Below are 60,948 nucleotides of genomic sequence, written 5' to 3' on the forward strand. Positions count from 1 at the left end.
ATTCCTTTTGTAACATTATTGTATGAAACGGATTTCTTTTTAAACTTTGGTAGTGTGGAAATCAAATATGGGGCTTCTTGTTTACCGTAGCTGAAATGGAAACAAAGCATACAATTTTTCACCTTTTTAACTTGTCCCGAAAAGGTAGAAAGTTGATTTTCATCTTAATTCATTTTTATATTAGTTCTTCATATGGAATACATTCACTTTTTCGTTCAAAAGAACGTTGAATACGCGGGCACATGTGACTGCATCAGTTAATTTCTGGTCAGTTTTTACGATCTCCCGATTTCATATTGACTGATGCAGCTCCAGACAGTGTTTGTAAATGTTTTGCACAGGAAATGTAATTTAATACATCCTTCCAGAATGATTTAGTTTTATGCTTTAATGATTTTAGGATGTCGATTCTTTTCGGTGGGGCAGACATAACCTCATGTTATATAAACATCTCATGGCATAAAGGGTTCTTTTCGGTGGGGCAGACATAACCTCATGTTATATAAACATCCCATGGCATAAAGGATTCTTTTCGGTGGGGTAGACATAACCTCATGTTATATAAACATCCCATGGCATAAAGGAATTATTTGTACTTTATCACTCTGTACTGAACCTGGTATTACACGGTAGAATTTATTTCCAAAGCAAATGTAACTGTAATTTTCAGCCAATGTGCCCATTGTACCTGTACAATACACGGGACTCCAGCACAAGCCATAGATCCCTGGTGCAAGACATGAATCCCGACATAAGTTATAGAACCCTGGTGCAAGACATGGAAAGTAGACACAAGGCATGGAAAGCTGACAAAAGACAAAGAACTATGGCATAAAACTTAGAACTCCGTCACAAAACTTGGAAGTCTGTCACAAACCGTGAAACTCTGGCACATGGGACGCAAGAACAACACACACAACCCTGTCACAAGACAAGGAACATAAGTAAAAGACGTGGAACTCTGGAACAAGACAGGGAACCCTGGAGCAAACATGGAACCCACTCACAAGACAACGAATCCTAGAACAAGATGGGAAACGCTTGCTGGGGAGTATCAACACGGATCTCAGTTTGTTAGCCTTTTTTAGAGATTATATATTACTGAGAGCGAAAATTGCTCCCATTTGCACTCAGCAAGTGACCACTGTCCCAAAGACGTTCGGTTGATATTTCTTTTATTCGTCCCTCTCCAACGATGTATGTAACAAACAGGCTATACACATAATCTAATATAAATATGCTACATAAGCTAATGCTGACACTAGCAATTTTTGTTATAGCGTCGCATTAAGTTCAATGCTTGACAGGGGGTGGTCAACTCCAAAAACTGCTTTATGACACGATTGCAGGGAAAGCTGTTTCCACTCTGGTTGTCCAGACCGGCATACCTTGGCAGATAACTCACTGTGCCTCACTCATCAGAAAACCAACCATTACAAGGACACAATGGTTTTATTGCGCCACCGTAGCGCCTCCAAGCTCCATCAGTTTCCTTACACTCGTGTGGTACACACTATGACTTTCAGTGTATTTTGCACACATTGCATCGAGAGGGTAAAAACTAAGCGTTGTTTTAAGTAACCTGTAATGCGCTAGCCTGGTGTAGATACCGATAATGGTATAAATAATGACCAAATTGCTCTGGCTATTGTGAAAGCAAACTGTCCTCTGCGGACTTAGCCTGTTTCAATTACACAGGTTATGGTTTTTGTACTCGTCACTAATAGCCCTCAGCACACACTACCTGATTTAAATGCTTATGAGCGGCAGATAGGCTTCACCCACAAAGGCACTTTCCATGACCGCTTCTGTTATCTTCACTTACATGCATTACAAAAGCTGATTGTGATAGTTATCCCCGGCGTCTATATACGTCACTGGGAATACAGTAGCCTTTGTTACAGGCGTTATATCATGTGCATTTATCGGTTCTAATCAATCCTTGGAATTACGTTTTTGTCTTCTTCAGTATTGCTTGGACAGGTAAACGACAACCAGTCATTGACGGTGTTGTCTTTTTACGTAATAGGGTGAGTTCATGACCCTGTGTTCTCAGTCCATTACCTGACGACCTTCTAGGTTCTCAACATTTCATGATTCTCAACATTTCACCCTGCCAAGGTGGCGATATCCTTAATTAAAACTTTTCGATGAAGTTTAAGAGATGCAACATTCTTGGTTCACACAGTTCCATGAAGTCAAAAGGTGGCAACATTCTTGGTTCACACTGTTCCATGAAGTAAAAGGGTGGCAACATTCTTGGTTCACACTGTTCCATGAAGTAAAAGGGTGGCAACATCCTTGGCTCTCTCCATTTCATGAAGGTCAGGGTCGTAATATCCCTGGTTAACGTAATTTCCTGAGGTTAGGGTGGCAACATCCCTGGTTCACACAATTTCCTGAGGTCTGGGGTGGCAACATCTCTGGTTCACACCACTTCAATTCCGGATGCAAATAATGCAGTTTATGTTGAGGAACGCCGTTCTATCGATCCTAGCCAATTGCCCATATAATTCTGTGTAGCAGCCTGACGTTTATAACCTTCTACTACAAAAGACATTATTGATTGGTTATCAGAGAAATTGACATGGATTAGGTAAATTTGATTTGAAGCCATTATGCTTGAATAAAGTTGAGCATCCATCAGTTTCTTTCCATTTCAAAAGGGGCAATTTTCCTGGACATTCTCCGGCGGAAATTGTGTAACAAACTATCAGCTGGAAACGGATAAATGTTTATGGACTATTGGATGATTTGCTGGCCGAGTTATTTCACGTGGAGCCGAGGATTACCCATAATGGCAATCTCCTGGGCTTAGGTTATTAGCATCACCTGCGTGGAGAAATTGATTAGCGAAGAGACATCCTTCGACCAAAAGTATACACCGCTACTGCGCATGCCCACCACTGCTCTGATTCACAAAGCTTAAACAGATTCATTTTCATAGGTAAGTTGGAGATTGTTGAATGGAAGTAGCGTGGGAATTTTATAAGGCTATGGGTCAGCTTGGGCTAGCAATGGCATGATGAATACTGTCGATATGCCATCGCGGCCATATACAGGCGGTTAGCGGGATGTGGTAACTCGAACAATAGGCTGTTAACTTTACCAAACTTTGTTGAGGAGAATATTTCTTCTTCGACCTTTTCGCCATTCCAAGCTTGGGGAATGAGGATGTATTTTGTGTAAATTGGTGACGGTGAGCAAAGTGTCATGGAGCCACGTATGATTTATAGGCCGTGAGGGAAGGTGGCGCTAAGGCCTGATATAGATAGGCTCAGCCCCTTGTAAAGTAGGTCTGAGAAGACTGTCTTTCTTTAGCGAATTTTATCTACGCATGCTTGTCACGGATCGGTCCAATAAAAATGCTGATGGCTTGGATATTGTCTCTCGGGACTGATATACGCAATCTGAATACTCGTCTTTAGTTCGGCACGCCAACTTTTACAGAGCGTCTATTACTCTCGTTTAAAAGAGAAGGTATCACCTCCTAGATTTAGGCGCCAGTAAGACTTCCCAGACACAACCCTTCTATAAAGGAATGTTTATCCGGACTGGACACGAAGTTATCAGCACGTTACTGCTGCCTTATTACGAAATCTAGGCATGCGGGTAATTTATAAAATCTATCACCGGCCGAACAGCGACAATCCCTGTTGGACAGCATCAAAGTAGGGAACCGATGGCAGAGAGAGAATAGCTCAAGGGAGAGGCTAGAGTATTGACAAGCTCATCTGTAAATTTTGTACTCCTAATCAAAGGGTTCATATTGATGCTAAAGCTGGGGCTTCTGAACATCAGGTGGCTTATTCAACACGTGGTCTCTGAAACGGACACAATATACAGAGGATATTTATTGCACAGAGGATAATATCATAAATATTTTTCGAGTGAGAGGTGAAGATGATAACCCAAGAAACGAGAAGCGTCGAGTAGGTTATCATTTCCACCTTTAATGAGAAAAGTATTTATGATATTCAACCTTCACTGTGCAATATTCTATTTATTGTTTATATTTTGACAATGACATGATTTTGTGTATTTGAACAAGTTCAAGCAATGTTTTTAGCTGTAGGCCTTTACAGACTTGTGTATATAGCATGACGTCTCACATGACATCTTGTATGACGTCGTGTCTTGTTGCGTGACGTACGAAATGTTAAGTCAGTGAGCGCTCGGGGTTTAACGTCGTGCTTAAAGCAGAAGAAAACTTTTAAAAAATGACACTACAGGCAGAAAAGAGCACATTTTTTCTATCTGATGGTACCTGCTGAATAATTTTGCGATTTTTCCTCCCCAAACACGTAAAGCCTGAAAACGGCAAAGCTGGCATAAATCGCCGAGTCCAGTGCGCCCTCCATGTTTAACACCCTGTAATTTATGCTGGGTGTGTTGCCTCTCAGCAAATGCGAGTCGTTAAAACTGCCGGCTTGTTCGTGTAAACTCGGAACCTACGTCGAACATTCCGGTTTCCCGATCGTCAAGCGGAAAACGAACTGTTCGCTACCTTCTGGGAAGAGGAGTTCTACCGGAAATGCACGAACTGCAGTTCGGCGGTCTCCGGGGCCATTTCTCCTTCTAACACAGAAAACTTCAAGACTAGTTCTTATGCAAAATGGAGTCGACCACAGCGGATTTTGGCGCTGACTTTATTTATAATATATCAACTTGATTTACATATTAGAATTTTTTATGGCATGGACCTGCGAGAAAATGCATACTCTTTCCAATGGTATTTGATTGATTAAATTAAATTTTCTTCCCCTTTAACAATTTTTCAGTCATAAAGAATCCTTAGAGTGTATGTAATGTGCCTCCTTGTTGCAGGACGGATTTCCACCTTTGTATTATTTAGTGCTGTTACAATGAGACGCCTTACCGAAGGCAAGTAAGGCGCCCCGCCCGAGCCATTATCCTCTTTTAAAGTGTTAGGTGTGACTCGATCAAGGATTGATCCTGGATCTACCGGTCCCAAAGTGGACGCTCTACCAACTGTGCTATCCGGGCCAGTAAATTCTTGTGGATAAAACGTTAGTCTACATCTATCTGTAGTGATATTAACTCTTGTGAATGAGACGTTAGGGTTGTAATTGTTGCGAATGTCCGTATCTACCTTTGATGATCTCAATCCACCAGTGTAATGGTGTTAATCGATCAGGGTAATCGATTAAACTAACAGACTAAGTTATATAGCAATTGGATGTGAATTAACTGTTAGCCATTTGCAACTGTTCTAAGCAATGGACTTATTCAAGATTCTCTAATAGCCAGAAATCATTAATTGGGATTAAACTATGATTTTTCTCTACACAAACTGACAGTATAGAATCCCTGTGTTAATATAAGACTAAAATGTAACATTAAATTGAGTATGTATGTCTGCTTAGACGCTTCCCTATCTTTGGCGCTGCAGTGTATTGGCTTTTCAGCACGCCATCCTTTTTGGTTTACGTAACAACAAATGTGAAATCAGCAACTAGCCAGCAAAACTTTTATCTTCTTACTTTGTGTACATTGCGTCGGTTGTTTTGTCGGCCGTGAAGTCGATGCCAACAGAGGATCATTCTGTAGTCTGACAGATGGTTTGCTGAACTATGGCAGCTAACTCAATCATCGGCCGCTCGGTGCTTACCGAGTGTCTGGGTGACAGATAAGGTGTACGATACGCGACTGCCTCATTCGCCATCCGTTTATTTTTCTTCTTTTTTTGTCTCGCTACCAATATGACGAGAATACGACCAGATTGAAAGACTAGCTGCCGAAGAGCGTGGTCTTCTATTTTGATCATATAAGTTCACGTGAAGGCTCAAAGAGATTAACACAGAGTAACCCTTTATAGTTTGTCCGGCTAGCCAGTGGACGGGCTCGATGTATTACCAATCCCCCCCCCCCCACACCCCTTTCCGCCAATGCTGTGGTTCCTTAAAGAGAGACGTATGGTAGTATGGATCGATACATCCGTGGTTTTCTCACTGTCCACTTGGTCATCAATTACCCGGGGGACTGGACCGTTAATTCGACAAAATTGCCTTGACCTAGAAATAATTTACTTTCTTAAGAAGATACGTGAACAAACACCAACGTCAGACTGATCAGAAGTCAATTTCGCCGGCTTAAATTAAGAACCAAAAAGGCCTCCATTGCAATCATTTCGCTAACAGTCTTTACTCGGCTGCCCATACCTCGTTAACTGAGCTGTATGACGGCGATATAGCGTTACCAAACACCCCTGTGTTCTACCCCTGATCTCTGCTAATCGGTTATATGACGGCGATAAAGCGATACCAAGCACCTTGAAGGTACCATGACCTTTGTTCATCGGCTGCATGACGGCGATATAGCGATACCAAAACACCTCTGTGGTAGCCCTGACCTCTGTCAATCGACTGCATGACGGCAATATGACGATACCAAACACGCCTTTGGTAGACGTGACCTCGGCTAATCGGCGGTATGACGGCGATATAGCAATAGCAAACACCTTTATGGCAGCCCTGGTCTGTGCTAATCGGCTATATGACCGCGATATACCTGTACCAGACATATTTGTGTAGCCCTGGGCTCTACTAAAGGGCTGCATGACGGCGATATAGTGATACCAAACACCTCTGTTGTAACCCTGACGTCGACTATGATGGCGTTATAGCAATATCAAACACATTTGTGGCCTCTCCCAATCGGTTGTATTACGGCGCGATACTCAGCACCTCCTAGAATCAGCATAGCGGATGGTCCAGAAAATATCAGTCAGCCAAAAACGTATAAAATTACTCATCGTTGCAAGAGTCCAAATTCGCCTGTTTTTGCTGCACCAAGAGTGGTAAATAAACAGGAAAATGTTTTGTACTATGGGGGCAGGCAAGCTCTGGAATGGGAATGCAAAGTTTCATACAGATCAGCGAGTATGGGTAGTCAGTATGAAACACACAATTGTATTGTAAGTCATCCCTAAGAAGTTGACATCGGTTATCTTGCATGGTAGAGCTGTTAGGTCGCTTGGCACCCAGTGTAGAAAGAATGGATCACGATCGGGTCGGTCAGGTGTCACTATAATAATTCTGAATCGAGAACCTTGTCTGGTATTGAGCATGGTGTTTTAGCGAGGCAGCACTGAAAATATAGGGGCATTGTTTCCAGTGTGATATAACCAATATAACGTTAGAAGCGACGTTAAACCTCAAACAGGCAAACAACACACACATGCTCTAAGTTCATCAACGTTGTCTTCATAACATCTATATTATGACTACAGAAGTATTTTCATGGCTAGGCCAATACGTTGTGTGACTTGTGATGCTGCTTTTCCGACACATAGGATAATTACCTGTGAAACAGATTTTGTTTTCGTGATTGGCAATTTGTGAAAAAGCCTGCACAAGCAAAATAGGGTAAGGTTTAGAGGCTAGAGTTTGTGAGGAGAAATGACCAAGCATAAGGAATTACTCTTACAACCAGTGACAGCTCAAGCCTGTTTCCCTTTGTCGCCTGTGTAAAGCTGAAAAGTCTAGTGCTGGCTAATTGACAGCGCCCATAGCTGTTAACTAGATTTGGACGAGCACAGAGCTCTAGTCAGGCGGATGTGGCTCGGTTAACAGCCTTCTTATACAATGCCAGTTCTACCTGCAGTACCTGTTTCCTTCAGCCCACGGCTACAACTCTCTCAATTATCTCCTTCTCACTAAATTGAATTTCGAAATTTTTTTGCTGCAGCACACGTGATTTTGAACAATATCTCGAAAAAGCTGCTATTTTCATTTTTTTCCTTCCCATTTCCCGAACATCGACTAAATCTTTACGCTAGGTTGACTAAAACCATGTATAGCTGACTACATCAGGAAAGCCTATTTACCGTGACATCGCTCACATACAGCGCACTACACGTAAGCACTGCTCACCGTGACATGCCCTACATGTAAACACTTTGCTCATTGTGACATGATTGTGTTTAGTTCAATACCTGAAATATGTTATTCACTGTGTAATCACACAAATATAACTGACTAAATGTAAACACTTCGCTCCCTGTGACATCATTCAAGTCTTTCTAACTACATGTGAACGCTCAGATAACATAACTCACGATGAGCACACTAAATGTATACGTAAATAGTCCGATCATTTTGACATCACCCACGTATGGCGCACTGCATGTGAACACTCCACTCATCATAATTGTGCTCAAGAATGGTGCACTACGTGAACACATAGTCACTCAGCTCACCATGATATTTCTCACGAATAACGCACAAGTAAACACTGTGTTCACCTTCTCCCTTGTATAATGTACTACATACACGTAAACACTGTGCTCACTGTGACATCTCTCACTTTTAGGACACTACACCTAAACATCTTGCTCACCGTTTTATCTCTCACGTATAGGGTACTACACGAAAACACCCTGATCACCGTGACATCTCTCACATATAGGGCACTACACGAAAACACCCTGTTCATTTTGACATCTCTCACATAATAGCGCACTACACGTATACATCCTATTCATTGTGACATTTCTCACATATAGGACACTACACGTAAACACCCGGCTCACCGTGACATCTCTCACATATAGGGCACTACACGTATACATCCTGTACATTGTGACATCTCTCACATATAGGACACTACACGTAAACACCCGCCTCACCGTGACATCTCTCACATATAGGGCACTACACGTAGACACCCTGTTCATTGTGACAATTCTCACATATAGGACACTACACGTAAACGCCCGTCTCACCGTGACATCTCTCACATATAGGGCACTACACGTAGACACCCTGTTCATTGTGACATTTCTCACATATAGGGCATTACACGTAAACATCCTGCTCATCGTGACATCACCAACGTACTCCGATCTACATGTATACATGTAACTCACGCGTTTGACTGAAAGCAGAGGCAGCAGAAATATTTCTTTTCAAGAGAATTGTCTATTATTATAATGTAATGCATGCTATTATACATGTAAATGCGGGTGGTTTTTTCCCACAGGATTTCTTACGTGTAAAATTTTAATAAATCTTCTTTCTTTTATGAAATATTTGTGACATAAACTGAGAGATAATCCTTTTTTTCTCTTGTCCGCCTAATGTTGTGCCTTTTGAACTATCCTGTATCTCTCCTACATTCCTATATATATTGCATTATATATGTATTGCTCTACCTGCCTAGGCCATAGGTAATGTATACGTCGTTTAAAAACAAACAATTTCCAGGTATCGGTTTTTGAGTGAGACGGGCCGCCGCTTTTTCTGTATGAGCATATTCATACGAGAAGAGATACCACTTAAGGCTTAAGCTGGCCAAATATGCTACGTTAGGCAATATGATAACGTGATATTTGAACAGGCAATATTAAAATAGATGATATTGCCAAGGGCGAGTCGATGAGAACGGCTACATGTAGTTGAACCTCCGAACACATAGTGCAAGTACAATGTTTCTGTATGAATAACAGTTATATTCCAGTCGTTTCAAAGACTTACGCACACTAGAAAAATGTATTCCCATTATAAAGGAGCTAAGAACTCCACAATGAAAATTAATAGCACATTTTTATATGTCTGCCTTGTACACCATGGTATTTACGTTTGAGAGAGTGAGTGTGTGGTATTCATTGAAGTTATTATCTGCACCGTTGTAGCCTTACTGTGGCATACATTTTAATCGCAGTGCCTGCAATTGTTACGATTTAAATATAGCTAAGTGTACTGTTACGTTTGTCACTGTGGAGATCTTGGAACTATGGAGTTCAGTTATCAGTATTGTGGTGAGAATATTCTTTATCAGGACGGATTTTATGCAAGACACTTGTACGTTTCCTACACTATGCTTATAAACGTCCCTGGCAATTATCAGCACTCGTTTATATGATACAATGTTAAAATGCCTGGAAATGAAATGACATGATCTCCAGTTACATTACCGTCATTTTGTCTGTCAGGTAATTGAGTTGAGCCCGGAAGAACTGCAGCGATTACAGATTCATGGACAAGAGGGGGAAGCTGTCAATTATGTGAATTTGATTTAGCTTTTCATTCTGCTGCTTCATCGACAGAGATGGAAAGCAGAAATATCGCATGTGATAATCCTGGGTGTTTTCAAAGAAAATGTAGAGTGTGTTTATAAAGGGTTGGAAGACTTCCTAAAATTTTCTTCGATGAATTTCCTTATTTCTGGTCTCAAATATATGCTTTCAGAATTACCCTAGTGTGTTAACTGGTGGAATTACCGTGGAATGAAACTGTGTTTCTGCAATTACTTTGGAGCTTTGTTTTCGAAATCACACTTGAACCATGTTGGTGTAATTATTGTGGAAATGTCTTGGTGGAAAACACATGAATATATGTTGGTAGACTTATCCTGGAAATCCTTTGATGACATAAACATTGAGCTGAGGTGATGGAATTACCGAGAAAATGTTCTGATGGAATTACCGTGGAACAGTTGGTGGAATTAACCTGGAACTGTCTTTAATGTAACTGGAAATTTCTTGTGAAATTATCCTAAAACTGTCTTAATGGAACTAGAGATTTCTTGGCGGAATTAACCCCGAACTGTCTTAATGGAATTGGAGATTTCTTGATGGAATTAACATGGAACTGACTTAATGGAATTGGAGATTTCTTGGCGGAATTAACATGGAACTGTCTTTAATGCAACTCGAGACTTCTTGGTGGAATTAACTAGGAATTGTCTTCAATGGAACTGGTGATTTCTTGGTGGAATTAAGCTGAAACTGCCTTAATGGAACTGGGAATTTCTTGGTGGAATTAACCTGAAACTGCCTTAATGGAACTGGGAATTTCTTGGTGGAATTAACTTGGAACTACCTTAATGGAAATGAAGATTTCTTGGTGGAATTAACCAAGAACTGTGTAAATCGTGGAAACAATCTGTAAATGTCTAGATCGAATTAAGCTGGAACTGTCTTGGTCCGACTACTCTGGAACTGCCTTGGTGGAACTGTCTTGGTGAAACTGTCTTGGTGGAACTGCCTTGGTGGAACTGTCTTGGTGGATCTGCCTTGGTGGAACTGTCTTTGATGGAACTGCCTTGGTGAACTGTCTTGGTGAATCTGTCTTGGTGGAACTGTCTTTGATGGAACTGCCTTGGTGGAACTGTCTTTGATGGAACTGTCTTGGTGAACTGTCTTGGTGGATCTGCCTTGGTGGAACTGTCTTGATGGAACTGTCTTAGTACAATTTTCATTCCATAAGCGGGCATAAGGTATATGAGTGAAATGCAGGTGATGTTCAAAGAACATGATCTAGGATGATATAGGCGACCTGATAGGAGTGCTGTCTACCGTTTATTCTCACCAATACCGAGGATTCCCTGTGCGGATCTAAAATTAAACCAATGCTTCATGGGTCCAAGCGATTGAAAAATGAGTATCTTACTGGCTTGGTTATGACTCGACCCCTAGTATGTATAGAAGTGTACTTTGTATCAAGCATCTGCTAAGTAAGACACCTCTGCATGTCTTGTCAATAAATGCTGGCTATTACGTAGACTCCGACATGGACTGCCATATCCCATGTAATACTTGTATGAATCATTGATTGGTCGTCGTCAGTTTCAGACACATCGCTTAGATCAAATGGAACCAAAACTGGACTGTTGTATCCTCAAAAAATTGCCATTTCTTTATTTTATTCAATGCCAATAGCAACATTCTTTCCATTTGTATATAATCAGAAGAGAACGCAGTACATCAGCTACGATTAGTTCAAGTCTAAATATAGAGTAACATAGCCACTTATTTGTCACGGTTAAATGTATCACATGGCGGAATAAGATTTGGTTGATTAAAGCAGGTATGGTTTAGGTAGAGGATGAAGCTTCTTGTCCTGCACCACCGGATTGACCTAGTGGTTAGCGTATCAGCGGGGCGCAATTACTCCCTATTGAGATCGCCGTGAGTTAAAGTCCAGCTCATACGAGCTTTCTCTTCGGTCGTGCGTGAGAAGGCCTTCCAGCAACCTGTGGATGGTTGTGGGTTTTCCTCGGGCTTTGCCCGGTTTCTTCGCGCCATAAAGCTGCCAGCCGTCGTATATGTGAAATATTCTTGAGCACGGCGTGAAACATCAATCAATAAATCAAACAGAGCACAGTGACTTCTATCTGATGTGGGAAATGGAGAAGTGTCCATGTGCTTCACCACCAGACAGATTAACGTTACTTGTGTATGATTTTGGAAATCCTACACCACTAGACAGAGTAAAATTACTTCTGCGAGATTTGGGAAATGGACGAGTCTTTTTGTCCTGTACCACTAGACAGAGTACAAATACTTCAGTTTCATTTTGAAAATGGACTTTCTGTCCTACACTACTGGTTTGAGTCTAGTGCTACCTAAATTTCCTAAACTACACCACGGCATTACTCTCCAATCAATATCGTCTTCATTCACATCTGTTACACGCGCCCCAGCATGCAATAAAATTTGGCATTTATTTTATTGCATGCTATGTAGTCAAAGTTTTCTCATAGCGCCTGTACTTTTTCTTCAAATCGTAATGAACCTATAAATTATTGGATGGAGAATGCGCACCTCAATTTTAATATCAAAGCACGTCACGTGCCCACGTCTTTTACTCTGTGATATATGGTACATCATAGAAAACGATGATTTTCTCAGTTAAGCGACATTCGCTTGTTAGGAAAAACTGTAAGCCGCACCGTCAAGCATGACAGTGATAATTACAATCCCCATAGATCAATACACCAGATTTCTGTCTTAATTTATGTAGTGTGGAATAGCCGATAACACGTAGAGTGATACAGGTCAATTACAGGCGAGTTTGATTGTGAGAGAAAAATCGTCAATGGCCGATGGGTAAAAACAGCACTAATGCAGCTGCAGCCGATGCTCTCATCTTAATTATGTCGGGAGAGACGGTGTCAGTGTTGTCAAGAAAACGAATAGGGTCTGGTACTTTCATAGTATTCGAATACAGAATTGTTTTTGTGACGTAAGTTAAGCCATTAAAAGTGGCAGGTCGTGGGCATTACGTGGTGTTTCCAATGTATTAAGAGATTGCTATGGTCCCATAGGGCTTATCCATCACGGCTACTCTGAGTGAAATGCCTGTCAGTGTAATACATCCGATGTTAGATTCCTTCATCTAAACATAAAACTTTTGTAAATTTCTGTTTTCTACTTTCTGTTTTGTTTTTGACATCTTTGGTTCGGTCGTTTTTGTCCGCCTATACATACTGGCAGACTTTATGTACACATTCACTTCAAAGACTTATATTATATGATTATCATATATTCCAGCACCCATTCAAGTGAGTGAGTGAGTGCTTGGGGTTTAACGTCGTACTCAACAATTTTTCAGTCATATGACGACGAAGGAATCATTAGGGTGCATGTACGTGTAATGTGCCTCCTTGTTGCAGGACGCATTTCCACCGCTCTTTTATTTAGTGCTGCTTCACTGAGACGACTTACCGAAGGCAAGTAAGCCGCCCCGCCCGAGCCATTATACTGATACGGGTCAACCAGTCGTTGCACTATCCCCTTCATGCTGAACGCCAAGCGAGGAAGTTACAACTTCCTCTTTTAAAGTGTTAGGTGTGACTCGATCAAGGATTGATCCCGCATCTACCGGTGCACCCATTCAAGGCAGTCATTTTATCTTCAAGCATACATATAAAAGTAGTTACCTTTTCTAGAATAAGGCGCGTAGATATAAGGTGGGTAACTTGTTCCAAGCCTTGTATGTAATTCCTAAGGGATATAAAATACAATTATATGGGTCCAAACTGATTACAATATGCGGTCACGTCCAATCATTGAAATAACCTTACCTAGCCTACTAAGTCACATATCATGGGATTTCGTTAATTTAAGCTCCAAATCTTTCATTAAGTAATGGTCGTATGTTGTGTTAATACAATAGGTATGTTAGATAGTTACTTTAGCTAAAAAGTTGCATAAAATACGACTCCTCTCATCAATACCGTTCACGCAAATTCTGGCCCAGCTCATGTTGACTTCCTTTCCAGTCCTACTTCGGAAGGTTTGTCAGCAACCCGCGGATGGTAGAAAGCTTTCCTTAGGCTCTGCCCAGGTCCATCCACCATACTACTACCCGCTGTCGTACAAGTGAAATATTCTTGAGTACGGCGTAAAACACCGATCAAACAGATAAATATATAATTAAATATTACTACGTCAACTATATCACCTCATTATGAAATGTAGGTCGTACACGACGTAAGTCTGATGACATGTGATTTAATTACGATGAGTGCAAGAAATAGGGTGATGTGTAACTAAGTTTGTAGTTCCATCTGGATCGTAGACGTTTGTCTGGTGGAGATTTTGCTGAAATATTGCCAAGTTGGCGTTTGGCCCAAATAATTCATTCCTTCACTCATTCGAACACTGTCGGCTGGGGCGAAACGATGTAGCTGAAATATTGCTGAGGTAGCGTTGAACCATAATCCTTCATTCATTCTTCCGTAGACGCTCGCACTGTTGTTATACAGTATATAGATGAATTTCACATCAGTGTACGATACAAATATCTACATTTCTGTTCATCAACTGACCAGAAACTGAAAATGTGTACAAAGTGGTTACCATCATCATTAAGAATTACCTTAACTGGTACTGCTGTAGTTGGTCATCACTGGGATTTCTAAAGCTGGATAATTATCAGTTATCGTGAATGGGTGGGAAGGTGTCGGGAAGCGGACGTGATAATCTCACCACAGACCGCATATCTACGGAATCACCCGGAAGGTTGGCAAAGAAATCTCATACACAGTAATACATCTCTATGCTAATCTCACAGCCCTACGTTACTGGTACACATATCCGGGATTGCTGAGATATGGCGCCGACTTTCGTTTGAGTACAAGGTTGATAGAACTGGGATATTAACAAGAGAAGGGGTTATGGAAACAAGGTATCGCTTCAATCCTATCTGCACAATGTACCCACAAATTTTGATTACCGGAAATTAAAGGAACAAAAGCCGGGTGGATGCGAATCGAAACCATCGGTAGGAGTACAATCGATAGTGCCATAATGCTCTCTGCTGGCGACCTGTATGTCGGCTAAGGATCATGATCCACATCCCCTTCCCCTCCCAATCCCCTCCTCTTAACCCCTCACCCCACCCACTCCTCCTACTTATTTCAGGTATTGATCGGTTATCCCTTGCATGAGAAGTGGCTGAAGCCCAGATCTCGTCACCTGATAACCAGTTAACTATTGGTCATTAATTTTCTGCTAATCTCAGTTTTAGAGGTTACTGCTAATGAATCTCCTGTGTTCTTTCTTGAAGGACTTCTGACGTGGACAACTCATTGTTATAGTTAGGGTGTCTCTGTTGGCGAGTGACTGGTGTTTTATGCCGCACTCAAGAATATTTCACTTATGCTGTGGCGGCCAGCATTATGGCAGGAGGAAAATGAGCAGAGCCCTGGGGGGAAACCCTCGACCATCCACAAGTTACTTAAAGACCTCCCGGCGTGCGGCCGGAGAAGAAGCCAGTATGAGGTAGACGTGAACTCAAACCCACCGCATTGCTGAGAACCTTCTGGATTATTGCGCCGTGCTAGCATGCTAACCACGGAGGCCACGGAGGCCCCACCATACCCGCAGTAGGCATCCCTAAAGAAGCCATCAACTTCTTCACGTGACACAAATCGTTCTAGGATTGACTTCTACACTTTATCCATGTATTTAATTGGTGTTTAAATTGGTGTTCTGAAGATTTTTCTTGATACGAGTGAGTGAGTGAGTGCTTGGGGTTTAACGTCGTACTCAACAATTTTTCAGTCATATGACGACGAAGGAATCATTAGGGTGCATGCACCGAAGGCAAGTAAGCCGCCCCGCCCGAGCCATTGTACTGATACTGGTCGTTGCACTATCGCCTTCATGCTGAACGCCAAGCGAGGAAGTTACAACTTCCTCTTTTAAAGTGTTAGGTGTGACTCGATCAAGGGTTGATCCTGGATCTACCGGTCCCGAAGCGGACGCTCTACCAACTGTGCTATCCGGGCCGGTTCTTGACACGAAGGCGGGCAGGTTTATGCATGGAGGAAAGAAGATGGCCTGGAACTCTACTCTTTAGTGACAATGATTTTTACGCGACAGCTGCTGGTGATACCTAGCATAATTATCACATCAAACGATCCCTGAATCAGTTAACACATTAAACGATCCCCGAATCCAGCTATCACATGAAACGATCCCAGACTTATGCATCACATCAAACGATCCCTGAATCAGTTAACACATTAAACGATCACCGAATCCAGCTATCACATGAAACGATCCCAGACTCATGCATCACATCAAACGATTCCTGAATCAGGTATCACATCAAACAATCACTAAATCACTTATCACATCGAAGGATGCCTAAGTCAGGTATTATATGAAACGATCCCTGATTCAGCTCATTCCCGACTGCCATATCATATCAAATAATCCATGAATTACTTATCACACTAAACCATTCCCAGATCCAGCTATCGTATCAAACGGTCCCTGATCCCCTTTGTCACGTCAGATGATATCTGACTCAAGTATCACACGAAATGATTCTTTGTTCAGCTGTCGCGGTAAAACTGTCGTATGAAATGATACTTGACACAACTATTACACGTAATGATACTTGGCTCTGTTACCGTATGAAATGCTACTTTACTCACCTATTACACATAATGATACTTGACTCCACTGGCGTATGAAATGATACTTTACTCACATAATGCATATAATGATACTTGACTCAGTTGTCGTATAGACTGATACTTGACTCAGTTGCCATATGTAATGATACTTGAATTAACTGTAGTATGAAATAATTCCTGCATCACCTACGTGTACCGCACGAAACGATACAAATTCTTGCAAATCACTTGTCTAATGTATTAAGTCTAATGCCGTGGAGGCACTGGTGAGGGGGCTTTGGGTGCTCCGGAATGATTGCTCGATGGCGTCTTGTCAGTGGCATTGTATCACCTGAATAATGCATCTGGCCCATATCCTGACTGTATGCTGACGATCGCAACTATCGCCCCAGCTAGCATCAGCTTAATAACAGATCCTCAGGAGTAACGCCACAGGGCTTCACCGGAGCATGTGGACATGCACACCCATGTACACCTGAGGTACCGCGCATGGAGGGCTTGTTTCTCTTTTTGAAAATATTCTAAACATGAAAAAGTTATGTTTGTCTATGTCTAAGTCATTATACAAAGATGCACAGTATATAAATCCATCAAACATCTGTCCAGGGAACAACAACAGTGGAAGAAAACTTTCCCATTTTCATATCTATTATGTAATTGATTCTTTTACAAACATTACACTTCCTTCAAACACCAATATCTGGAAACTAAAGAAAAGGTTGGGTGTTTTGAATTATGTCAGTATGGGTGGTAGCTCCTGATCTTTGCTCTTCCAGCGTTAGTATTGGCCAAGAACCTGACAGGCGAAGCGGCGGACAAGGATGTCATCAAAGCTCGCCTGTTTTCAGTAATGTATAAATGACATCAGAGTACCCCGACAGCTAATTACAAGACAGGATAGCATTTAAGTGTTTTTAGTATCTGGATGCCTTAAATGTACGACCACATGTAACAATGTCTGACCCGTGGTCCACAACAAGGTAAACCCGGGTTTAATTATAACAGGTTCAAGTTTCCAATTCGTTATTCCGTGTAATAAAGACAGTGAAATTTTTTTTATCACTCTTTTCTTGTTTTTGCGGGCAATGTGACACCATGTCCGTGAACGACCATTGTACATTGTACATTATGCCCAAAGACTGCACTTTATTGCCGGTAGTTTGACAAAATTTCCTAAACTCCAAAGTATGATCATATAACATGCAGTAGATTAAAGTAGTCTGTATTCGTATGCCTTTATATATACGCCTGAATAGACCAAATATATTACCAGTAGGAATATTATATATTATATATATTATGTGGATTAGGTACACCTGTGCTAGACATATGGTTTGTGTGTAGCGGACATTGACAGTGGTGGAACGATAAAGGAGTTTCTCTTTGATTAACAACTTCACAAGACATTGTTGTCGCGTTAATGAGTTTTCATTAGCCCTGACACTATCCCAAGTTCAGCTTGACCTACCAAGCCTCTCCAATCAGCTGAATACGTCCAGTGAGAAATCAAGCATGAGATCTACCGACACGTAGGCCACACTGGCATTGAGGCATGATGGTCCTCTGCATTTGTATCACAACACATGGTGGAACTCGACTACGTTGTGCACGTCAGAGTCGTAATCGCATTGGGCCTATACCAAGCTAATATTGACTGTGTAATGTTCAGAGGTACCTAATCGGTTTGAACTCCAAGACAGGGTCGTACAGATTTACGGGATATACGTGTTACCGATTCCGATATTCCTCCTTCTCATTATTGTCAAAGGTCACCTGATAACTAGTGGTTGGTTCGAGGAAGAACTCCTGGAGAGATACATGGCTCCCTATTAACCGAGTTTGCTCACAGTTTCTGTCGACCAGGGAGAGTAGACTAGAGTCAATACGGTCTGTCTGGAGCCAAGCCGGATGTTCTAACCCGATGGTGGTCGAATAATGACAGACCACAAACCAGACCAATCTAAGTGGCCCTTTCAGTTGATTCGACCAAGGAGATGTGTCATTGTGAAAGAAGACTTGTACCACACTCAGAAGTTGTCTCCAGAGGCTAAGGCATTGTCCTTTAGTCGTAGAAGACTAATCAGATATTAAGCAGTCTGTCATTTTCGTTTTTCTGTCTGTTTGCGTCTGAGGCTATGTTGAGTTTACCAGGGTGGACTCACTAGACGCAAATGTTCAAATCTGGTGTGCTTTTAGTTCAGAGGTTGGGCTTAACCAAATAGGCCTACATGAAACCTAGTCTACTTTTACACTATATACCACAGTGCATTTTTTTATACACTCAAATCCACTGATTTTCTGCAGGCCACAGTTTTCAACAAACATACCTATCAGTTCAAAATAGCTACAAAGTGTAGTTATTGTGATTTGTCACTAATACACCCTTAGTGTAAAAGGCCAGTGGTAGTCTGCCGAGTTTAAATCCTTTCCTCCGCTCAGAGGAGAAAACCGACAATGCTCACCATTGCCTAACACAGCCACTTGATCTGCAAACATCTAAGATTCAAGCATAATAAGCGTGCTTCACAATCATTTATCACAAGACATAATCGAAGCCAAAGTGTGTTCACGTGACAAAGATGGAGTCGAAAGTGCTTGAGTGGTGTGGGAGTGATTTGAAGCCTGTATGGCAGGATGTAGCGCTGTGGTCTGGCGGGACTGACAGGATCGAGGTACCACGGCATCGATTCTAAGTCAGCCTCTACCTTGCTCAAACCAACAGCATTTCATATTTTATACGCTCTGCAAGATTTATTGTCTTTTTCTTTTCATTTTCTTTCCGTGTCTCTTGCAAACATACATGGTTTGTTTATGAAATGGCTGTCTGGAATTTGGTAACGGTATCAGCTGCCCGTCCTTGGGCCTCCGTGGGAGAAGCGTGTCTTCTGGCGTTGGGCCACTCCCGCGTACAAACTGGCAATTAGCTGTATTCTTCACGCCGCCCTATTCAACACGTGATGCCTATAGACGACGCCATGTCTCTATTCCCTCATTCAAGTCAGTGATATCAGGCAATCTGTGTAGTATCATCAGGGGATGTAGGGTTACATCGATCGCGTTGGGAGACTCTCTCGTTATCAAGATAATAATAATTCCATTTTACACATATAAAGTCTTCACTGTGCAGTGGCTATACTCTCTACTCTTTCCTAGGTAATATAATACATACTCATTTTCAAATCAAGGTCCACCTGCTTCAACATCTGTTATGTTTACGTGGTAAGAATCATTTCGTTTTGTCTCATCTCTAGGGCCGGAACTGTCAATAGCCAGATTTCCATTCTTCAATCGAAATACGCCAGATACAGACACACTGAGATATTAATTCTACGGGCTGACATCTTAGTATGTTTCTGACTGATAAGCAAATCGTTGCTGACTGATGTGGGGTTTGAATAACTGAACATCCTGAATATATTGACTCATGACAGTTAACTGGTGGTAGTGTGCTTATGTCCAGAGGTAGCTTGCTTCTGTGTGTAACTAACCGACGTTAGGGTGATACTGATTGTTGTTACAATGTACTTACGAATGTTAGTGTGCTGCTGACTGGCTGTTTCTTGCTTGCGAATGTGTTTTAGTTACAGATGACAGTTATTTACTTACAAATCGTAGTTTGTTATCAAGTAATTGTAATAAATTAATGACCAACTAAACATTTACTAAGTAATTGTATTCTGTTAATGACTTCGCTGTGAGTTCAAGCCCAGCTCATGCTGGCTTCCCCTCAGGTGGTACGTGGGACGGTCTGGCAACAATCTGCGGATGGTCGTGGCTTTCCCCTGAGCTCGGTCCGGTTTCCTTCCATCACAACACTAATCGCCGCCGTATAGGTGAAATATTCTTGAGTATGGCGTAAACCATCATTCAAATAAATAAATAATGTGTTAACAACTAATTTAACCGAGTTGCTTGTTTCCTTGTCGGTACTATAAAGGATACGGTACAAGCACGAGCCCCATAGCCCCATGGGGGCTGGACAAAACAGAAAGAGCTTCAATCCCTATCCCCTCATATTTTTGGACTACCCCTTAGCCAACACACTCAGACAGTTTCTAAATTAAAGGGATTAAAAGTGCCTATGAAAGTTACATAGCCACACTATGGTGCAGCAGTAGTTGTATGGTTTGTGTAGTTGAAGTTTATCGTGGCGTGAATGGACGAGTTGACATAAACCGACGTTTCTCCCAGGTCGGTGATTTCTGGCTTTGCATACTGTAGGCCTAAGTGTGTGTGTGTGTGTGTGTGTGAGGGAGGAGGTGTGGGTAGAATATACTTGATAGATACACAAGTAATATGGCTTTACAAAACTAAGAGTTAAAGATGTGTAAGTGTGCGTGTATCCATGTGTAACGTTAAACACAAACAATTTCTATATAATGGAAATATACTTATTCATTATTAATTTGAGATACTGACTGTTTGACGTGAGAAATGCTCCTTAAATAAATAAAGAATCAAAACGAATATCAACAAAGAATTTTTAAAAAAGAAGAATTTTAAAAGGTTCTGGATCTTTTAAAAATGCGTTTGCAATCTGAAGTTTTCTATCGTGTTTAATAATTGAAATGCTTTTTTCGATCTACTTATTTTCAGCCGCGTATATATATATATATATATATATATATATATATATATATATATATATATATATATATATATATATATATATATACGTGTCACTGCGTGTGTCTGATCTATACATGTATATAGCCGGGGGGAAAAGGTTGTGAGTGCCCGTGTGTTGAATAGGGCTGTGAGGGTCACGGGTGCCGCACCATCTGGCGGGGGCCGTTCCCTGACGGTCGTGCAGGTAAGGGTGCAGAAGAGGCCCGGTAGAGATAACAACGTAAGATTTGGGTGACAGCTGCTACCGACAACACAATCCCACCCACCCAAAACTTAAAAACAACCATATATGAAATTCGTTAAGAAAAGTGTTTCTATTTCAGTTATCTCTGATAACGTGATATGTTGACTTTTACAGCTTGAGAGATTTAGTGCATATTATCCGCTCCTACTTTATGTACAGCGTGTTTCGATGTGGGTCATTTAGCTAATTCACGAAAAGGTGGTACTGTTGGAGGAAATTCATTAAAACAAAGCAACTATTGATGAAAGACATCCTCAATTATTCTTTTGCTTAAGGAAGTCTCTCAAACAAACCATGTGCCGACAGTCAAGATGTTCCTCATCGTGCAGCTTTTCTTGGCAGTGTCGATGTTGTTTTTATCAGTAAGGCCGCTTTCCACGATATCATTGTATTTCTCTCTCCGAATGATCGGGATCTTAAGCGGTGTTAAAGCTCATTCAACCCAAGCGCTTAACCTCATGTCTGCTTTTCTGAAATCATGTAAAAACCGGAAATCGACAGAGCGTGACTGTTACCTTACACATAGCCATTTCCGCGTCAATCTTGGGCGCGTAGCTATCGGTTGCAACGTCATTAAAGTTCTTTTTACAAACATTAGAGTGGATATTCAAGGATATTCCATTTAACGTCTTCAGTCTAAGTATTTTTTAAGTGTACACTTAGTATGTTTTTTTCCATTGATAATATAGCCACGTTGGATATATGTCCAGTTGCAGTCAAAGCGCAACCAAGATACATATTTTTATTAAAATAACTTTAAAACTACATGGTAGCATAATAAGAATACCTAGATAAGATTCCAGTATATTCCTGGCGTCTGTCCAACATCATTTGCAAACTGTTGACTGCTTCTATTTAAGTGACAACCTCATAATTTCTTACTTTCTGTAATTTCCCGGTTCTTTGATGGTTTGTGTTGAACGTTATTGTGGAAACTGGTCTTACTATTATTGACATAAAAATTGCATTATGGTTTACAAATGATATACGATGTATGTTAGGAGAGTTTGATTCATTCGTGATTTTGGCGATACGCACGTTGGCCAAGATACCCGCAATCGTTCTCACGTGACACCACAGCCTTACCAGCCAGATCTGGATTCTTGCAAGCGACCACTTTGTCAAGGGTCCACCCACGGTGCCGGAGGGATACTTTTAGCGACGTTAGCCAAAGTGAACCAGTTCTTTGATGTGAATTTATCCCACCACATCGAATGCTCCAACCCAGCTCTGTCCAGCTATGCTAAGGCTTTAGGATATTTTTTTCAAGCTTTCAAACCTATTCACAACTGAGCTATGTATGTATTGGATATTTATCACTGTTGACTAACAGTGATATCGGTGTGGCTCTGTACTGAGCCATGTACAGTATGGTCTGAGAACTGACCAGCTGGTACAAACACGACCGACACGCTGGCATGGCACTAAATAACGACCTTCTGCAGCTAGCCTTCACCGAAATAAAAAGCTACACCGCCACCAGTTTGTGTAAGACACGCAGTTTTAGTTAGAAGCCACTGTCATAGATTAATCACGAGGTGGCAATGTTCATGTTGGTAGAACACTGCGTTGGTAATGGTTGGTAATTGTAGGTAATAAGGATACAGACACGTTGTTGTTTGAGGATGTCGGCAGTTAGGTGTAACATGTTACAACCTGAAGCATCACGGTATGCAAAGTTGATAATCATGCGTGACTTTCATATGGCACTGTCAGTAGTGACAGTCAGGTAACACAGTGTCAGTGGTCAGTAACACAATGTCGGAAGTCAGGTAACACGATGTAAGTAGTCAGGTAACACAATGCCAGCAGTGGGGTAAGACAATGTCAGTAGTCAGGTACCACAATGTCAGTAGTCAGGTAACACAATGTCAGTAGTCAGGTAACACCACGTCAGCAGTCCCGTAACACAATATCAGTAGTCTGACAACACAATGCCAGTGGTTAGTAACACAATGTCAGTGGTCAGTAACACAATGTCAGTGGTCAATAACACAATGTCAGTAGTCAGGTACCACAATGTCAGTAGTCAGTAACACAATGTCAGTAGTCAGGTAACACAATGTCAGTGGTCAGGTAATACAAGGTTAGTAGTCAGGTACCACAATATCAGCAGTCCCGTAACACAATGTCAGAAGTCAGGTAACACAATGTCAGTAGTCAGTAACACAATGTCAGTAATCAGGTAACACCATGTCAGTAGTGGAGTAAGACCATGTCAGTAGTCAGTAACACGATGTCAGTAGTCAGGTAACACAATGTCAGCAGTCCCGTAACACAATGTCAGTAGTGGGGTAGCACAATGTCAGTAGTCAATAACACTATGTCAGTAGTCAGGTAACACAATGTCAGTAGTCAGTAACACAATGTCTGTAGTCACGTAACACAATGTCAGTAGTCTTGTAACGCAATGCTAGTAGGGGGCCTCCGTGACTCAGTTGGTTAGCGCGCTAGCGCAGCGCAATGACCCAGGAGTCTCTCACAAATGCGGTCGCTGTGAATTCAAGTCCAGCTCATGCTGGCTTCCTCTCCGGCCGTACGTGGGAAGGTCTGCCAGCAACCTGCGGATGGTTGTGGGTTTCCCCCGGGCTCTGACCGGTTTCCTCCCACCATAATGCTGGCCGCCGTCGTATAAGTGAAATATTCTTGAGTGCGGCGTAAAACACCAATCAAATAAATAAATAAATCAATCAATGCTAGTAGTTAAGTAACATAATGTCAGTAGTCAGGTACCACAATGTCAGCAGTCCCGTAACACAGTGTCAGTGGTCAGTAACACGATGTCAGTAGTCAGGTACCACAATGTCAGTAGTCAGGTAACACAGTGTCAGTGGTCAGTAACACGATGTCAGTAGTCAGGTAACACAATGTCAGTAGTCAGGTAACACAATGCCAGTAGTCAGTAACACAATGTCAATAATTAGGTAACACCATGTCAGTAGTCAGCTAACACAATGTCAGTAGTCAGATAACATAATGCCAGTACTCAGAAAACCAGGTAAGACATTGTCAGTGGGGAGATGCCGTAGTCAAGTGTAACAGTGTTGAAAGTGAGGTGAAACAGTGTACGTATTTTAGAGCTAAAACATTGTTTTTCATGGATAACGCTGGTAGTCAGGACTAAACTATCGCAGTGTGACAGTCTGGAGTTATCCGTCGTGTTTTTAATATGTGACAGTATTGCTAGACGTGTCACGCATGACCCATTTCTCGGTGTACGTTTTGGGCTATGTGACAAACGTGGAAATAGAAGTACACTCGCTGATGACACGGTTGACTGACACATCGTTATTAGCAGGAGACAAAGACGAACAAAACAAAAATGCTTGTTGTTAGACACTTCCTGAGTTGGTAGACATAAACACATATTTAAACTCCCTGGGAACTTTTCATCACAAAATTTTTCACACGAGGAATGCCTTTTCAATAAATATTATAGTACAAATTCCATATTAAAATACACCTGTAACATATTGCCCTACTAATATTAAAAATTGTATTTATGTGAATTTTAATGCACTGAAATGGGTTGTTTCATATGTTACTAAAGCATCGCACGAATACATTTGTATATGTGGAGTGGGAACACGATCAACGTTTATAGATCTATTACGATTATTACTTCTGCAAACAGTAAGTTGTCCGAAATCACAAATTCTGCAACATATTAATCACATTTCTGGAAATTTGCTTTTTGTATGTTATATCGTTATGCGTCTACGTGTTGAAAAGAAATGACGCCGGAAGTGGGACCCGATCTTAGGACAGAGGGCTGTGTTGTTACAAAAAAGATGAACCTACATATTTGGTGGAAACTGAAGCAGACAATTTCAGAGTGTCCGCGGACTTACGTAGACGGTCAGAAGTGTGGTTTTTAGGTCTGAATGGTGTCTAATTGTGTTAGATATACCATATTATTTGTTTGTGTGTGCATGTGTATATGATTTGTTGGTGTGGGGGGGGGGGTTGTTGTTGTTGTTTTTGTTTTGTTTTGTTTCCTTTTTTGAGGGAGGGGGGCGACATTATTTTGGGCATACCTGGACGGTTTCTGAAGAGTTGCAACAGTAACAAAAATGTCATATCGTACTATGTGATTTTAATAGGAAATAGACCCCAGATACTGGGGGATGCAGGATGCATGCGGGCATCCTATTGTACATTAACGCTGCATCAGATAACGCGACTACCGTGCTATTATTAATCTAGTTGGTATGGGCCATTGGTTACACTGAACATGCACCGAGGTATGTTATACTCTTCCTTCCTTGATGGCAAAAGCAGTGGTGACATTGATATGCTTGTATGTTAATCATGTTTGTATAAACTCACGGGAATAAACAAATGGCTTCGTGCGGAAATGTCTGTACTCAGTCAGTTAATACAACTTACTCCGTGCAGAATGCAGTTCCGCATGCCGTGTGCTTGTTACATGCACGTGGTGTTTTCATCAAAAGTGTGACATTTCGATTCACATTTGCCTTTTGGAGGACTACACGGTTACATCAGTCAATCTCATCAAATTATTTCAAATAAATTCAGCCAAAGCCTTGAGATTGTTTGGTTTGGCATCTTCCAGAACTAGACAGTTTTTAATAACAGTTAATAATTTCTATTTCTTCCATTAGGCTGCTATTTCATCCAGTGGGCTTCTGTTTCACCCATTGGGCAATGTTAGATTCTGTTTGAGGATGTAATAAATAAAAATTACACAGATAATTAATGACAACAAAGAAATCGGTGTCGGTAAAACTCAGCGCTTTATTTTGCATGTCATTTGTGTAATCAACATAAAATAGAGACATTTGTGACTGCTGAATATTGAAATCAATCAAAATGACAGCTTAAGCTGGTTTAATGGAACAATAACAGCTTTGAGGAATGGAGGAATTAATTGTGGTATAAATTAATTTGCAATAACGATATGAAAGAGTTTAATAAATTAAAAATACATCATATCAATCATGAGTTCTTAAATTCCCCCCTACACAGCCCACAGCCATGCAGCCCGTCACGTTGTTCTATCATGGGGAATATGGCGGTACAAGTCTTGTGGAAGTCCGCACAATAGCAACAAACTACATGTATAGTTGGAACCAGTGAATGCGAACCGCGTGTTCTTGGAACACCCAGAAATTGTAAACAGCATCTGATTCAGTGTGTGTGTGTTCCATTTCAGACTGCACATTAAAGCTGTTTGCACCATTTTACCACAAAAAAATAATCCCGATATCGAAACGCTACTTCGGTCATATGTACTTGCACTTTAACCATGACTGTGAGCCGAACACACGATGTGCGCATGCGAGTGAAGGAGGCATATGAACAGTCTTAATATAAATACAGCTCTTGTGCAGTTAGGTAGGGAAAGTTGTGAGTATCACAGGCTCACCGTCTGCCCTGTGCGGCACCTACGGGAAAAGGGGGTTGTGCTTTACACGGTTGATGACAAGTTGGACAAGTTATAAATATTGCAGCATAAGTCGGTTTTTGGTGATGCTTTTACTTGGTTGGAAATCTTCGCTCTTGTTTGCATGGTCAAAATGTTTTACTACAGTAAACTATCACAACTGAAGAGTTACTAAGGTCTAAACATGACGAGTGTATGTCTAGTCGTTACAATGATTATAACAATGTATCAGCAGAAAGAGCTAAGGGCATGAGACGTTTGCTGTCATGCACACATCAGACACTGATTACGGAGAAGCAGATAGTGGCGTCTTCATATTGCTGTGACAGACACGCAAGGGAGAAGGTTTGGTGTCTGCGGGGAGTCAGTCGCACTGAAACTCAGAAGGGACCATATTTTTATACGTCAGTGTAACAGTCACACAGCTACAGCAGCGTTTAAATAAGACATGCAAATGATCACTGTTAGTACGTCATGTAACAGGTCTAGCACCGATATACCGACACTGTAAGACTATCACTATCAGAGCATGCACATAGGTGTGCCCACAGTTTGTAACTAAGTGTGCTCATGGGGAAAAATATGTAAAAGTGCATACTGACTTCATTATGATAAACTGCGAAAACAAATGTATGTACGGACCCATCGAGACGAACAACTCAGATTTAGCTCAGTATCGGTCACATTTCATGACACAGTCACGGGGAGTACTAGAAATGTAATCCCCACGGATTAATCAGTCAGATAATTATAATAAAAAAGTCTCCGGAACGTGAGGCTATTGGCTCGATTTACGGTCTTGGAACATGGAACTAATGTTCAGAGCAGTGTCAGCAGTTGTTCATGATGTAGTGGGACCAAAAGGCAGAAGAGTTCCAATTGTCGTATGTGATGTACTGGACATAAGGGGAAGAAGAGTTCCAACAATCGTTCGTGATGTTGAAGACATAAGAGCAGAAGAGTTCCAACAGTCGTTCGTGATGTTGAAGACATAAGAGCAGAAGAGTTCCAACAGTCGTTCGTGATGTTGAGGACATAAGAGCAGAAGAGTTCCAAAAGCCACTCGTGATGTTGAAGACATAAGAGCAGAAGAGTTCCAACAGCCGTTCGTGATGTTGAGGACATAAGAGCAGAAGAGTTCCAACAGTCGTTCGTGATGTTGAAGACATAAGAGCAGAAGAGTTCCAACAGTCGTTCGTGATGTTGAGGACATAAGAGCAGAAGAATTCCAACAGTCGTTCGTGATGTTGAGGACATAAGAGCAGAAGAATTCCAACAGTCGTTCGTGATGTTGAGGACATAAGAGCAGAAGAGCTTTCTTCAGTCGTTCCTGATGTAGGGAACGTGCAACCAATGAGCAGAACAGAATCGGTGCCAACAGTGGTTGATAATGTAGGGGACGTGGGATCAATGGACGTAACCGGTTTCAGCAGTTCTTAGTGATTTATGGAAGGTAGGACAGATGGGCAAACTATGTTAGCAGTGGTTGGTGGCGTAAGGAGCGTGAGACCAAATTATAGAATAATGTCTGTCGGGACCTTGTAGCTTGTTCGTGGTGCAGCGATGCAGCAAACGAGGGATTACTGGTAGGATAAGCGATGCAGCGAACGAGGGATTACTGGTAGGATAAGCGATGCAGCAAACGAGAGATTACTGGTAGGATAAGCGATGCAGCGAACGAGGGATTACTGGTAGGATAAGTGATGGAGCAAACGAGGGATTACTGGTAGGATAAGCGATGCAGCAAACGAGGGATTACTGGTAGGATAAGCGATGCAGCAAACGAGGGATTACTGGTAGGATAAGCGATGCAGCAAACGAGGGATTACTGGTAGGATAAGTGATGGAGCAAACGAGGGATTACTGGTAGGATATGCGTTTTAGTAACCGCCTAAAGCTGTATGGGAATTTTTACCGCATCATGAGTTGGTTTCGTAAGAAAGAGTCACAAAGCGTCAAAATACATTACAATCATGGAACAAAGTGATGATTCTGATTAGAGACACTTCACCAAGATAGAGACCGTCATTTTGATGGATCACAGATTAGTCAGACTTCATCTAGGAAACATGTTTCCAAGGCAGACTTAAGTATCTTTCTGGCTTACAGTTAAGCTTTCCACAAAGGAGGATTTCGTCTGGGTCTGTGATATCTATAGTCATGTTCGTGGATTTCAAGTTTGAGACAAAATGAGACTTCGCCTGTCACTGAGAAATCATGAGCATGTTGGTGGAATACAACTTAGGACAAAGTGAGACTTGGCCTTAGATCTACACATAATCACATGTTGGTTTGGATAGGTTACCACTTTGAACACAAAGGTGGCCTTGGTTGTTTATAGCATTCATCAGTGACGTCACACACATCCTGACCTGCCATCATTAACGGAACAAAGTTTAAGGAACCCATACGACCACAGTAATCGGACACCGTGTTCTCGGTTTAGATGTCATCGTGAGGAAGGCTCGAGATGTCCTCATGACGACCCCACCTCCCCTCAGAATTACTGCACAACCGCCTGACACAGTCTACCCATACACTGCTATATGGGGCCAGTGTCCGAGTTTGACATTATACCAAATATTACACATTTGTCAGTACGATGCTGTGGCATATTTACTGTGATTACGATGAAAAACTTATTTTTTTTCTTCAATATTAAGACTTAAATCAGACATCAGCTGAGCCTAGATATCATAATATTTCGTCCACAGGCAAAGAAATTGACGTAATCAGAGTAGCTCTGCTTGAAATACAATCCACCCACGAGGCAATCTTACATGCTTTCATGTTGTACAGTGCTCGTATTTCGCCTAGACTTTCATGCCTTTGATGTCCTAGCTTTCAGACAGGAGACAAAGTGTTGTCAGAGCTATAGGCCTATGTGCCCCGCCTAACTAGCCGCCCGTTATATGCTCCTTGTCTATGGCGGTGATGTATTCCCCTGTGTACCTACTCAATGGCTCATTGTCTTGTATATTTGACACTCCACCATTAGACCGCTGATATGATAACCGCTATGTATTGACACTCCACCATTAGACCGCTGATATGATAACCGCTATGTATCCTTATTTCAATCTGATCATAGCATTAGATGATGATCAGCTACACAGATGACTTCCAGCCATCAGTTTGGGTTACTGATGATCAGCTACACAGTTGACCTTCAGCCATCAATTTGGGTTACTGATGATCAGCTACACAGTTGACCGCCAGCCATCAATTTGGGTTACTGATGATCAGCTACACAGATGACCGCCAGCCATCAATTCAGGTTACTGATGATCAGCTACACAGTTGACCTCCAGCCATCAATTTGGGTTACTGATGATCAGCTACACAGTTGACCGCCAGCCATCAATTCAGGTTACTGATGATCAGCTACACAGTTGAACTCCAGCCATCAATTTGGGTTACTGATGATCAGCTACACAGTTGACCTCCAGCCATCAATTTGGTTACTGATGAGCAGCTACACAGTTGACCGCCAGCCATCAATTTGGGTTATTGATGATCAGCTACACAGTTGACCTCCAGCCATCAATTTGGGTTACTGATGATCAGCTACACAGTTGAACTCCAGCCATCAATTTGGGTTACTGATGATCAGCTACACAGTTGACCTCCAGCCATCAATTTGGGTTACTGATGATCAACTACACAGTTGACCTTCAGCCATCAGTTTGGGTTACTGATGATCAGCTACACAGTTGACCTCCAGCCATCAATTTGGGTTACTGATGATCAGCTACAGATCGTTATTACACTTAACAGCGCTACACAAACATCAAAAAGTCAAGTGCATAGACAAAACATGCTTGCACCGCATTCATGTTACTCATAATAATAGAATATGAGACTGAGGAACACACGTCAGTATAGGGATCTTTTCCGTGGGGAGTAGTCAGACACTGACAGACCCTGACAAGTGGTCAGTAGCTCATGTCTCGCCGCACAGTCATCGTGCAAATATAACCAAGTGGTCAACTGATCAACATAGGGTAGCGGTCAACCAGTTTCATTCTTATGGCACTTTTAAGTGCGTAGGCCTGGTTCGATCGAACAATGAATTACTGCACTGACACTTGGTCAGTACAGGCCAGTGGTCAACCAGCCAATGGGTCACCTGCAAGTGATTAATACAGCATAATGGTTAACCAATTAGCTGGTTACCGTGCCGTCCACTGGTCAGTATAGGCTCTGGTCAGGCACCTGATGGATAACTGTATTGTCAACTGGTCAGTATAATGGTGATTGGTCAGTCAGCTCATGGGTTAGTGTGTTGTCAATGGTCAACCAGTTCCGTTCTCACGACTATGTTGTATTCCAGCAGAATGGGAGGCTGTTCAGAAAGATAGCTTCCCTTAACAGCAATACCTGCGCATTAAGTCACGTCATGAGCTTTGATTAACTCGGAAAAGCCTTTCTGTCGTCTGCTTTAGAGTGAATTGTTATAAAAATCATATACCAAGAGATGTGTCTGTCCCTTGGGATCTTCCGATGAAGTCGTACAATGGTTGCCTGAGTGACACCTGAGTGTCACGTGGTAATGTGCGACAGGTCTTCTGCCTCTCCCTGGCCGTGGTTGCGTTAAGGATAGACTTCACAAACATCCGGCAATATAGTGTGTTTGACTATCGTATACCCTCACAGTGGAAAATCAGAGTCAATTTCAGGAATTTTAAAATTTAACCAGAAACATGACAATAACAGGATGGGGTGGGTGGGTATTATTGCTAAATTATACCCACCACAGGAAGTACACCAATTGACTGGAAGCATGCGCGGATGAGAATGAGAATGAGTTCATGTAAATATTGGCGATCTTCGTACAATACGAAACAAGTAAGGAAAATGATTTTATCAAAAAATATGTAGCTTTCCTCAGAAGAAAGTAGAAAATAAATATATATGTCTCCTTTATATTTCAGTCATACTTCAATGGCTTTCTACGAAAAATAAGGTTCATATAGTGAAGAAAATAAATATGGTTCCATATACCTTTGATGACCAAAGAACTTTATGGAGTAGTATGATGATGTAGAGGACGTATGGCTGAGACATGGCATGTACCTCTCTCTAGAGAAGGTGGCCCTAGCATGAAGCCGAACAGATTAGCGTTGAAGGGAGACACAACTGCTCTAAATACTGCCAGTTGTAATACTGTGGCCTAAATGGGGCGCTTGGTTTCTACTCAGTAGCAACATAAGCTGAACAAACACCCCTATTCCCTCGTACGAACAGCCTATGTACAGACAATATATAGATATAGATATATATATTTGAATGCTGCTCTGGTTGCCTATAACCCTTCACCAGCGCTACTTGACTAAAATCTACCGTAACATCGACGTACCCCATATTAACCCAGAAGTCATCAACGTACACATGTAAACATATAGATTCTGTACAATCGGATTAATAGATATAGTCAAATCTTCAATAGATATTCCCCAGTTTACAACGTTTTTTGATTTAACACCAATATGTGGTTCGCATGGGAGATGGGCAGGACAGGAAATTTATATGAAAATAGTCCATTTAGATATACCTATATCTAATTAACAAATATATTTACATATATTATTTTGCAGAGAACAACTATGATTAGAATTAACAAATGAAAGAACGGTTTATAGTAAAATACACGATCACCTGTTAATATGTGTATATAACTTATATTTGTATGTATATATATTTAGATATATATATATATATATGTTTATAAACTCTTTGCCGTCGGTCGGCGCCCCGGTCGGGTGCCATCTTGGTTGTCCTAGTGCAAGTTGGCGAGCACACGTTAGTTTCCCGCGTGAGTCACTGTGGTTTTCAGCAGAATCAGTAAAGTTGTCTTACACAGCAAGTCTTGGCTGGGAAGCCCCAATATCTGCACTTTCTGAAGCACAGGGAATATCCGTGAATAACACAGTTTGACCAATAATTTTTCTCCGATTCACCAGAACAATATTTCCACTACTCAAAATTGTATTTCTCCGTTTTCACACCGTCCAGGGTAAATCCATTTTCCGTAATTGCACATTCTTGATTAAGTTTAGTTTTCTGTTTACACTTACCCCTCTTGTGTCGAGATCCCGGGTTATTTCCATTCGTGTCTAAACTGAAGTTGGATTCCACATTGCAGTTATCTTCCCCTGGGCCTGTAGATGGCGCACTGAAGTCCATTGAATCATCTCCGCCACGTTCGTCGGTAATCTTACAAGGTGTGGTGGCGTCTGCAGGGTAATGGCGCGGGTACAGGATTGTTTTCCCTCTTCCCGACACGTTCTTTGAAATTCGGCACAGTTCGTGCGGGCGGCTTTCGTCGTCGTCATGGTCATTGTTGACATCATCAACATCTTCGTCCTCGTCCTCTTCATCGTCTTCATTATCATTATCGTTCTCATTGGACGCTTCGAACTCATACGGCTGAGGTTCCCCTCTCATTTCACACACGACATTTGTTAAAGCTTTGATGTAGTTTTTAGCCAGAGTAAGAGTTTCAATTTTGGACAGTTTTCTGTCCATTGTTACGTGTGGTATAACTTCACGGAGCTCCTGGAAGGCGTCGTTCAGTGAATGCATTCTCATTCTCTCGCGTTCATTGCTCTCTAGACGCCGCAGGTTCCGGTCGCGGGCCGAAAGGGCCTTCCGTCGCCTGTGAGCCTTCTTGGGGGTCTTAGCCTTCCTCTCAGACGACTCTTCTGTTGTTGAACTAGCCCCGGAATCGGACGGGGATCCCGGAGAATCACGTTTTGGGGCGCGCTTGCGCATATGATAGTCGGTGGCCCTGAATCCGTCGTAGTTAGCCACATCCCATCCGTTCTCCGTGGTAGGCGCGTCCGCTTCTACCATTGGGTAATCCACAGGGGAAGGAAGGTCTTTGCCTTTGCCTCGCATAGTATCTGAGAAAAAAAAACACACTGGTTTTAAGCTTGATACAGTATTAAAGGTCACTTACTTAACCTTTACCTTCGGGTGTTGTTCCCCTTAAGGTGTAGGCGAATCGTTATATATTCCATGAACAGCCTGGGGCGTTTGTGGTTAGTTCCCAGCCAATAGCGCCTCGACATTATTATACAACCTGTCAGCAGTCATCACGTAAACCATTCACAAATATGTTCTTTGTCTTTCGAGATGTTCTGACTGTCAAAATGCAGTCACTTAATTACGTCAGGAATGTTGTAGTTTCGGACATCATCAGCTCTGAAGACCTCAAACCTATTTTAGCTGTTACCTCAGTACAATTTGGCCGTTTAGTAGACATGACTGACCCGTCCATTACCACATGTTGTGTATTGAGAGATGGGGTGATTGGATGAAGGTTACCTATGTTATTGAGGGATGGGGTGATGGTTTCCTGTGTGTATACAGAGATGTGTGCTTTTTGGGAGGGCTATGTATTGAGGAATATGTGATCATATGATGATTACCTCTGTGCATGAAGGGATGGGTGATGATTACCTCTGTGCATGAAGGGATGGGGTGATGATTACCTCTGTGCATTGAGGGTTGGGGTGATGATTACCTCTGTGCATGGAGGGATGGGGTGATGATTACCTCTGTGCATGAAGGGATGGGGTGATGATTACCTCTGTGCATGGAGTGATGGGGTGATGCTTACCTCTGTGCACTGCAGGGTAGGTGATCATTACTTCTGTGCATGAAGGGATGGGGTGATGATTACTTCTGTGCATGGAGATGGGGTGATGATTACCTCTGTGCATTGAGAGATGGGGTGATGATTACCTCTGTGCACTGCAGGGTAGGTGATCATTACCTCTGTGCATGGAGGGATGGGGTGATGATTACAACCGTGCATGGAGATGGGGTGATGATTACCTCTGTGCATTGAGGGATGGGGTGATGATTACCTCTGTGCATTGAGAGATGGGGAGACGATTACCTCTGTGCATTGAGAGATGGGGTAATGATTACCTCTGTGCATTGAGAGATGGGGTGGTGATTACCTCTCTGCATTGAGGGATGGGGTGATGATTACCTCTGTGCATTGAGAGATGGGGTGATGATTACCTCTGTGCATGGAGGGATGGGGTGATGATTACCTCTCTGCATTGAGGGATGGGGTGATGATTACCTCTGTGCACTGCAGGGTAGGTGATCATTACCTCTGTGCATGGAGGGATGGGGTGATGATTACAACCGTGCATGGAGATGGGGTGATGATTACCTCTGTGCATTGAGGGATGGGGTGATGATTACCTCTGTGCATGAAGGGATGGGTGATGATTACCTCTGTGCATTGAGGGATGGGGTGGTGATTACCTCTGTGTATTGAGAGATGGGGTGGTGATTACCTCTCTGCACTGAGGGATGGGGTGATGATTACCTCTGTGCATTGAGGGATGGGTGATGATAACCTCTCTGCATTGGGGGATGGGCAATGATTACCTCTGTGCATTGAGGGATGTGGTGATGATTACCTCTGTGCATTGAGAGATGGGGTGATGATTACCTCTGTGCATGGAGGGATGTGGTGATGATTACCTCTGTGCATTGAGAGATGGGGTAATGATTACCTCTGTGCATGGAGGGATGGGGTGATGATTACCTCTGTGCATTGAGGGATGGGGTGATGATTACCTCTGTGCATTGAGAGATGGGATGATGATTTCCTCTCTGCATTGAGGGATGGGGTGATGATTACCTCTGTGCATTGGGGGATGGGTGATGATAACCTCTCTGCATTGGGGGATGGGGTGATGATTACCTCTGTGCATGGAGGGATGGGGTGATGATTACCTCTGTGCATTGAGGGATGGGGTGATGATTACCTCTGTGCATTGAGAGATAGGGTGATGATTACCTCTGTGCGTTGAGGGATGGGGTGATCATTACCTCTCTGCACTGCAGGGTGGGTGATGATTACCTCTGTGCATTGATGGATGGGGTGGTGATTACCTCTGTGCATTGAGAGATGGGGTGATGGTTACCTCTGTGCATTGAGGGTTGGGGTGATGATTACCTCTGTGCATGGAGGGATGGGGTGATGATTACTTCTGTGCATTGAGAGATGGGGTGATGATTACCTCTGTGCATTGAGGGTTGGGGTGATGATTACCTCTGTGCATTGAGAGATGGGGTGATGATTACCTCTGTGCATTGAGAGATGGGGTGATGATTACCTCTGTGCATTGCATGGTGGGTGATCATTACCTCTGTGCATGGAGGGATGGGGTAATGATTACCTCTGTGCATTGAGGGATGTGGTGATGATTACCTCTGTGCATTGAAAGATGGGGTGATGATCACCTCTGTGCACTGAGGGATGGGAGATCATTATCTCTGTTCGTTGAGGGATGGGTGATGATTACATCTGTGCATTGGGAGATGGGGCGATGATTACCTCTGTGCACTGAGAGATGGGGTAATGATTACCTGCCATCATGTTAATCACACCTGTGTGTATTGAGAGATGAGGTGACGGTTACCTGTGTGTACTGAGAGATGGGGTGATGCTTAGCTGTGCACACTGAGAGATGGGGTGACGGTTACCTGTGTGTATTGAGGGATGAGGTGATGGTTACTTGTGTAAATTGAGAGATGAGGTGATGGTTACCTGTGAAAACCTGTACCAGTGAAAACGCGAGAAGCTAGCACTTGTTGTCGGAACATAGATATAAACCTGATGTAAGTGATCAAGAAGGTTGGTTGTATCGTCACGTACAACCCCAGAACCACTCGCTCTCCGTGTCTTGGCTGTGATCAAAATTACAGCAACAGCAAGATGTTTCCATTGCGGTACATATTAAACAACTATTTGAGCATCAACGCTTCCCTGGCGACATTCATGTACAACTCAATTTGATGTACACACTTCCATAGTTTGCCCACATCCCGGCTTGTCCTATTTCTACAGTCACTCAGTTGATTGGTCAAATTTCTACACACAACATACTTTCTAATCTGTCATATGATACAGCTGGTTTAATTTCTGACCCGACATTACTGAGCATAGCATCTATCTGGTGAAAATTGTAAGGGATAGTATTTTCCAGTCTGTCATATTTATAGAGAACTTTGCCTCAGTTTCTGGCCCAACATAATAGCGCTTTGTCTGATCATGATTACAGTTCTATAACTCTTTTTAATCCATGATATATACAGGACAGCGAAAAAGCAGCAACTGCATTTTTTTTCTTTTTTCTTTTTTTTTCAAGGCTTTTCTCAAGGCCTAATTGCATTTCCACGTGAATCGGATCTATTTCTATACAGGCAATATCAATGTCTTCAGAATATCCGTACAGAGATTCAATCGCTGTATTTGACACTGACAAGCAGGCGAAGATTTGAGTTGATAACAGGTGATGAAAACCCTCAGCAGGCGTGGGTTGTCTGCCGACTGAGGGATGCCGCTATCGACGTGGCATCCAACAGGGTAATGGTTACTAAATAATGTGTCTGAACTGTAGCCCTCATGGTCATCGGGCCACTCTTCACTGCCGGCTGCTAAGCGGACCTGAACTGCACGAGACAAGTTATTGTGACGTCATGGTTGCCGGCAGACCCGGCACGAGCCATTATAAGCTGTTGTTTATACCCTCCTTACTCTAGTAAAACACGCTTATGACCAGCAGTTAGACAGAAAATAGTGGTTACCATAGCTTCAGTCCTGATTACCGTGTACACTATTCTTAAAGTATTCTTATTCTATTCTATTCTTATTTATTTAGCCTGTGATGAATAGAAATTGTCTGAATATTACTCTAGTGCACCCGTACACCGGGTGCAATTACATCGACGGACCGGTATGTGGATAACCAGAAGCCTCAGCCTTCTCAGTTGGCAGTCCCAACCTCCCCATCGCAGGATCATATACACCCGAGTCTCAACCTCCCCATAACAGGACCGTTACACCCGCGAGTCTCAACCTCCCCATCACAGGGCCGCTACACCCGCGATTCCCAACCTCCCCATAACAGGACCGTTACATCCGCGGGTCTCAACCTCCCCATCACAGGACCATTTCACCCGCGAGTCTCAACCTCCCCGTAACAGGACTGCTACACCCGCGAGTCTCGACCTCTCCATAACAGGACCATATACACCCGCGAGTCTCAACCTTCCCATAACAGGAACGTTACATCCGCGAGTCCCAACCTCCCCATCACAGGACCGCTACACCCGCGAGTCCCAACCTCCCCATCACAGGACCGTTACCCCCGCGAGTCTCAACCTCCCCATCACAGGACCGTTACACCCGCGAGTCTCAACCTCCCCATAACAGTAACGTTACACCCGCGAGTCCCAACCTCCCCATCACAGGACCGCTACACCTCGTGTTCTGCCCGATTTCCACCCACCATGCTGGTCGCCATCGTATAAGTGAAATATTCTTGAGTACGGCGTAAAACACCGATCAAAATAAACAAATAAATAAATCAAATATAAGATTGCCTGCCTTGTACATTTTTAACTTGCCGGCCTACTACATTCTCGACGTGCCTGCCTACTACATTCTCAGCTTGCCTGCCTACTACATTCTCAGCTTGCCAATACTTGCTGCATTCTCAGCTTGCCAATACTTGCTACATTTTCAGCTTGCCTGCCTGCTACATTCTCAGCTTGCCTGCCTTGATATTCTCGACTTGCCTATGCATACTACATTCTCAGGTTGCCTGCCTTGTACATTCTCGACTTGCCTATACCTACTCCATTCTCAGGTTGCCCTTACCTACTACATTCTCAGCTCACCTGCCTGCTACATTCTCAGCTTGCCTTTACCTACGACATTCTACCTGCCAATCTACGGCTCTATCTTCAGCCCTCCATGCAGACACTTGTCCGCTCGACTGGTGCTCAACTGTAGCTTACAGTACACAGACAGCTATTAGCCTGCTACTGCCCCAGGGCCACAATTAATATCCTCCTGCTTCGAACATGATTTTACATTTGTATGTCCCAGATAACAACCAGGCTAAAACATTCATTAATATAGTGTTTGTTATACTACGAAAAATGTGGGCCGACTTTCCTTTCGGTCCGATGTGGATATGAATGATGCAGTACTATAGGCTTTCGTTGGCGAACAACCCCGATATCACAGTTAAGGACAATTCTGAGGGACGTTCAGTGAGGCAACCCTAAAAACTGTATCAAAATCTAAGACGAATCGCGCCGATACATGCATCTAGGACTATACGGTTCAATTCCATCTTAAAGCCCTAAAGAGCTAATACTGATACAATCCCCCAAAGTCAAATCGCACACAGATACGTATATATTAGGACTACGATCTAGATAAACCTTCCACTGACTAGGACAAACGTTATGTACAAAAGGGGTTCTGTCTTAGAAATGATGGAATACGTCGTTACATATACTTACATATACACAGTGCAACGGTGTGTGAATAGTTCATGAAACAGCTAGCAGTGCTATCTCAACTGTATAATTCCCGTCTGACTAAGCCGTCAGATGTCGGCTCGTCGACCCACATGTATCAGACTGGATTAGTGAAGATATGCCGAAGATTAGGCAGTGCAATTCTTATTAACGGGACATTTCGGCATCGTATTGGCCCCTTCTCATAAACAGCGAGGACACAACTGGCTAGATTTGTCGCCGAGCTCCGCCATGTACAATACCGGTAACATATGCAAGTATCTAGAATTGACACCCCAGTGGCTTTTTCATCTCAGCCCTCATATTTGTACACGACAAGTTCCTGACGACGATTCATTAAGAACAGACGAATTCTTGTGATTGCTAACAGTATTAAATATATGTAAATATTTGAGAACGGTTTAGAGCGCCGTGGGTGCTGACATTTGGGCTTACCTGCTGTAGCTGTGAGGGCAGCACGACCAACCGCTCGCCGCGACCCGTTATTCCGCTGCCAACTGAACAGCTGACTGCCTGGGTCTCAGCCTACAGACTAATGCTTCGCGTGTGTCCCGTGCCGACTCTACACTGAGACTCCCCCGTCTCCTCGATCTCGTAAAAAGCCCTTGTCGGAAGTGTGGGCCATCTAATACATAGTAAATAGGCAGTTTTAATAATTAACAGCTTCTACAGCCCTTCGACCAATGGGAGACCGGGTCTGGTTTGACGTCACGTGTGCTGGGCTTTCCTTGCCTTATCAAACGGAGAAATGCCATTTGTAATTTGTAAAATGTAATTTCCAGATTCCTTATCAGTCACAGAGAATGACCATGTTTTTCCGCTTTGCAGGTATTTTGTGCTCTATTTGACGGGCCTGTCGGTGGTGATATCGAGACAGGGGACGTTGTAAACAGGCAATCTATACACCACGAGGCTCCCTTCCATTCATACATAATATATTGCGTACGAGGAAATAAGGTCTGACCGATTCATAACGCTGTTCAGATTTATCTGGGATTTTTTTCTTAGACGTACAAGAACCAACGACTGGATGTACAGTGGGATTCCCAATTCCAGTCTAGATTATATCTGACTCTGAGAAGGATGCGAGCTCCAGAAGATATCTTTCAGTAATCCAATATATCGACGTTAGCCAACGACCTCGTGTCAAAACTGAAGCTCAAATTACCTCTAAACGGCCGTTTTCACTATCTGTTTACACTCTGTTATTCCAGGAGATATGTGTATGAAAGAAAAGTAGTTTGGAAAACAGCTGTTGGTTTTCCGCTGCTGTATTCACGTAGATCCGGGCAAAAAGCCGATTTAGTTCGGCCTCTTCGGAGTTTCCTATCACCCTCAGCATTATGACGTAAATTGAACAGGAGCAAGTGAAATAATGACGAGAATAAACACTGTAGGCCGGGGTTACAATGACTGGAGCGTTACCATGGATACACTGGTCTCTCTGGAGAGGACAGACGTTTTATCAACGAAGGAAGCGGTTAGTTTTGAGACGGTTATCGTCGCTGAGAGCCGCCGCCCACGGGCAATATAGGCTACGGTCCAGCCCGTCACCGTCCGTTAGGGATGTCCTCTCTAGCTGAGCGTCAGCTAGTATAAACAGCTATTTTTAGTGTTGTTTGAAGTGACATTATTTATCTTACTTCTGCGTGGGCCCGATATAACTAAGTTTAACCTTCATTAGGTAATTATCAGCTTCATCTCCAGGAACATATTGCAAAAACAAAAACTTTCCCTCTAAATAGGCCTACAGCCGCATGAGGTTTTGTTGCTCGCCTTCAAGATGTCAAAGCAGGGCAAATAGTCACAGTTATTAACTGCAAAATGCACATGATTTTGAAGGTCATCGGTTGCTGTAAAATATCAAAACAGAGGCGGTATAGTTATCAGCGGGCAATTTTTACCGTATCTCCCTGGATGAAGCAGCCTGGCCTATAATTATACATGGACTCCCGCATAACAATTTGACGTGGAGGCTGTCTTTTCTACTGGCCGTACGATCTTGTCTCTGACGTAGTATACAGGCAGCCGTGGTAATTAATTGTAACTTTGGGTTGTAGTCACTAATTTCTCCCTGACAAATACAAGGTACCCCCACTGGTCCGTTGGCTCCGATGTCAGCAGATAATCACGGTGGCTTATCCTCTGTATTACTTCATACTGAGTTAAGCAAGCGTGGAGGCATAAGAAAAAATTATCTGCCATGGGCACAAAACATAGGCTTACATAACGAATTTCGCCGACTGTGTGTCTGTGTATGGCTGAGCTAATAGCGGAATGTAGGCCCGTATATAGTCAGATATACAGTTATAAGGCTATAGGCTTACATCGATTACCGGTTCTCTACCCATCCTATATGTGGAATAAAAACAAACCACTTAATTGAGAAAGAAAGGTTCTAATTATGCAGGTGTTTGAATTTTAAAAGGGATTCTTACCCAAAGTATGCCGGACGCCTGTCAATGTAGGATTTCAATTACCAGCAGGTCATATATTATGTGAACAAGGAATATTTTTCAACCGATTACGTGTATACCGACGGAAAGAGAGATTTTAATAAGGGAAGCTGCGAATCCAGTGGGTGGATATGCAGGGATTTTCAGCCTGACTGTGACCGAGTTTCTGATATTGATCCTTGAACAATTAAACTGCTAAGGGCTCGGCATTAATGGGCCAGCTGAACACAGGTCACGTGACAGATCGATTGAGTTAAAGACAAGGGAGACAACACCGTCAACAGCACAGGCTATTTGCTTTTTTAAGAGTAACTCCCCCTTATCGTATAATATGACAATATGACATTACGATACAGTACGGTTCCGAGAGACGAAATGTATTCTCACTTATTTTAGATATCGACATGAATTCAGCCGTACATGTATTACATAAGAATGGGACAATAAATATGTCTTGATAAGCTGAGGAGTGTCTCGTTCTACGCATGGCCAAGTTAATCAGGGCTAAATGTGATAGAGGTCTACCGAGAACAAAGGTGAGCAAATACATACATGCTTATGTTGTGGCCAAATACATATATTAAAGATTGCGAGCAGATAGATTGTACATATATCTACATGAGCAGATATGGACATATACAGAGATTTGGATGAGGATAGCAAATACAGACATTTGGATGAGGTGGGCAAATATAACCATTTGTATGGGGTGAGCAAATACAGATATTTGGATGAGGTTGACAAATAAACACATGTATACATAAGGTGGGAAAATAAAGACATGCATACATGAGGTGGGTAAATACAGACATGATGTGGGCAAATACAGATGTATACATTAGGTGTGCATATACAGATATATACATGAGGTGAGCAAATACAGATATATACACTAGGTGAGCAAATACAGATATATACATGCGGTAAGCAAGTACAGAGATATACACTAAGTGAGCAAGTACAGAGATATACATGAGGTGAGCATGTACAGATATATACATGAGGTAAGCAAATGCAGACATGTTTATGATACAGGGTTTTACGTAAGACGGCTCCTGGCGAGTTGCAGTGGGTTTTACCTTACCTTACCTTATATTCCCCATCCATATGAATCCTGCTTGCCTACATTTACATGAAATATTTTAAATAAGACGTGAACAGCACTAAAATAAACAAATAAATGCCCATTCCCTATAGTAAGACGTGTAACAACTGTTATTGATGTATTCTATATATTCAGACCAAAATGTCAGACGATAAGATACACGTTTGCTGTGTCAGTTATCTGAGCAATGTTCCGTTATGGTTAAACGCCAATTCATTTACATCAACAAACAAACGAAATTTAGTGACTTATCTTGCATTTTAAATGAAGTATTTTCTAGTACACAGCCTTCTTGGTCGAGTAGTTAGCGTGTAGCGCAGCACCATAACTCATGAGCCTCTCACTAATGCGATCGCTGTGAGTTCAATTCCAGCTCATGCTGGTCTCCTCTACAGCTTTACATGGGAAGGTCTGCCAACAATCTGCAGATGCTCGAGGGTTTTCCCTGGGCTGTCCTCTGTGTAATCCCACCTCCATCGTATAAGTGAAATATTCTTGAGTACGATGTAGGCCTATAGTAAGAATGAAATAAATGAATAATTATTAACTTGCCGGGTACACAATTAATATCTCTGGTACATTCACTTGTGTGTCATTTCTGTGACGTTAAGTGTGTAAAACTTTCTGGTACACTATATGTGTATTTATTTATCTGTGTACCCAAACTGCTCCATTTGGTGTACAAAAATAAGTTTACTTTTGACAAATTCTGCATCTCTTAAAAGCATGTGTTTAGGATATCTCTCTAGGTTACGGTGTGCTTCGCCTTAACATTCTTCACTTGTTTTACACGTCTGATTTTCTTTCTGTCGATCAGTCAGCTCAGCATTACCATTTCATCCAGAGTCAAAAAAGACTAAAGGATAGCAAACCAGTTTATTGACATACCTTTTGCCAGAAGAAAAGCTCTGAATGAACATACACGTTTGGAAAACACTACTGTTGCCGAATGGTCTATTTAGACCAGGGATTAGAATGATAAGCAGTCTCACATAAAAGCGTTTACCAATCAAGTTGAGCGATTAGACTGTCATTTGGATACTCAGTACGTACAGGAATTAGTGTGTCATTGGGTGTCTGACACACACAAAAATCATTTACCAACTCACTTCAGCAATATGACTGTCACTGACAGGCTCACACTGAGAGCATTTGCCTTTCCTGTCGCGAAATTAGACGGCTATAGCCACTCACACTAAAGTGCGTTTGTCTATCCCGACCACAAATAAGACCGTCACTGGGATAATAGCATTTAAAAATGTGAAGACCAGAAATCAGACGGCAACCGTAGACCATGAAAAGCAAAGTATAGCAACTTGTAACTATGTCATGTTATCGCTACGTGAAATGTGACAGCCCTACTACTGATAGTCGTCATGCACTATCGGGAGCACGTGACCGCAACTGTAGCTAATGTTTGTGACGTCACTGAATGTCACGCACTCAAAGAAACGCGAGTGTTTGAATCAGGTTTAGAGACATAAAAACTTCAAATCGTGAGCCCCTAAGCAGATCATTACCTGTAGATTGCACGACGATGCTGTCAGGTACATGGCCTACATGTAGACAGCTTGAGGGTATTGATAATGCTGAATTATTTCGCAATCATTTCCAGAAATTGATGTTAGTTACCGCAAACACAGAAAAGCATGTCAAGTTTTAGATCCACCTTTTCATGGAATACGGATACAGCAATTTTATTTAGCCAACAACTGCACAAGAGAATAATAAAAAAATGCTGGCCCTAAAAGCGTTCCTTAGGGTATCCGTGGTCATGCGAACAGACAACACGACAGCCAGTCACGACAGACGTACGACTCAGATTCAGCCAATAAGGTTGCTCCTCCGCGTCAACAAACCACAAAAACACATTCGATATGCCGGAACTAGCTTTCACTGCGAGCTGAACGTGTTTGCGCGGATGCTTCCCTGGCCCGTACATTCTGACCCACATACCACGCTTCACACACATGTGCTGAATTCACTCTAACGAATACATGTTAAAAATGATGGTACCTAAATTACGGATGATATGAGTACAGCTCCAGAGTTAGCCGCGCTTACCCCTGTTCATAGGGCTATGTGACGAGAAGCAAAAAGTACACTATGAAAGCGACAATCAATATAATTATTTATCTGATCGACCTTTGGCAAGTTTATGTCCAAGTTTCCCAGGTGACAAGCAGTACAGACGCTTATAGGGACGTCATCGACCCCTTATTGTCACCAACGCCCCATGAACAGTGAAAACCGTGAACAAATCCCATGCGCAGGCGTGAATTAAACTCATACCTTCTTTGTCCAGCTGGCGATTGAAAGACAAACCAATTCACCCTCTCCGTGACGACCAGTGTCATATGCGTAAACGATATCATCACTGTCAATCTATGTATTACGCACGGGGCGCTTCTGACCTGTTGAGGGTTCGAGTCCAACTGCGGCCTGTTCGGCTGCGGGTTTAAATGTGCTTTGTTCTGTATCTGGAGAAGTAAAAAATTCTCGACTACGGAGTCAAACGCACTGCAATCAAATAAATAAATACAGTTTTTTCAGGAATTCACAGAATGCAATACTTTTTATTCTTGAACAGTACGAATTTTGTAATGATGCTTTATTAGACTTTTGGCTAATGCTTCCAAATTATATGTCTGATAACTATGATTTTTTTTAGAGAAAACAAAAAAGACGCTTAACAAAGATATTCGTGTGGGAAAGATGAATACGATTTCCTAATGATCCTGGATTTCAGATTGCGGTCATCAGAGTTCATATTCTTACAATGACAGGAATATGAAGAATCATTTAGGCCCTCAAAAAACATTCCTTTTAATCTGTTGCCTGAGTAGTGATGGATTTAATTTTTGTCGATCCAACGGATTAATCTGCTCCTGATTACGGATTAATCCCTCATTCGGAAGAGATTAATCACTCAGGGAGCTGATTTAACGGTAGATTTTTTGTGAGGGTGCAACACTTCAACTAGGCTCACTTCGCGGATTCGAACATTCGTAAAGGGCCTACTTTTAGGTCATTTTCATGAAGAACCTCTGATAATGTGAAAACATCCGTCGGTTAGCGCGCTAGCGCAGCGTAATGACCCAGGAGTCTCTCACCAATGCGGTCGCTGTGAGTTCAAGTTCAGCTAATGCTGGCTTCCTCTCCGGCCGTACGTGGGAAAGTCTGTCAGCAACCTGTGGAGTTTCTCCCGGGCTCTGCCCGGTTTCCTCCCACCATAATGCTGGCTGCCGTCGTATAAGTGAAATATTCTTGAGTACGGCGTAAAGCACCAATTAAATAAATAAATAAATAAATAAATAAATAAATGAAAACCTCCCGGGTTGATCAGCTGCTAACTCATGAATAAATAAACTTCATTTTGTTTATACATTGTTATACATTAGCATAGATGTGATTATTACGGCGTCAAGGACAAAATCTGGTACGTCTGTCAGGCTATCAGCGCTCCTACAACAGTCCACTCATTGTCTCTAATATAGAGTTTTTTTTAATCAAACAGACAGTTAGGATACAGATATACTGATTTGTTGTGTATGTGTCCATTACATTCAAAGTTAGGACACAGATATACTGATTTGTTGTGTATGTGTCCATTACATTCAAAGTTAGGACACAGATATACTGATTTGTTGTTTATGTGCCCATTGCATTCAAAGTTGGGACAAAGATATACTGATTTGTTGTGTATGTGTCCATTACATTCAAAGTTACGACACAGATATACTGAGTTGTTGTGTATGTGTCTATTACATTCAAAGTTAGGACACAGATATACTGACTTGTTGTGTATGTGTCCATTACATTCAAAGTTAGGACACAGATATACTGATTTGTTGTGTATGTGTCCATTACATTCAAAGTTAGGGCACAGATATACTGATTTGTTGTATATGTGCCCATTACATTCAAAGTTGGGACACAGATATACTGATTTGTTGTGTATGTGTCCATTACATTCAAAGTTAGGACACAGATATACTGATTTGTTGTGTATGTGTCTATTACATTCAAAGTTAGGACACAGATATACTGATTTGTTGTTTATGTGCCCATTACATTCAAAGTTGGGACACAGATATACTGATTTGTTGTGTTATGTGTCCATTACATTCAAAGTTAGGACACAGATATACTGATTTGTTGTGTATGTGTCTATTACATTCAAAGTTAGGAAACAGATATACTGATTTGTTGTGTATGTGCCCATTACATTCAAAGTTAGGACACAGATATACTGATTTGCTGTGTATGTGTCCATTACATTCAAAGTTAGGACACAGATACACTGATTTGTTGTGTATGTGTCCATTACATTCAAAGTTAGGACACAGATATACTGATTTGTTGTGTATGTGTCCATTACATTCAAAGTTAGGACACAGATATACTGATTTGTTGTGTATGTGTCCATTTCGTTCAAAGTTGGGACACAGATATACTGATTTGTTGTGTATGTACCCATTAAAATTCAAAGTTAGAACACAGATATACTGATTTGTTGTGTATGTCCCCATTACATTCAAAGTTAGGACACAGATATACTGGTTTGTTGTGTATGTGTCCATTACATTCAAAGTTAGGACACAGAAACACTGATTTGTTGTGTATGTGTCCATTACATTCAAAGTTAGGACACAGATATACTGATTTGTTGTGTATGTGTCCATTACATTCAAAGTTAGGACACAGATATACTGGTTTGTTGTGTATGTGTTCCTTACATTTAAAGTTAGGACACAGATATACTGATTTGATGTGTATGTGTTCATTACATTCAAAGTTGGGACACAGATATACTGATTTGTTGTGTATGTGCCTATTACATTCAAAGTTAGGACACAGATATACTGGTTTGTTGTGTATGTGCCCATTACATTCAAAGTTAGGACACAGATATACTGATTTGTTGTGTATGTGTTCCTAACATTCAAAGTTGGGACACAGATATACTGGTTTGTTGTGTATGTGTCCATTACATTCAAAGTTAGAAAACAGATATACTGATTTGTTGTGTATGTGCCCATTACATTCAAAGTTAGGACACAGATATACTGGTTTGTTGTGTATGTGTCCATTACATTCAAAGTTAGGACACAGATATACTGATCTGTTGTGTATGTGCCCATTACATTCAAAGTTAGGACACAGATATACTGATTTGTTGTGTATGTGCCCATTACATTCAAAGTTAGGACACAGATATACTGATTTGTTGTGTATGTGTCCATTACATTCAAAGTTAGGACACAGATATACTGATTTGTTGTGTATGTGTCCATTACATTCAAAATTAGGACACAGATATACTGGTTTGTTGTGTATGTGTCCATTACATTCAAAGTTAGGACACAGATACACTGATTTGTTGTATATGTGTTCATTACATTCAAAGTTGGGACACAGATATACTGATTTGTTGTGTATGTGCCTTTTACATTCAAAGTTAGCACACAGATATACTGATTTGTTGTGTATGTGTCCATTACATTCAAAGTTGGGACACAGATATACTGATTTGTTGTGTATGTGCCCATTACATTCAAAGTTAGGACACAGATATACTGATTTGTTGTGTATGTGTCCATTTCATTCAAAGTTAGGACACAGATATACTGATTTGTTGTGTATGTACCCATTACATTCAAAGTTAGAACACAGATATACTGATTTGTTGTGTATGTGCCCATTACATTCAAAGTTAGGACACAGATATACTGGTTTGTTGTGTATGTGTCCATTACATTCAAAGTTAGGACACAGATACACTGATTTGTTGTGTATGTGTCCATTACATTCAAAGTTAGGACACAGATATACTGATTTGTTGTGTATGTGTCCATTACATTCAAAGTTAGGACACAGATATACTGGTTTGTTGTGTATGTGTTCCTTACATTTAAAGTTAGGACACAGATATACTGATTTGATGTGTATGTGTTCATTACATTCAAAGTTGGGACACAGATATACTGATTTGTAGTGTATGTGCCCCTTACATTCAAAGTTAGGACACAGATATACTGATCTGTTGTGTATCTGCCTATTACATTCAAAGTTAGGACACAGATATACTGATTTGTTGTGTATGTGCCCATTACATTCAAAGTTAGGACACAGATATACTGATTTGTTGTGTATGTGTTCCTAACATTCAAAGTTGGGACACAGATATACTGGTTTGTTGTGTATGTGTCCATTACATTCAAAGTTAGGACACAGATATACTGATTTGCTGTGTATGTGTCCATTACATTCAAAGTTAGAAAACAGATATACTGATTTGTTGTGTATGTGCCCATTACATTCAAAGTTAGGACACAGATATACTGGTTTGTTGTGTATGTGTCCATTACATTCAAAGTTAGGACACAGATATACTGATTTGTTGTGTATGTGCCCATTACATTCAAAGTTAGGACACAGATATACTGATTTGTTGTGTATGTGCCCATTACATTCAAAGTTAGGACACAGATATACTGATTTGTTGTGTATGTGTCCATTACATTCAAAGTTAGGACACAGATATACTGATTTGCTGTGTATGTGTCCATTACATTCAAAATTAGGACACAGATATACTGGTTTGCTGTGTATGTGTCCATTACATTCAAAGTTAGGACACAGATACACTGATTTGTTGTATATGTGTTCATTACATTCAAAGTTGGGACACAGATATACTGATTTGTTGTGTATGTGCCTTTTACATTCAAAGTTAGCACACAGATATACTGATTTGTTGTGTATGTGTCCATTACATTCAAAGTTGGGACACAGATATACTGATTTGTTGTGTATGTGCCCATTACATTCAAAGTTAGGACACAGATACACTGATTTGTTGTGTATGTGTCCATTACATTCAAAGTTAGGACACAGATATACTGATTTGTTGTGTATGTGTCCATTTCATTCAAAGTTAGGACACAGATATACTGATTTGTTGTGTATGTGCCCATTACATTCAAAGTTAGAACACAGATATACTGATTTGTTGTGTATGTGTCCATTACATTCAAAGTTAGGACACAGATATACTGGTTTGTTGTGTATGTGTCCATTACATTCAAAGTTATGACACAGATATACTGATTTGTTGTGTATGTGTTCCTAACATTCAAAGTTAGGACACAGATATACTGATTTGTTGTGTATGTGTCCATTACATTCAAAGTTAGGACACAGATATACTGGTTTGTTGTGTATGTGTTCCTTACATTTAAAGTTAGTACACAGATATACTGATTTGTTATGTATGTGCCCATTACATTCAAAGTTAGAACACAGATATACTGATTTGTTGTGTATGTGCCCATTACATTCAAAGTTAGGACACAGATATACTGGTTTGTTGTGTATGTGTCCATTACATTCAAAGTTAGGACACAGATATACTGATTTGTTGTGTATGTGTCCATTACATTCAAAGTTAGGACACAGATATACTGATTTGTTGTGTATGTGTTCCTTACATTCAAAGTTAGGACACAGATATACTGATTTGTTGTGTATGTGCCCATTAGATTCAAAGTTAGGACACAGATATACTGGTTTGTTGTGTACGTGTCTATTACATTCAAAGTTAGGACACAGATATACTGATTTGTTGTGTATGTGTCCATTGCATTCAAAGTTAGGACACAGATATACTGATTTGTTGTGTATGTGTTCCTTACATTCAAAGTTGGGACACAGATATACTGATTTGTTGTGTATGTGTCCATTACATTCAAAGTTAGGACACAGATACACTGATTTGCTGTGTATGTGTCCATTACATTCAAAGTTATGACACAGATACACTAATTTGTTGTGCATGTGTCCATTACATTCAAAGTTAGGACACAGATATACTGGTTTGTTGTGTATGTGTCCATTACATTCAAAGTTAGGACACAGATATACTGATTTGTTGTGTATGTGTCCATTACATTCAAAGTTAGGACACAGATACATTGATTTGTTGTGTATGTGTCCATTACATTCAAAGTTAGGACACAGATATACTGATTTGTTGTGTATGTGTCCATTACATTCAAAGTTAGGACACAGATATACTGATTTGTTGTGTATGTGCCCGTTACATTCAAAGTTGGGACACAGATATACTGATTTGTTGTGTATGTGTTCCTTACATATAAAAGTGGAACACAGAAATACTGATTTGTTGTGTATGTGTCCATTACATTCAAAGTTAGGACACAGATATACTGATTTGTTGTGTATGTGTCCATTACATTCAAAGTTGGGACACAGATATACTGATTTGTTGTGTATGTGTCCATTATATTTAAAGTTAGGACACAGATATACTGATTTGTTGTGTATGTGCCCATTACATTCAAAGTTAGAACACAGATATACTGATTTGTTGTGTATGTGCCCATTACATTCAAAGTTAGGACACAGATATACTGGTTTGTTGTGTTTGTGCCCATTACATTCAAAGTTGGGACACAGATATACTGATTTGTTGTGTATGTGCCCATTACATTCAAAGTAAAGACACGGATATACTGGTTTGTTGTGTATGTGTTCCTTACATTCAAAGTTAGGACACAGATATACTGATTTGTTGTGTATGTGTTCCTTACATTCAAAAGTGGAACACAGATATACTGGTTTGCTGTGTATGTTTTTATTACATTCAAAGTTAGGACACAGATATACTGATTTGTTGTGTATGTGTTCCTTACATTCAAAAGTGGAACACAGATATACTGATTTGTTGTGTATGTGTTCATTACATTCAAAGTTAGGACACAGATATACTGATTTGTTGTGTATGTGCCCATTACATTCAAAGTTAGGACACAGATATACTGGTTTGTTGTGTATGTGTCCATTACATTCAAAGTTAGGACACAGATATACTGATTTGTTGTGTATGTGTTCCTTACATTCAAAAGTGGAACACAGATATACTGGTTTGCTGTGTATGTGTCCATTACATTCAAAGTTAGGACACAGATATACTGATTTGCTGTGTATGTGTTCATTACATTCAAAGTTAGGACACAGATATACTGATTTGTTGTGTATGTGTCCATTACATTCAAAGTTAGGACACAGATATACTGGTTTGTTGTGTATGTGTCCATTACATTCAAAGTTAGGACACAGATATACTGATTTGTTGTGTATGTGTTCCTTACATTCAAAAGTGGAACACAGATATACTGGTTTGCTGTGTATGTGTCCATTACATTCAAAGTTAGGACACAGATATACTGGTTTGTTGTGTATGTGTTCCTTACATTTAAAGTTAGGACACAGATATACTGGTTTGCTGTGTATGTGTCCATTACATTCAAAGTTAGGACACAGATATACTGATTTGTTGTGTATGTGTCCATTACATTCAAAGTTAGGACACATATACACTGATTTATTGTGTATGTGCCCATTACTTCATCATAGGGACCACCTAGCTGTGCCTGTCTGTGTTGTGTTTGTATATAGTACCGGAATGCAGACGGTAAATGACAATATCACGTGACCATGACTGCCCGGATGGTAGCTAAATCTCTGCCACAGGTCACGCCGCCCTGACTTTCTCAGCAGACTGAAACTGCCTCGACTCTCGCATGTAACTTGACTGGGCACTAATGTTTACCCACCTGCTCTGTGATTGTGTGCCAGAGGGATTATCACAAACACGGCTGACTCCAATAGGTTGTGACGTCACAGCGCCTCGATACCTCAACAGAGGCGTCAGTGCGACCCAGTACCTCAGGTATACTGACGGCAAGTGGAGGTTTTCCCAGGTATCTATGTATGGAGACTCGGACTTCGGAATGGGAATAAAAACAACCCTGTCCATCAATGAACACATGAGATTGTGTGATAGAAGGCTTACATGTCTGCGTCACTCGTGTTTTGCATGTGGAAAACACTTGACTATTGAGACAAATAACGTCTTTTAACAGCATGATTGACATCAGTCATGTTCTGTTGTACAATCCAGCACCAGCATCAGCTCTGAAGTCCAAATCAGTGTTTAGCTAAGAGCAGGAAACGATTCTAAACCGTGCCATTACAAATGCGAGATCTCTTTTCAAAACTTTATCACAATGCACGTTATGCTTAATAATGAATGGCAATTGACACGTTTGCCTAGCTGTACTCAAATAAAAAGCTTTCGCACAACCAATTCATGTAAAAAAAAAAACGGACAGCTAAGTCCGGGTCAGCGAGTCTTGTGACATTCCCAACGACTGTCGACTATTCTTCCAACGCATGTGAATAAACAACTGCCTGCCAGAATTGAATTTGTTTCCTCTTTAGGTCAAAATCAAATTTTGCTTTATGAAAGGGTGTGTGTATGATATTTACGCATCTGCACTTACTTCTCCATACTACAGTCAATCAGACCCACATGCATCGCTGCGCACGGTCAAACCACCTCCCGTACAGGTGTAGAACACAAGCAGTTGGCTTTGGACTCCGTGAACTGTGCAAACCACCCCAGATCTTTATCACATGCAGCTCAACATGTACTATGACATTAACAATATTTACTAGAACTCCCTCCAGACATACTATAATATGGTGGCTACAATATACAGGAAACTTTTCTACAGTAACTGTCCATAACTGTAGTTAACTACTCTATGTATGGCACATCTACATGCCCGACATGATCAGCCCATCACTGATGTAACTAGATACATGTGCGATATGATATAACTAAATACATGTGCGATATGGTCAGTCCATCACTGATGTAACTAAATACATGTGCGATATGATCGGTCCATCACTGATGTAACTAAATACATGTGCGATATGATCGGTCCATCACTGATGTAACTAAATACATATGCGATAGGGTCAGTCCATCACTGATGTATCTAGATACATGTGCGATATGATCAGTCCATCAATGATGTATCTAGATACATGTGCAATATGATATAACTAAATACATGTGCGATATGGTCGGTCCATCACTGATGTAACTAGATACATGTGCAATATGATATAACTAAATACATGTGCGATATGGTCGGTCCATCACTGATGTAACTACATGTAACTAAATACATGTGCGATAGGGTTAGTCCATCACTGATATAACTAAATACATGTGTGATAGGGTTAGTGCACCACTGATGTAACTAAATACATGTGTGATAGGGTTAGTCCATCACTGATATAACTAAATACATGTGCGATATGATCAGTCCATCAATGATGTAACTAAATACATGTGTGATAGGGTCAGTCCATCACTGATATAACTAAATACATGTGCGATAGGGTTAGTCCATCACTGATGTAACTACATGTAAATATATGTGCGATATGATCAGTCCATGACTAATGTAACAACCTATGTGTGCGATATGATCAGCCTATCACTGATGTAACTGCCTACATTGCCGATACGGTCATTACATCACTGATGTCATTGTCTACGTGCGCAATATGGTCATTACATCACTGATGTCATTGTCTACGTGTGCAATATGATCATTACATCACTGATGTCATTGTCTACGTGCGCAATATGATCATTACATCACTGATGTCATTGTCTACATGTGCAATATGGTCATTACATCACTGATGTCACTGCCTACATTGCCGATATGGTCATTACATCACTGATGTCATTGCCTACATTTGCGATATGATCAGTTAATCACTGATGTAACTATTGTTGCTGCCTCGCAAAGCACCAGGTATGTATGTATGTATGTATGGGCGAATGTATGAATGAATGAAGGAATCTATAAATGAATGAATGAATGAATGAATGAAGGGGGTTTTACAATCTACCTAAGAATTTTTTCGTCATATGACGACGAGGGTGTCAGTATAATGTGACTAGGTGAGGTGTCATGTCTGGTGTCTTCGGCATGATACTTTAGTGGCGGCAGCACTTGGCAACTTGGACTCTCCCTGCCACGAAAAGACAAAGCTTATGTACGGTACACACACCTAATGACTCCTCATCTTCATATGACTGAAAAATTGTTAAGTTCGACGTAAGACCCCAAGTAAGTATACATACGGATGTAACTACCTAGCTGTGCGAAATAGTTACACCTATAGTCAGATATTCGTTGTAGAAACGTAGCCATGCGGTGTGAAGCGATGGAAAGGTATGAGCGTCGAGCGAGTTAGTTATGGAATGATGGAAAGAGGTTGAGGAAAATCGTATTCAAGTCATTTCTTCTTAACAAAATATCGGTTTCTATATATCCATCAATACTCAGAGCTGGGTAATTATTAAGCCCAGTATCGAAGTGTACATTCAGACGAGCAAGTAACCGTACAATGCGTAATTTCGGGCGAGACACTAAACGAAGTGTAACTTTACGTAAACCAATAACCTAAACTTAATTTCTTGCGAGTCAGTAACCTGTGCTTAAATTCAAATTAGGGAGTAATCAATAGAAAGCGTGGCTTCAGGTGAGTCAAAAACCAAAGTGTAAATTCATGCGAATTCTACTACATGGATATAAGTGTTCCCGAAATGAGACTTCCAATCCCTAGTACTGACACAGGAATATGGCCGAGCTTAATACTGTACGGCTGACCGTATCACCAAATTTGTGTTCCGTTGAGGGGATGCTGCAAGGCTGCAAACGGTGTTGAAATAATTCTGCGACCTTAATGCTTGTTCCCACCGTCACCTACTGTATAATAAAGTTGGTCTCCCTAATGGGGTCACCGTATAATAAAGTTGGCCTCCCTAATGGGGTCACTGTAAAATAAATTTGGTCACCCTAATTGGGTCACTGTATAATAAAGTTGGTCTCCCTAATGGGGTCACTGAATTATTTCTTCACTGATTTCATCCCAATAACATCAAAGTGAAGCGTATATGTAATGGAAACGATCAAGATTAGAAAGTAAGAAAACTCCAATCAAATAAATAAATGAATAAATAAATAAAAAGACAATGTAATTAGTCAATACGCCAGTATTCGCCAATACTCAAATTTTTTAATGAAGTGAATGGGCTAAATGTAATCCTCCTGGTGCATATACAGGTGACGTTTATACAGACTGTTTATGCAGTTGTAAGACCAAACTGAGCCTTGATTCAAATTTGATGGTGTGTCAAGGATGTCTAACACTACGTTTCCTCCCTACTTCGTGGAATTATTTTGTGTACACTTCGTTATGTACATACCCAGCACCGATTTTTCCATTCCAGGAAGAGTCAGATAGGAATAGCAATTTCAAGAACAACCTAAAGCACGATGTAGCAATGCCTCTTGCATTTGGTTTTAGGTTCTAATACATGCAGTTTAGTTTCAATAGTACGTGAGAAGGTCTGACAGTAACCTGCGGACGGTCACGAGTCTCCCTCGGGCTTACCCGGTATCATCCCACCATAATGCTGGCCACCGTCGTATGAGTGAAATATTCTTTGAGTACGGGGCGTAAAACACCAATCAAATAAATAAACAGTTTCAATAATCTCCCAAATTGGGGTTACAAGAGTCAGCTAGGTGTTAGTAATTCAATTCGAACGGTCTCCTAAACGGATGAAGGCTCAGCATTGTTTAATTAATCGTTACTGGGATTCATTAAATCCATTCATTAAATCCCGCAAAAACTGTGTTTATTAGCTCTCTTATTACTTTTATTTCCATATAAATCGTCCAAGACAGATCTCATAGTGTGATGAACTTTCACATTTCTGTATTTCGTTCACCTCCTACTGACTGAAAATTCCTTATTTTCGCTTTCCTTGACTTAGACTTACCTTCACCTTTATGTGGCGATTTCCCGCTCAACTGATGGTTTCCCCAAATAGTGCCGGTCTCCCTGCCCAGTGGACCACTCCGTCCAGTACGGGCCTCCCCACACTGGTACACTTGTATACTGATGTCTCGGTTGGCCTACAGTGTCCGTTTCACCATACAGTAGCCTATCGGCCTGGTTATACAGTGCCCCTGTCCCTGAACAATGTCGCCCTACTCAACCCTGTTTTGGTTCCTGCGGCTGATATTCCGTTCGGTTGTTACGGTAACCCTGTCGTCTAAGCACTCAGTCCTCTTTTAATGGACAGCTACCCCTGTTCAGTTCTCGGCTCACCGTGCAGCCCGCTGTTTACCTACCTCATGTGACCCGGACCGCTGTATTCTCACTACCCCCAGCATCTTCGTGTGCTTTTCTCATTACCACCAGGACGATCTCCGCTAGTGTTTTCTGATGTCAACCCCTCTCGGTGTATTCTATCGAGCACACCACTTACTTGTCTCTCCGCTCAACAAAGAATCAAGGCGAATGACAATCCGAAAATAATTAGTTTTAATTGAACACCTTAGTGGCTCGCCTACCTAGTCAACAGAGTGCTCCCTGAGCTTCGATGAGAAGCTCACAGCCCTGGAAATTGAACACCAAACACACTTGTCTCTACACCTGGCCACCTGTAAATTAAGATGATTAAAAGATTCCCACATAGGCTTGTTGTAAGCGTGTTGGTAAAGCAGGGAGAAGACAAGCGTGCACGGTCCAGACATCCCTCCCATCTCCAGGTGTACCGACATGAGCCGTATATGGTGACAACACACTTGCAAACCTCTCTCTGTTGTGACTGGAATGTGACGTGCAAACCCAACAGGTGGGCAAAACTTCGTAATGGGACTTCAGTTAAATGTTTCATATTGTGAACAAAGTTTCAGTTGAATGTTGGTACCGTTGAAAAGATATCCATCCGCTTAAGAGATCTTATATAAACCATTGTATATCAACATGGTAGTTCGAACTGATCAAGCAGCTATATACTGCGTTACCCAATACAACTAAAAGTAAACGAATCTAATTTCCAACAATTGTTAACGAAGATTAAACTAATTAATTATATTGTCGGTAAGCAACAGATCATGTTCTCAATAGTCAAATGTTCACGGCAAACCTGTAGGTTGAAGCAATATCTCCATACCTAGGATAACACTTGGGGTGGGGTTGTTGTTGTAATCAGACCATTGGAACTCAAGTGAGTTCTGATTATTAGTCTATGTGTTTCTATTATTTTGTTATCAACGCCGTGATTTCGCTGCAAACTGGAATAACTGCATAACAGGGAGATTTAAAAATGAAAATTTTGCGATATTCAACAATTCCAGCAAAATCGGTTATGAACATGCATGCAATAGGCCTATGGAAGTTGATCACTGCGACACTCTGTCTTTTGTGACAGTCTATGAATTCTTCCTGTCATATTATTCTATGTTATGACAAATCAGCATTTTCAGTAATTCTAGACCAATGACGCCTAAAATATTGCAGTTAACAACCACGCATTTTTTTTTACCTAAAGCTGCATAAACCATGGTGCTTTTGGGGCCTGCAATTTGCCACTAATTAAACATTTACATGAACAGTTAGAATAAATCCTACAGTGAGGTAAGTTGAGAAGAGGCCGGATTTCACCTGCTATACTCGTGATCGTTTGCCAGCCAACACAGTGTTGTCGCTGTTCTGGTTTTACTCTCTATGTTGTAGCCGTATTTCACTGGCTGTACTCGTGACCATTTGCCCGCTATCACCGTGTTGTCGTTGCTCTGGTTTTACTCTCCATGTTGTAGCCATATTTCACCGGCTATACGCGTGACCATTTGCGATATATCACCATGTTGTCGCTGCTCTAGTTTTACTCTGTATGTTGTAGCCGTATTTCACCCGCTATACGTGTGAACATTTGCCACCTATCACTGTGTTTTTGCTGCTCTGGTTTTACTCTCTATGCTGTAGCGGGATTTCACTGGCTATACGTGTGATCATTTGCCGACTATCACCGTGTTGTCGCTTCTCTGGTTTTACTCTCTATGCTGTAGCCGGATTTCACTGGATATACGTGTGATCATTTGCCGGCTATCCCCGTGTTGTTGCCTCTCTGGTTTTACTCTCTATGTTGTAGCCGTATTTCACCGGCTATACGTGTGATCATTTGCCAGCTATCCCCGTATTGTCGTTGCTCTGGTTTTACTCTCTATGCTGTAGCCGGATTTCACCGGCTATACGCGTGACCATTTGCCGTCTATCGCCGTATTGTCGCCTCTCTGGTTTTACTCTCTATGCTGTAGGCGGATTTCACCGGCTATACGTGTGATCATTTGCCGTCTATCACCGTATTGTCGCCTCTCTGGTTTTACTCTCTATGCTGTAGCCGGATTTCACCGGCTATACGTGTGATCATTTGCCGACTATCCCCGCATTGTCGTTGCTCTGGTTTTACTCTCTATGCTGTAGTCGGATTTTACGGGCTATACACATGACCATTTGCCGGCTATCCCCGTGTTGTTGCCTCTGGTTTTATTCTCTACGCTGTAGCCGGATTTCACCGGCTATACGTGTGACCATTTGCCAGCTATCACCGTGTTGTCGCTGCTCTGGTTTTACTCCCTATCCATATTTCATTTTCGTTTAAACCAAGATTCTGCTGATGGGCTAATCACCCCCAAGACATGTTGCCTTGGCATTGTTTACAATTTGAGTGAGTGTTTGGGGTTTAACGTGTTGAGCAAGACTATACTCATAACTAGAATTCTAGTTATGACTAATATATTACAATTCAAACTCTGAGTTAACCTGACTATTTCTATCGCTATCACTCACTTTCAATGCCTATCGCTGTATGGTGGCAGTGAATGTTTACCATCGTTACTGTCTACATATATCACTGTGACGTTTTGTCATTATGACAGTCTATCACTGTGACTTTTTATCATTGTGACTGTATGTCACTGTGACCTTTTGGCATTGTGCCTGTCTATCACTGTGAGTTTTTGTCATTATGACTATCTATCGCTGTGACTATTTTATCAAGAGCCTCCGTGGCTCAGTTGGTTAGCGCGCTAGCGCAGCTCAATAACCCAGCAGTCTCTCACCAATGCGGTCGCTGTGAGTTCAGCTCATGCTGGCTTCCTCTCCGGCCGTACGTGGGAGGGTCTTCCAGCAACCTGCGGATGGTCGTGGGCTTCCCCCGGGCTCTGCCCGGTTTCCACCCACCATAATGCTGACCGCCGTCGTATAAGTGAAATATTCTTGAGTACGGCGTAAAACACCAATCAAACAAAATAAATAAATAAAGACTATTTTATCATTGTGACTGTCCATCAGTGTGACTTTTTTTTATCATCGGGACCGTCTATCACTGTTAGTTTTTCATCATTATGACTGTTTATCACTGTGACTTTTTTGTCATTATGACAATCTGTCACTCTGACTTTTTATCATTGTAACTGTCTGTCACTGTGACATTTTTATCATTGGGACAGTCTATCACTGTGATTTTTGGTAATTATGAGAGTATATCACTGTAACTTTTTATAATTCCTGCTCTCTGTCACTGGGACTTTTTATCATTGTGACAAATATCATTGTGACTTCTTGTCATTATGACAGTCTATCAAAGTCATCGTGTCTGTCTATCACTGTGATTTTTATCATTGTGACAGATTATCATTGTGACTGTGAATAATTGTGTTAGACTTTGACAATGACAGTCCACAATTATTATAGTCTAGGGTTGGATTTGTTTGTCAACATGTGACTGTCTTTGATTGTCGTGTTCTGTGACTGTCCTCCGCCCACTGCCAGAGAAACAATTTTCTGATTTTTCTGTCAAATATTATAACACAAATGTATAATTTATTTTGAGTTTATTGTTTACGTTACAGAAAACTACTAAACCTATTTTATCTTTCATAACACACAAAATTTTCGGGCGAAGATTTTACGATATTTATGTTGCTTTCTGGGTGATGAATAGATCTTTCCGAACTGTCAATTAAAAATTCAGATATAGTCAATCACAGTCAATATTGTTCCAAGTAGGTCAGCCACATGTCCCAGACATAGGTTACAAATGATCCACCCACTGAGATGTAGCTATACATAAACCTATTGTCAAGATGTTCAACTAAAGGGAGATAGCTCTTTCCCTCCATTCGGTCTTAATCTTGTGCGTACGGCGTTTTACAGTAGTTCTGATACAACATCGTCCTGTCAAACGCATAATGTAATTCTATTAAGAAGTGAAGGAACTCGTATTCAAGCTACAAGTAACGAAAAA

The 60,948-nt window shown here is 41.4% G+C and overlaps 1 protein-coding gene across 9 annotated transcripts; it reads right to left on the minus strand.

Moving 5' to 3' along the window:
• Positions 1-26,288: 26,288 nt before the first annotated feature.
• On the minus strand, positions 26,289-57,406 carry LOC135482274 (uncharacterized). 9 transcript variants are annotated; one of them, XM_064762175.1, is made up of 4 exons: positions 56,632-57,290; positions 45,177-45,404; positions 39,759-43,396; positions 26,289-33,862 (listed from the first exon to the last, which is right to left on the minus strand). In XM_064762175.1, exon 4 carries the CDS (start codon positions 33,855-33,857, stop codon positions 32,934-32,936), a length of 924 nt encoding a protein of 307 aa, XP_064618245.1. In that variant the 5' UTR covers positions 33,858-33,862; positions 39,759-43,396; positions 45,177-45,404; positions 56,632-57,290; the 3' UTR covers positions 26,289-32,933. The 9 variants fall into 9 exon arrangements, 8 of the variants coding, with proteins under 8 accessions (XP_064618245.1, XP_064618249.1, XP_064618243.1 ...); XM_064762179.1 differs by lacking the exon at positions 39,759-43,396 and having other exon boundaries at positions 56,632-57,291; XM_064762173.1 differs by lacking the exon at positions 45,177-45,404.
• Between the last annotated feature and the right edge of the window lie 3,542 nt (positions 57,407-60,948).

This window comes from Liolophura sinensis, chromosome 1, assembly GCF_032854445.1.
Source record: "Liolophura sinensis isolate JHLJ2023 chromosome 1, CUHK_Ljap_v2, whole genome shotgun sequence".
Lineage (NCBI taxonomy): Eukaryota > Metazoa > Mollusca > Polyplacophora > Chitonida > Chitonidae > Liolophura > Liolophura sinensis.

What these genes read in the sequence shown, in the direction of transcription:
- LOC135482274 (XM_064762180.1), bottom strand. Translation starts at nt 33,857, where the DNA reads ATGCGAGGCAAAGGCAAAGACCTTCCTTCCCCTGTGGATTACCCAATG.